The sequence below is a fragment of the Sus scrofa genome, chromosome 2 (genome assembly GCF_054392235.1).
Source record: "Sus scrofa isolate SSC_HxYL_T2T_F1_AM1 chromosome 2, Sscrofa_HxYL_maternal_Yorkshire_Landrace_v2.0, whole genome shotgun sequence".
Taxonomy (NCBI): domain Eukaryota; kingdom Metazoa; phylum Chordata; class Mammalia; order Artiodactyla; family Suidae; genus Sus; species Sus scrofa.
In genome coordinates, this window is record NC_139384.1 from 72,246,612 (window position 1) to 72,318,700 (window position 72,089).

Here is a 72,089-nt window from a genome sequence, read left to right on the forward strand (position 1 = left end):
TTGGAAGAAGGGGTATATATACACAATGGAATATGACTCAGCCATAAAAAAGAATGATATAATGCCATTTGCAGCAACATGGATGGAACTAGAGAATCTCATACTGAGTGAAATGAGCCAGAAAGACAAAGACAAATACCGTATGATATCACTTATAACTGGAGTATAACATCCAGCACAAATGAACATCTCCACAGAAAAGAAAATCATGGACTTGGAAAATAGACTTGTGGCTGCCTAATGGGAGAGGGAGGGAGTGGGAGGGATTGGGAGCTTGGGGTTATCAGACACAATTTAGAATAGATTTATAAGTAGATCCTTCTGAGTAGCATTGAGAACTATGTTTAGATACTCATATTGCAACAGAACAAATGGTGGGGGGAAAATGTATACATGTAAGGTTAACTTGATGCCCTTGCTGTACAGTGGGAAAAAAATAAATTAAAAAAAAAGAATCTATATAAAAGGTAAAATCCCACTATGAAAGACCAATATACACTAAGGATTAAAGATCACTGATATAAGCCAGTACCTAGATTAAAAGAAAAACATTGTAAAAGCAAATATAAATACAGTAAACAGTAAAGATATAAGCATGAAGATATAAAATATGACAGCAGAAACACAAAATGAGGGGAGATAAAATGTAGATATTTTAGAGTGTATTTGAACTTAGATGACTATCAGTTTATTCAAGTAGATTTAATTATGACTTAATGGATATGAAATCTATGGTAACCACAAATGAAAAACACACAACAGATAAAAATAAAAAAGAAAGGAACCCAAGCATGCTACTAAAGAAAATCAGCTAGCCAAAACAGGTGACACACAAAGAAGAAATTACTAAAGATCTACAAAAACAACTGAAAAACAATGAATAAATTGGCAATAAGGATGTACCAATCAATATTTACTTACCTATCAATGGTATAAGTTCTCCAATCAAAAGGCACATGTGGCCGATTGGATTAAAAAAAAAAAAAAAAACCTTCAACATGCTGCCTACAGAGTCTCTTTTTTAGGGCTAAAAAATCAAACAGACTGAAAGTGTAGGGATGGAAAAAGATACTTAATGAAAATCAAAACAAGAAAGCAGAGGTAGCCATACTCATGTAAGACAAAATAGACTTTAAAACAAAGGCTGTAACAAAAGACAGAGAAGGTCATTCTATAATGATAAAAGGATCAATACAAGAAGTGGATATTATATTCATTAACACGTATGCACTCCATTGATGATCTTCTAAATATATAAAGCAAATGTTAGCAGATACTAAGGGAGAAATTGAGGTGAATAAAATAATAGGGGACTTTAACACCCCACTTACCTCAACTGAGAAATCATCCAGACAGAAAATCAATGGTACTAACTGACAGAATGGATCAGTTGAACTAAGTTGATATCTACGTGTCGTTGTCTTCCAAAACTAGCAGAATATATATACTTTTCAAAAATACATGGGATGATCTCCAGGACATATCACATACGAGGCCATAAAACACCCACAACAAATTTAAAAGGATAGAAATTATATTGAGCATTTTTCCATGCTATGATGATATGAAACTAGAAAACTGCAGAAAGGAAAGCAGGAAGAGAAAAGTGGAGACTAAAGAACATGCTATGAAAAGAAGCAAAGAGGAAATAAAAATACTTAAGCAAATTGGGAAACACAACACTCCAAAAGCTATGGGATGCAGCAAAAGGAGTTCCAAGAGAGGAGTTTGTAAAAATACAGGGCTTCCTCAAGAAACTGAAAAAAAAAAAAAACCCCAAAAACAAACCCTCAAGTAAGCAATCTTTTGTACTTCTAAATAGGATTAGAAAGAAGAATAAAACCAAAAATTATCAGAGGGAAGGAAATAACAAATATTAGAGAGGAAATAAACAACTATAGGTAAAAAGAGAAAAGATCAATGAAACCAAGACTTGGCTTTTTTGAAAGGATAAATAAAATCAATAAATGTTTATCCAACCTCATAATAAAAGAGAGAGGATACAAATTAAGAAAGTAAGAAATGAAAGAGGAGAAATAACTGATGCAACAGTAATAGAAAAAATCATAAGAGTATATGATGAATAGTTTAGAAAACCTAGAAGAAACACAAATATTTCTAGAAAGATACAACCTGCCAAGACTAAGCCAAGAAAAAGAGATAATTTGAACAGACCAATCACTATAAGTGAAATTGTATTTGTAATTTAAAAAATCTCTTAGCAAACAAAATCCAAGGACTGGATAGCTTCACATGGCAATTCTAAAAATATATATATAAAGGAGAACTACTAATTATCCTTCTCAAATTGTCCAAGAAACTCAACACTCCAGAGTTCATTCTATGAGGCTGCCATCACCCTGATATTCAAATCAGACAAAGACATTACACAAAAAAGAATATTACCAGCCAATATCCATGCCTTCAAAAGAACTAAACCAACCATGGGCATTGTAGAATTAGAATAAATAAATATCATTTTAATATTGAGAATTGTCCAACAATGGAATGGATTCCCCAATCACTCTTTCTGGTAGAGATAGTAGGATCATTTCCAGGTCACATAAAATGTTGACATATATAGCCAATTATTCCCATCATAAACAAGTCCACTTAGAGCTGATAAAATAGCCTTTGCCTTAACATGTGCACAATGGCAAGTTCATAATATTTCAATAAAGCTTTCACATATTAGCATTACTCCTAATCAGTAAAGTTTAAGTACACAATACCTAAGAGCTTTACTAGGTTCAGGACCTTATTAATTCCACTTATTTATTCAGTATTTGCATAGAGTAGTTTAGAACTATTTATTCAAAGGTTTATTGCACTTTCCTTCTATGTAAGATTTCTTTTCTAGGCAGACTTGGAGATATGTAGACTAAGAAAATTACTGTTTATATTATTAGGAAAAGGCTCACTTACATTTAATTAACATCTCATTAAAAAAATCCAACTTCTAAACTACAATAATAGCAATAAGGTAGTTTTGTGGAGAATTTCATGTTAACATTAGGGAATTCTTATGGTGTGCTGAGATGCCTACACATCTAGCTACTGAACTGAAGTGAAAGTAATAATTTAATTCAGGGACAAGCGAATTTTTTACAGTGAAAGGCCAGGTAATAAATATTTTAGGCTTTTTCTATAACTACTCAAATCTACTGTTGCAGCATGAAAGTGACTGTAGAAACTATGTAAACAAATGAGTATGGCTATATTCCAATAAAACTTGATTAAAAAAAAACAGAAAAATTTCCTAGTATGTTGTTGACCATACATTGCATTTGAGCTAGCCTTGATGTAGCTCTTTTTTAATGGGTCGATTTTGGTTCCCGGGAATTCATATGCTGAACTCCTAACTTCCAGAACTTTAGAATTTGCCCTTATTTGCTAATAGGCTTATTATGGATATAATTAGTCAAGTTAAGATTAGGTTTATAGTAGAGTAGATTATTCCTTTAAATGATATGATTGGCATCCTTGTGAAATGGGGAAATTTGCACATTGTCACACACAGACACACACAGGTGGATCAGTTCTGGGATCAGGGTGAGGCTTCTATTTGCTAAGGAATGCCAGAAATGACCAGCAAGCCAAAAGAAGCTAGATATTGAACAGATTTTTCTTCACATCCCTCAAAAAGAACCAATCCTCCTAGCACCTTGATTTCCAAATTCTAGTCTCTAGAGCTGTGAGACAAGAAAGATGTTTTATTTAAGCCACCTGGCTTGTGATTCTTTGTCGTGGAAGCCGTAGAAAAATAACACAGTGTATTTAAATATGATCAAATCAAGACACAGTAAGATATTTTGATTACAGGAGTAGGAGAGATTAAACTAATGTTTGGAAGAATTCTAGATCCATGAGGAATACCTATCAATCCTTTGAGGCTTGCTCCTTATGAGAATCCTGCTACAACCCCATCACTGAGAGATGCTACTCGGCTGAGGAGTCTTCCCAGGGCCCTCTTCATGTCCCTGTTCCTCAGACTGTAGATGAAGGGGTTCAGCATGGGGGTGATCATGGTGTACATCACCGAGGCCACCAGACTTGTCCTAGAGGATGAAGTTGCTGCTGAACTGAGGTAGACCCCAAGGCTTGTGCCATAGAACAAGGAAACAACTGAGAGGTAAGACCCACAGGTGGAAAAGGCTTTGTGCTTGCCCCTGGATGATGAAATTCTCAGGATGGAGGAGAAAATCTGAGAATAAGAAAAGAGGATCCCAGAGAGAGGAAAAATACCTAGGACAACAACTACAAAATATACTACTATGTTATTGATGAGGGTATTTGAACAGGCAAGCTTTAGGACTTCAGGAAGATCACAAAAGAAGTGTGGAATGTTCATGTTCATGCAGAAGGACAGCCTCAAGAGGGTCAAAGTATCAAGCAGGGAGCCTGTGACACTGATGCACCAGGACCCCAGAGCCAGCATCCTACACACCTGGGGGTTCATGATGACTGTGTAGTACAGGGGGTGACAGATGGCTACAAAGCGGTCATAGGCCATCACGGTCAGGATTAAATTGTCCAGGCATCCAAACACAAAGAAAAAAAATACCTGGCTGAGGCAGCCTGCATAGGTGATAACTTGGCTCTGTGTCTGTATATTCATCAACATCTTTGGGATGGTAGTGGAGGTGAAACAGAGGTCAGCAAAGGACAGGTTGGAGAGGAAGAAGTACATTGGCATGTGGAGGTGAGAGTCTGAGATAATGGCCAAGATAATGATCAAGTTTCCAGTGAATGTGGTCAGGTACATGGACAGAAACAACCTAAAGAGGAGAGGCTGCATATCTGGCTCTTCTGTGAATCCCAGGAGGAGAAAGTATCTTGTTTGGTTTCTTATTTCCATGTAGCTGTTGTGTTTGTCTACAATGGGGTAAAAAAACAAATCAGCATTTACTTCAAATAAGAATTCACCAGAATGAGAGAAACATCCTTTATCCAAACCCAGGGAATTCACTAAGTCATTCATGTGAGCTAACCCTTTTTATCCCTCAATGAAAAATTGTGGTTACATTGGGTACCTGGAAAATCTTTTTCTAGGTTCAGTGGTTGTCTCTGAATAAAAAAACTAATTGGTAGATATAAGGAAAGAAAAGATAATTGATTGGGCCATATGAGAAAATGTGCCATATAGAAAAGTGTGGCTTCAAAATGATCTATTTCATTAATAAAAATTAGTGTATTTAATCTATAAAGACTTAATTGTAACTCATAGCAATACTAACACCTTAACTTAGAAAAAGGCATAAGATAATAAAGGGTAATGACTGAGAAAATTTTGTTCCTGCTACTTATCTATGCTGCCATTTAAACCTTTTAAAAAATATTGTGTGCAGATTTCCAACATGTGGAAAGAAAAATAAAACCTCAACCTCACAATCTTATAGAGAAGGTAATTTACTTGGTTTTTCGAATGGAGAAATTAAATCAGCATACCTGTTCTTTATAATCTGACACATATTTGCAGTAATCCAAGGGAAAATTGCCCATAACAACATGCACCTAAACATGGACAGGGGTCATCTTTGTGTGTTAACATGAATTCTCATTTTTAGATTCATTTTTTTCTATGGTATCTTTCAGAAAGTGTGGCTGGACATACATGTAGTCTATCCTTAAGAAACCAACCCTGAAAATTTGAAAATATTGTTAATAAAAGTTCTATAAAACATAACTATTTAAAACAGAAAATTGAGCTAAATCAGGGTTAATGAATGAAAAAGAAGGATGGGGAGTTTGATTTAGGTAGATGCAAACTATTACATTTAGAATGAATAAGCAAAGTGACTCTACTGTACAGTACAGGGAACTGAATACAATCTACAGTCTCTTGGGATAGACCATAATGGAAATATTATGAGAAAAAGAGTATACTGTAATAAAAATAAGTAGAAGTATACAGGAATAAAAATAAAAAAGAGAATAAAAAATTATAACTGAGAAATACATTTCAGAGCTAATTCTTTGACAAAAGTCAAATAGAGAGAATCATATATTTAATGGAAACAAGAAAGAAAAAGAACAGATGCCTAAAATTAGGAAAAAGAACAATGAAAAATATATTTAAGAAAATACCTTGCAAGACAATATTTCCAACTTCATGTTAAAAATCTGAAAATCTCTAAGAAATGAATTTATTGATCGTTCAGCATAGGGGACAACAGATCAATAATTAAGGAAGGAATTAAATAAACACCAAAATGAATTTCCAAAAGTGCCATGGTGGAGACATAGTAAGTGGCAGGAACATTAGAAGACTTTTTTAAGTATTACAGAAGAAAGGAACATCTGCCATCAGTAACATTTATTTATCAACATCCTGGATGTTCTAACCAAAATAGCTGGAGAAAAAGAATTATGAGTTCTAAATTCCCGTGTTTGAAGATGGTAGATTGGGCTGCAGATAATGAAGTGTTAGCTGAAAATCTCTTGTCACTGAATATAATATTCTTAAGGCAGTTGCTATAAAACAAATGTATAAAAAAACCCATAGTGATCTAAAAGTGACATTCAGTGGCATATAGTATATTCATTATCTTTTGCAGCCATTTCGTCTACCTAGTTTTAAAAAGTTTTCATCACTACAGGATTTCCCTGTACCATCTTTGTAGCTTTTCTGTAAATCTCAAATTATTCAAAAATTAAAATTAAAAAAGTGTGTGCAAGAGCAAAGAATAGTAGTGTTCATACATAGAGTTAATCTCTTAGAAAAAAGATCACGATCAATTCAAGTTTTAACAAAAATAGAAATCTCTAGGGACAGTGACAGGAAAACTGCCAATACCCAGTTAGTGAGTGATAAATTTACTAAAATAAGCTAAGATTTATTCCTTTTGACCCCCTTAAATCACTTCACCCATCACTTCTGGCAGCGACTGAATATCATGCTTTTTTTTTGCCATTTCTTGGGCTGCTCCCACGGCATATGGAGGTTCCCAGGCTAGGGGTCGAATTGGAGCTGTAGCTGCTGGCCTACGTCACAGCCACAGGAATGCGGGATCCAAGCTGCAACTGCAACCTACACCACAGCTCATGGCAACGCCAGATCCTTAACCCACTGAGCAAGGCCAGGGATTGAACCTGCAACCTCATGATTCCTAGTTGGATTCATTAACCACTGAGCCATGACAGGAACTCCCAGTCTTTTTAAAATTTAAATAATGAATATGAGTTTGCAGTAATGCAGTGATAATGGTTAATATGTGTAGATGCTCTTTAGCTCTTAGGACCAATTAAAAACTTAAAATACATTATCTCCTTAAATTTAACCCTCATGTTAATGCTATCAAGGATACTACCATTTCCCCCATTTTATAAAAGTTGAAGCTGAGATACAGAATCATTAACTAATATCAGAAGATGTATGAATGAACTTGTAAGTGATAATTTTGTGGAATCCCAGGGAATATTGCTTGTTTGAATGAATGAATAAATAACACTTGATAGGTAAAGGAATAAGGAGCATCTTTAATAGAGAATAGAGGCACCAGCATGGCTCCTGAAGAATGACTAAGATGTCTGTATACTGGATAAGAAACTCTGGAGAGATGTTGGGGTCTGAGAGGTCAGTTTCCCTTAGGAAGATGAAAGCTCCTCAGAATTTGGTTTAAGAAGAGAGGGGAAGAAGCTGAGAGGAAGAGTGATTGAAAGAGACTCAGGAATTGAAGTCTGTAGAATGCTTTAGCAGATAGAATCTCACCATCACACTATCCCCATTTGTGCCATTGAAGTTAATACTCTGAGAGTTCTGCCTGCCTCCATACCTGTTTTCTGTAGCAGTACTGTAATGCTACCAGTGAACCTCTAGTTCCATGGGTGTTTTCTTCATTGGGTGATGGATGTTCAACTCAGCCCCAAGGAAGGGCAGGGAGGTGGCACCAGGCATCAAGTCTCTGAAATGGCAGAGTTGAACTCCTTTCTTCCTGGAAAAGTGGAGATGTAGACAAGAGGGGTAAGGGGCATATTTACCATTTCTGTGTCTTCAGAGGTTGAAGTCTCACAAATATTCATTAAATTAATTATTCCATTGATACTTGAGTCTCTGAGCAATTTGGTTCCCATGACTGGGGGAGCCAAAATAGAAATGAAATTTCTTTCTGCTACTTTTGTACCCATAGGAGCATCTTGAATGTGAGATATGTGCTTCCCTTCCCAGGCCCCTTAATCATGATGTGCTTTTCTCCATGGATATCATCTCCACTGTCCTCTCCCATGAGCATTTCCTTGACATTTCAGATGGAATTTCTTTGACTATCAAGGACATGACGACACGTTGTTCAGTACCTTGTGAGTCTCAAAGACACAGAGTTGTTATTAGGGATCTGGGACACAACCAACTCCCAACAAAACCATTTCCAGTGACAGCTATTCACACTCAGGAGGGTGCAATCTACAGAAAGTTCCAGTCATGTAGTGAGAGAAATATGGTGGGACATGGATTGCTGGCTCTACAAGCAGGACTCTACAGGTATTTATAGTTTTACAGGGTCAAAACAAGTGCATTGAGCAGTCCACAGTACTCTAGTTCAGAGGAACAACCCATCCTTACTAATTCAGAAGAGACTGATTTTAAAGTAATAATCAACATTATAAAAGCTCTGTCAGAAAATAAGAACAGACAAGCACTTAGTTTGACTGATTTTTTTTTATGTACTCACCCATGGCATTTGGAAGTTCCCAGGCCAGGAATTAAATTTGAATCCTGATACCGAACCCAAGTTCTAACCTTCACAGTGGATTCTTTTCTTTTTTTACATTTATTTTTATTAAAATTTACTTGATTTACAATGTTTCATCAAGTTCTGTTGTACAGCAAAGTGATCCAATCACACACATTTCCCTGTACTGTGCAGTAGGATCCCATTGCCCATCCATTCCAAATATAAGAGTTTGCTTTCAAAAACCCCACAAAATGCCCATCCATCCCAACCCCTCCCCTTTCCCCCTTGTGAACCCCAAGTCTGCTCTCCTTGGCCATGATCTGTTTGTTTGTTTGTTTGTTTTTAGATAGGATCATCTATTCCACATTTTAGATTTCACAAATAGGTGATACAGGGTAATTGTCTTTTTCTTTCTGGCTTACTTCACTTAGTTGAGAAACTCTAGTTCCATCCATGTTGCTGCAAATGGCATTAGTTTGTCTTTTTATGGCTGAGTAATATTCTATTGTGTGTAAGTACTATATCTTAATCATTTTTCTATCAGTAGACATCTAGTCTGCTTCCATGTCTTGGATTTTGTGAATAATGCTGCTATGCCCATAGGGGTGCATGTATCTTTTGCAATGAAGGTTTTGTCTGGATATATGCCCAGTAGTGGAATTGTTGGATCACATGGTAACTCTATATTGAGTTTCCTGAGGTACTTCCATACTGATTTCCATAGTAGTTTTACCAATTTACATTCCCACCAACAGTGATGAGGGTACATTTTTCTCTACACACTCTCCAGCATTTGCTATTTGTTGAACTTGTTAATGATGTCAATTCTGACTGTTGTGAGGTGGCACCTCATTGTAGTTTTGATTTGAATTTCTCTAATAATTAATTATATTGAGCATTTTTTTTCATATGCTTCTTGGCCATCTGTACGTCTTCTCTGGAGAAATGTCTATTTAGGTCTTCTGCCCATTTTTTTGTTTTGTTTTGTCTTTTTGTCTTTTTGTTGTTGTTGTTGTTGTTGTTGTTGTTGTTGCTATTTCTTGGGCCACTGCTGCGGCATATGGAGGTTCCCAGGCTAGGGGTCGAATCGGAGCTGTAGCCACCGGCCTACACCAGAGATGTAGTAAGATGGAACATCCTACTAGGAAAATGGGCAAGGAAAATAAATCAAAAACCCACAAAAGGGAAACACACAAAATAAAAAAAATGGAGGTTATAAAAATGATTTGATAAAAGATATGTTATTTAGATATACAATATAAAACTGGTAGTTTGAAATGCTGGCTTTGAATTTTGGATCTGCTCACTCTTATTGTTTGAACTTGGAGAACAAATGAAACTTTTGGAAATATTATTAATATCCTCCCCCAAATAGTAGTCTGTATCCATCCTCTCAAGGTGGTTGATGCAGTCATTACATATAAAAATCTTTTTTTTTTTTTTTTGTCTTTTTGTTGTTGTTGTTGCTATTTCTTGGGCCGCTCCCACGGCATATGGAGGTTCCCAGGCTAGGGGTCAAATTGGAGCTGTAGCCACCGGCCTACACCAGAGCCACAGCAACGTGGGATCCGAGCCGCGTCCGCAACCCACACCACAGTTCACGGCAACGCCGGATCGTCAACCCACTGAGCAAGGGCAGGGACCGAACCCGCAACCTCATGGTTCCTAGTCGGATTCGTTAACCACGGCGCCACGAGGGAACTCCGTGCCCATTTTTTGATTGGGTTTTTTGTTGTTGTTGTTGTTGACTGACATGGGTTCTTTGTATATTTTGGAGATTAGGGCTTTGTTTGTTGCATCATTGGGGGAGATTTTTTCCCATTCTGTGGGTTGTATTTTTTTTTTTAATGTTTTCCTTTAGAAGAAAATGCTCTTCCTTGCAGGAGAAATCTAATCAGTAAAGTCAAAAATACTGATGGAATGAAAAAAACAACATTTTGGCAGCCACTACAATAATAGGTGTTTTAGGCAAAAATCACCAATGACTCAAAACCAGAGGGTGAACGTATGATGTAAAACGAGATATTCACCTAGTTTCAAAATATCTCCTTATGATATACTTATTAATTTCAAAGAAAAAAATAGTGTCTTGACAGTGGAGAAACCTGACAGAAATCATCTTAACCACACAAAGTTAACAGACTTACAAATGGGACACATGGATGCCCTGTGCCTTTTGAGAAAGACATAACATGTACATGATGTTTCTACAAGAATGCTTAACTGGAATCTAATCATGAGGGAATATCACACACAAAAGAATACAATACCTAGGAATAAACCTACCTAAAGAGGAAGAAGAGCTTTACTCTGAAAACTATAAGATGCTGAGGAAGGAATTAAAAGACACAGAGGGACACAGAGGGACTGATACCCCATATTCTTGGCTGGGAAGAATCAGTATTGTCAAAATTACTATACTAATCAAGTCAATCTATAGATTTGGTGCAATCTCTATCAAATTACCAATTCACAGAACTAGAAAATTTTTTTTTCAAATTTGGAAATAGAAAAGACCCCCAATTGTCAAATCTTGAGAAAGAAAAATGGAGCTGGATGGATCAGGTTCCCTGACTTTAGACTATACTGCAGCTACGTCAGAAACCATATGGTACCAGCAAAGAAAGAGAAATATAGATCAATGAAACAGCATAGAAAGCCCAGAAATAAATCTATGCACATATAGTCAACTAATCTATGACAAAGGAGGCAAGAATACACAATGGAGTAAAGATAGTCTCTTCAATAAGTGGTGCTGGGTAAACTGGACAGCTACATGTAAAAGAATGAAATTAGAACACTCTATAACACCATACACAAAAATAAACTCAAAGTGAATTAAAGACCTAAATGTTAGACAAGATACTATAAAATTTCTAGAGTAAAACAGAATACTTTTTGACGTAAATCACAGCAATATATTTTGGATCAAATTCTTAAGAGTAGTAAAATAAAAAAAATAAACAAGAGGGACCCAATTAAACTTAACAGATTTTGCAGAACAAAGGAAACTATTAATGAAATGAAAAGACAACCCACAAAGTGTGACTAAATCTTTGAAAATCACGCAACTAACATTATATGAATCACTAAAATATACAAACCTACCAAACATATTTATATAAAAAACCAGCCCGATTAAAAAATGATCAGGTGATCTAAACCAATGTTTCTCCAAAGGAGACATACAGATGTCCAAAAACACTTGAAAAAATGCTCATCACTAATTATTAGAGAAATATAAATCACAGCTACAATGAGGTATCACCTCACTCCAGTCAGAATGCCTATCATCAAAAAAGCTACAAACATTAATGCTGGGGAGGGTGTGGAGAGAAGGGAACCCTCCTACACTGTTGGTGGGAATGTAATCACTATGGAGAACAGTATGGAGATTCCTTAATAACACTAAATATAGACTAACATATGATCCAGCAATTCCAATTTTGGGCATCTATCTGGAGAATGCCATAATTTGAAAAGATACATGTACCACAGTGTTCACTGCAGCACCATTAACAATAGCCAAGACATAGAGGCAACCAAAATTTCCATCAACAGAAGACTAAATAAAGAAGATGTGGTACATATACACAATGGAATATAACTTATTCATAAACAGCATGAAATAATGTTTGCAGCATCATGGATGGACTTAGAAATCATCATACTAAATAAAGTATGTCAGATAGAGAAAGACAAATTTTATATTTGATCACTGATTTGTGAAATCTAATAGAAATGATAAAATGGAACTTAAAAAACAAAAAAAAAGGCTTAAAGATTTCAAAACCAAACATTTTTATCAAATAGGAAATGTGGGGGAGATTATAAATTATGGGGTTGGGATTGATATATACACACTGCTTTATATAGTATAGATGGTAATGGGGACCTACCATTTAGCACAGGGAAATTTACTCAGTACTGTGTGGTAGCTTGTATGGGAAAAGAATCTGAAAAAGAATGGCTATAGGTACATGCAATAATGATTTACTTTGTAGTATACCTGAGATTAACACAAATTTGTGAGACAAAAGTATTCTGATACAATTTAAAAAATTTAAGTATAGTTTAAAAAAAAAAAATATATATATATATATATATATATATGTATATATAAAGGAATTCAATCACTAGAAACTTGTTTAATTAAAACTTGCATTTGAACTACAAACCTTGATTATTTTTATGCATAATGAAGTTAGATAAGTGCTTGTCTAGAGCAGGTTTTTCTTACCTTCTCAATGTTGAAATTTGGGGCAGGACAATTATTTCTGTTGGGTGTGGTCCCGCGGTTTAAATGAAATTAGTCACATCTCTTCAGGCATGGACAAATATTCTTGGGGAAAATCATTTCCAGTTGAGAGAACCATTGATCCAGATTCAAGCACTGGGAGCATCCTGACAGATTCCAATCAAGATCCCATCACTTCCTGGGTGAATACCTTACAATGTTAAGTAACTCTAAGTCTCATTTCCATAATAGAGAATGGAGTTCATAAATGCAGTACCTCTCTAAAAGAATTCCAAAGGAAAGCATTATTTTAAAATTAAATTTGTCAATCCCCATCATATGCTAAACTCATTTATGGTGTATAACAATATCTAAATAGGTCTCTTTAATTACAAACATTTAACTTTCTCACTTACAATTAGAGACCAAATGGCAGTCAACTTGTGTAAGTATGAAATCCCTGATTGGCTTGGAAAAAAATAAGTCCAAGTAGTAAAGAACACATGCTTTTATATTAATGTAAGAGCAAATAATAAGAGCAAAGTTACCCTCCTTTTTGAAGAGGAGAGCATTTTTTTAAAGAGATTTCAGGGGTTGTGACCCCCATGAACAAAGCTTTGAATATCCAAGGAACATATTCAAGACCAATCCTCAATATACTTTTGAAAAAGTTTGAACTCAATAATGAGATGATGTGATGGGAGGCTTAAAGCTTTGGAACCAGGAAAGTTCATGGAGAAGGGGCAATACAATCTGAATTCACTAGCTTATAGTGTAGTCTCCTAGGGATAGAGAATTAGCAGAAAAATTCCATTCTGTCCAGACCAGTGTCTCTAAGGGAACTCATATAGTTAGTGGTTGGAATAATAACAGGAAAACAGGCCTAATGACCTAATGACAAAGGAAGCTGTAGATATACAAGCTGCTGCAGTCCCTCAGCCTCTACAACTTTTGCTTAGACAGGACATGGCCCTTGCTGTTGCAGTCAAAATCTGTACGGGAGACCAATACTTGATCTCCTCCTATTGTCTCATTTTAAGGGGAAACATGGTCTGCATCATCAGACAAATTCAGCGAGCAATTTTGACTTCTGCATGGAAGGCTTCCTCTCAAAGTCTGCATGTAGGTGAGTCCAAGAGCTGAACAGACACTGTAGGACAGGATCAGAGAGGATGGAAGCCAAGAACATGTACCTGAGGTCTCCTGAGCACCACTCCAGCATAGCCCAGATGCCAGAGGTCACTAGTTGTTTTCTTACTTTTCTAATTATGTATTTATTTACGATGCTGAAAAAGTGAACATTGCACTCAGTGATGTAAGCATCAGCATAGACAATTAAATGGTATTCATGGAAGCTCAATTTGAAAAAAGAATGAGAGGCATACCTTGCTTCCACTAAAAGTGGAACTTAAGTCCAAGGATCTTATTAATTAACTGGAACAGACAAATAGGGAAAAGGCTCAGGAAAAAAGGAGACTTCTAACATCATCATATCCCTGATTTCAACTTTTCTCAAAAGTGTGTTGAGAAAATATACCCAGTATTATTGTATTTTGTATCTTTCCATTCTGAGTTGTTAGTTTATACCTGTGATTATTTTTCTCTTGGGATATTCTATCTGCAGAAAAAATTTTCTATCTGTAGAAAAAAATTTCATTATTATTTTTTTCTAGGCATCAAGTAGATGTCACTGGAGTTGGAATGCTGTCAAACTAAGGAAGCTTTTCTTCATCACACTCTGTCAGGGGTCATATGAGGTTATTCACTTTATTTAGATTATTATCTCCCCCCCAAAGTCCATATGTCCATTTTGTGCCTCTCTCTCTCTTTCTCTTTCTTGCTCACACTTAATTTTTCTTCTTTCTATACTGAGCAGAAAGTTTCACTACCAAAAAGTAACAAGTTTATTGTTACATGAGGACCTTGTGATCTGGAACTTTTATGTACCATTTATACATTCTTTAGGAGTAAAGTAATATGATATGACCAGTTGGAGCTGTAAACTTTCATGGCCTAAGGAGGGTGTTTCTGGATGAGAAATGAGTGGTACTAACACAGCCCAGGAGGCCATGCTCTTTGGTTGTGTGCCTTGTGGGCGTTAGTGCAATTCTCCAAGCAGGGGCACCTGTACTCATATATTAAGGTGGCAGAGTTCCGAGGCCTGAATTCAATCAACAGATGGTACTAAAGGATGTGAACTGCTTTAGCTCATACAATGACTTTGCACCAGAATTAATAAATTACAGGGGACATCATGTGAACAAGGGATTCTCTTTGTACTGAAGTTGAGGCTGTAGCAGGGAGGCCACATTGTCTCTCAATATCCTCTGACACCATCTCTCATCACTCCTCTTCTTGCTCATTCCTCTGCCCCACTGGCTTCTTTGCTTGCATTTGAATGTATTAAATAAGTCTCTTTCTCATGTCCTTTGCAGCAACCATTCCCTCTACCAAGCACATATGTCTCCTGACATCGTACTAGCTCTCTCTCTCTTTCCTGAAGTCTATGTTCAACTATCACCTTGTTTTTTGGCCTTACCTGAATGTTCAGCACAAATAATATCTCCAAACACTCTCTCCTCTACACCTGGTTTTGTATTCTTCATAGCATCTGTCATCTTCTGACACAGTGCGTAAAAGTTTTATTTGCAAGTAATTTTTCATTATCCTTGGATTTCAGGAGATTTTTTTTTTGAGTACTATATTTATTACCTATATGTTCTTGGAACATGGTTTGTAACTCAATATATATTTCTCAAGTGTATGGAAGAATTTCTCATTAAAATTACAGACACATCAACAATTCTGGCATGTGTTGAGAATGGGACAAAAATTCCTAGTCAGAGATGAAATGGGACATAACTTAAGGGGAACTTATCTGTATACAAAATGTTAAAATCAAATTCTTGATGGCAATAGGGAAATTTCCCTACTTCAGCTTTGTGAGTTAGGCCCGGCTGTGCAAAAATTAGTCATGTTATTTTCCTTTCTCCTGGCAGTCATCTCCATCACATGGCACCAGGGAACAATACACACATTTCAACATTTCTTCTTCTGGGACTTTCAGAGGAACCAAAACTGCAGCCTCTTCTCTTTGGATTTTTTCTCTCCATGTACCTGATCACTGTGTTTGGGAACCTACTCATTATCCTGGCTGTTAGCTCTGACTCCCACCTCCACACACCCATGTACTTCTTCCTCTCCAACTTGTCCTTTATAGACATCAGTTTCACCTCTACCACCATCCCAAAGATGCTTTTGAACATTCAGAATAAGAGCAAAGTCATAATCTTTGATGGCTGCAGCACCCAGATATATTTTTACATACTCTTTGCAGGATTAGATGACATTCTCCTGAGTGTGATGGCCTATGACAGGTTTGTGGCCATTTGCCACCCCCTGCACTACTCAGTTATCATGAATCCCAGACTCTGTGGGCTGTTGGTTCTGCTGTGCTGGATATTGATGGCCATGTATTCCTTGTTACACACCTTAATGGTATCAGGATTGTCCTTCTGTCCAGATTTGGAAATCCCACACTTTTTCTGTGAACTCAATCAGGTGGTACAACTTGCCAGTTCTGACACATTTCTCAATAACATGGTGGTGTATTTTTCAACTGTCCTGCTGGCTGGTGGTCCTTTTACTGGTATCCTTTACTCTTACTCTAAAATAGTTTCCTGCATATGTAGAATCTCATCAGCTCAGGGGAAGTTCAAAGTCTTTTCTACATGTGTGTCTCACCTCTTAGTTTTCTCCTTATTTTATTGTACAAGCCTAGGAGTATACCTCAGCTTTTCTGCTACCCAGAGCTCACACTCAAGTGTAATTGCCTCAGTGATGTACACTGTGGTCATGCCCTTGCTGAACCCCTTCATCTATAGTCTGAGGAATAAAGACATAAAAAGGGCTCTGAAGAGATTCTGTTTGATGCCAGATACAAAGGCCCAGTTTTCCTGGGGGTGATGTAGTGCTCTTGCTGAATGGCTTAAAGTTTTGGAAAAAGCAATTGTGATTCTTTGATCATTGTGGAATAAAATTTGCTCCTTTTATTTATTTCCTGGGATATTCATCTTTTTAGTATTCCACTTCTCTATACAACTTCAGTATTTCACTTATTAAGTTTTATTTTTCTGTTTGATATTTTAGGCAGCTTGTACTTTTTCCTACCTCAAAGTTTTCCTAACTTTGGTTTAGAAATGTTTGTAAATTCCTTTTCTTTGGTAGGACATCCTAGATTTATGTAGAATAATTGCTTTTGAAAAAAAAATTCATCTCAAATAACTTTCTCTTGTTTTTATGAAAGAACAATCATGAGTTGCATTACCCATATGAAGAACGTACAGATGACAACCAAGGCAATTTATTTATTTTTAATAAGATTGGTTGTATCAGTGGATATGGAGAAATGACTGTAAAGTTATATGAGGATTTTTGCTTATGCAATGGGTTGATATCCCAATTCCTTGTATTTTTTAATGGTCAAGTTTATATGTATATACAATTTTATCATCCAAGGATGGCTCATGGGAGAGATTGAATGCTTGTCCATTCATGTAGTTCAGGGTCACAATTTATACCAAAAAACAGGTCTTCCAATTTCATGCTTACCTGGAAGGCAATGTCAGTAGAGTCACTTTTTAACTCAATTATCTGAAATTAGTTGTTTGGGGTTTGTAGATGCAAACTGTTGAATTTGGAGTAGATAAGCAATGAGATCCTGCTTTATAGCACAGGGAAGTATACCTAGCCACTTGTGATGGAACATGATGTAGGATAATGTGAGAAAAAGAATGTGTGTATACACACAGACACACACACACACATGTATATGGTCATATCACTTTGTTGAATAGAAGAAATTGACAGAGCACTATAAATTGACTATCATAAAAATTTTAAAATTTAAAAAATAGAGTAATCATGAATGTTTACTTTAAATATGAGAATAAATGCCTAGAATGAGTAGTAAATTCTTGTAATTGCTCTCAGTTCTGTTGACTTTTATTTCATAATAGTTAGCTATTGCTGCATTTGAACTTATCCTAATAGTAAATATTTCATTATAAGGCATCTACTATCAAGTGAGACTGTACTGAGAAGAGTTGTTCTGATCTTTGTTGGGTTGGGTGCCTCATTAATCTATATGCACCTGTAATCCTCTATGTTTTAATTCTAAAATTCATCTCTGATGTTGGATACATTTCTATTGTATTTCTTTCTTCACCACTGATGGTTGGCTCCACTTATATATGTTTAACTTAGATTTTATGGAATAAATAGTTTACCATTTATGCTCATGGTGGAGTAAAAACTCCCTTTAATCTCACACCTTCAATATACTATTAGTAAAATATTCACTAGTAAAGAAGAGCTTCTCTGACCAACACCTAAGGACAGCAGAGATTCATACAGTTATGCATCTGAATATGGGTGGGCTGTAACAGATAGATAAGGTGGAATCAGGAGAACAGCAGAAACAGTGCCTGTAGGCCCAGCTCCACAGTTGAGAAAGTTGAGCTAATAGCACCGGAGAATGTGGTCACACCAGTAGAAGTGGCACACATGACTCTGGCCTCCTGGATGCAGCAGCTTCTACAGCCACAGGGAGCCATGCAGAAGGGGTGTTGTTGCCTTCAATGCAGTTCATCCTGTATTCAGCAATATTGCCCACTATCCTGGCAGTCCCTTCTCTACTCCCAGAAGAGATGCCAGCCACAGTATGGACTCTGACAGACAGGCTGAGACTTGGGACCTGGGACCCTTTGCTGCAGTGCTTACACCTGGATGGAAGTCTCCTCCAGCAACAAAATGCAAAGACACTATAAGGGACTAAAAATAACTGAGTGTCTGAATATTTGGGGCAAATTTTGAACAAGATACAAAAAGACCAAAAAACCCACTGCCACTTCTGAAGACCTGAGAGGTAAAGCAGGGCGCTGTGCATGAACTTTGCATACAGCACCACCAAGGGGGTGAGAAGACCACCTAAGTCACCCAACAGGCCCAACACCTAGATCTGTCCCTATCCTCATCCTATATAAGGAACCAGCTCATGCCCCAACCCGCACAGTGAGTGAGAAAGGGAAAGTTTTACTTTCTTTTGCTCTCTCTTGGTGCAGCAGGAGCCCTAATAATGACTTGCCTGAATTTCCTGTTTGTCCACTTGTCAATTTCTATTTATTAATGAGGCCAAGAACCCTGGTTGGTAACAGCAGTAGCAAGTCTCCAGTGAGCCTGGAGTCACAAACCATGATGCAAAGGTCACTGGCAACACATTTGGCAGAGGCCATGAAATGCAAAAAATGTAGTTTTTCAAATAGAGACAGCTGCAGCTCAGGTAAAAGAAAAACTAAACCTTGTTCTACAGAGTCATCTAACTGAATCCTAGAAAGGCCTCTAGTTATCAATATGTTATTATTAGAATTAAAATAAACAAGGATTTACATAAATAAAAATGGTATTTGTTATTTCAAATGCACTGGGAGAGGAGCAGCTCATTGATCATTATGAAAAAAAACACAGTAACATGAAATCACAAAAAAGAAAGGGCAATTATCCAGAAACCCATTTTAAAGTCACAGAGGATTGTGATCAAACACGTAGAGAATTCAAAATAGTGTCAGAATGAAACCTCACAAAGGGACTTAAATAAGCTCAGGGATAAAAATAATGAACATAAGAAAAATTTCCCAAAGAGATAAAAACAAATAATGAAACAGAAATTCTGGAGCTGAATAACTCAATAAATGAGATGAAGAATGCATTTGAAATCACTGGAGGGAATTCCCTTTGTGGCTCAGCCACAAAAGAAAATAAAGCACTGGAAGTGAGTAGCATAAAGTTGGCCAACAAGTACATGAAAAGAGGTTCAACATCTTTAATCTATTTTGAATTTATTTTTATGTGTGGTGTTAGTGAGTGTTCTAATTTCACTCTTTTGCACGTAGCTGTCCAGTGTTCCCAGCACCACTTACTGAAGAGACTTTTTCCATTGCATATTCTTGCCTCCTTTGTCATAGATTAGTTGACTACAGGTGTATGGTTTTCTTTCTGGTCTTTTACCTTTTTCTACTGATCTGCATCTCTGGTTTTGTACAAGCACCAAACTGTTTTGATGACAGTAGCTTTATACTAGTCTGATGTAAGGAAGCCTGAGTCCTCCAGTTCCATTTTTCTCTCTCAGGATTGTTTTGGCTATTAGGGGTGTTTTGTGTTTCCATACAAATTTTAATTTTTTTTTGTCCCAGTCTTTGAAAAAAATGCCTTTGGTCATTTGTTAAGGATTGCTATGAGTCTGTAAATCACCTTGGGTAATATAGTCACCTTGAAAATATTGATTCTTCCAATCCAAGAGCATGGTATATCTTTCCATTTGTTTGTATCATCTTTGATATCTTTTATCAATGCCCTACAGACCTAAATATAAGAACAAATATTGTAAAACTCCTAGAAGAAAGCATAGGCAGAACATGCTCTGATATAAAATGCAGCTATATATTCTCAGATACACCTGCTAGAGTAATGAAAATAATAACAAAAATAAATAAATGGTGACATAATTATACTTAAAAATTTTTGTATACCAAAGGAAACCATAAATAAGCCTCAAAAGTCAATAGACAGACTGAGAGAAAATATTTCAAATGAAGTGACTGACAAGGAATAATCTCCAAGATACACAAACATCTTATGCAGCTCAATACCAAAAAGACAAACAGCCCAAGTGAAAAATGAACAGAAAGTCTCTATAAATGTTTCTTTAAAGAAGACATACATATGGACAAAAAGCACATGAAACAAAAAGACAAACCTACAGAATGGGAGAAAATCTTTGCAAATGAATTGACTGACAAGGGATTCATCTCCAAAATTTATAAACACCTTCTGCAGCTCCATACCAAAAAAACAAACAACCCCATCAAAGAATGGGGGGAAGATCTAAACAAAGAAGACATACAGATGGCCGAGAAACACAGGAAAAGATGTTTAGCATCACTCTTTATTAGAGAAATGCAAATCAAAACCACGATGAGGTACCACCTGACACCAGCCAGAATGGCCATCATCCACAAGTCTACAAACAATAAGTGCTGGAGAGGGTGTGGAGAAAAAGGAACCCTATTACACTGTTGGTGGGATTGTAAATTGGTGCAACCACTGTGGAAAGCAGTATGGAGATTCCTCAGAAAATTAAACATAGAACTACCATTTGATCCAGCAATCCCACTCCTGGGCATCTGTCCAGAGAAAACCATGACTCGCAAAGACACATGTACTCCAATGTTCATTGCAGCACTATTTATAATAGCCAAAACATGGAAACAACCTGAATGTCCATCGACAGAGGAGTGGATCCAGAAGATGTGGTACACATAAACAATGGAATATTACTCAGCCATCAAAAAGAATGAAATACCAGCATATTTTGCAACATGGATGGGCCTAGAAACTATCATGCTAAGTGAAGTCAGCTGTACAATGAGACACCAACATCAAATGCTTTCACTGACATGTGGAATCTGAAAAAAGGACAGATGGAACTTTGCAGAATAGATGCTGACTCACAGACATTGAAAAATTTATGGTCTCTGGAGGAGACAGTTTGGGGGGTGGGGGGATGTGCTTGGGCTGTGGGATGGAAATCCTGTGAAATCAGATTGTAGTGATCATTATACAATTACAGATGTGATAAATTCATTTGAGTAATAAAAAATGAAAAAAAAAATAAAATGTATGCTCCCCCCCCAAAAAAAAGCACATGAAAAGACACTCAGAATCGTTTGCTTGCTCTTCTATATGCTAACAGATAGAGAAGTTAGGGAAACAATTCCATTTATCATCACATTGAAAAGAATAAACTACCTGAGAATAAACCTACCTTAAGAGACAAAAGAACTGTACCCTGAAAAATATAATACCCCAATGAAAGAAATCAAAGACAACACAAACAGAGGAAAAATATACAATGCTCTTGGATTGGAAGAATAAATATTTTCAAAATGGCAAGCAGTTCTGAGAGGGAAGTTTGTAGGAATACAATCTTATCTTAGGTAAGAAGAAAAAACTCAAATAAATAACCTATCTTTACAACTAAAACAACTAGAGAAGAAAAGACAAAGTGCAAAATTAGTAGAAAGAAAGAAATCATAAAAATAGAGCAGAAACTACTGACACGGGGGAGAGATCAAGATGGCAGAAGAGTAAGATGTGGCACTCAACTTTTCCCACAACACATAAAAAAAAAAAATCTACCTGTAGAACAATTTGCACAGAACATCTACTGAATGCTGGCTGAAGACCTTAAAACTCCAAAAGGGGCAAGAAAACCTCAACATAAATGGGTAGGACAAAAGAAAAAAGAGACAGAGAGAGAGACAGAGAGAGACAGAAAGAGAGAAAAGGAATCAGAATGAGACTAGCACTCCTGAAAGGGAGCTGTTAAAGAGGAAAGGAACCCACACCCTGGGAAGCCACCTAACTGTTGGGGAGATCAGCCAGGATGGAGGGACCTCAAAGTCACTGAGAAAAGCACAGCAGCTGGACTGAGGAGGGCAAAGCAGGGGGAAAGCTGCTCAGATCATCTGCACCACTGCTCTGGATACCACATATTGAGATGCTGGGGTGGGGCTGGGTGATGAGACTCAGGCTCCAGAGGTCAGTTCTAGGGAGAGTACTAGGGTTGGCCATGAGGAGACAGCCTGGGCAGCTAGGGAGCAGTGTGCCATGGGCTGGGGAGCAGAACACCACAGCTGAGGGAACCTGGGAGGAGGTCTGAGCCCATAGGTGGAGCAAGGTACCATTGTTGGGGAGGGAAAGAGGAGGAGGGGAAGACCACCATAGCAATCTCTTTCCTTGTGCACATGGGAACTCTCAGATAGGGGAGCACCTCTGGTGCAGGCACCACTTGTTTGGGCTATGGGAGACCCGACTCCTCTTGTGTGGCCTAAGGAAGCGGGAGGCTAAGCATGACATGGTGTCTCTTGTGTGATCTACAGGTGGTGGGGACAAACCACAGAAGTCCTCTCAGAAACCAAAAGATGGCATGGCCCACCACTACTAGGGGTCTATGAACAGCTTCCACCTGCGGCCCCAGGCACCTCAGAAGACAGAGAAGAAGAGGAACTGCAAACAAGCACCAACTGTTGTTGCTCTCACTACTCAAGGAACACACTTGCCCTGCTGCAGACATTGCTAAACACTCCAGGCACCATCTAAATCTGCCTGAGGTTCGTTACAACTTCCCAAGGCCCTGAAACTAGGAATAGACTGTGCCACCTTCTGTCAGGTCCTTGCTACTGTTAAGAGCCAGTAACTAAGCACTGACTACTAGCCCAGCCCATTGCCTCCTTTTCCTTGGAAACACAAGCAGCATCCTATCAAAGCCTATCAGTTCAGCAAAACTGAATCAAAGAAGTAGATCAACTGAACAGATAGATCACTAGAAATGAAATTGAATGTAATAAAATACTCCCTACAAACAAAGCCCAGGACCAGATGGCTTCACAGGTGAATTCTACCAAATCTTCAAGGAAGAAATTATACCCATCCTTCTTAAATTTTACCCAAAGTTTGAAGATGAGAGGAACACTCCCCCCAAATTCCATGAAGCCACTATCACCCAAATAACAAAACCAGACAAAAATACTACCAAAGAAGAAAGTTGCAGGCCATTATCTTTGATGAATATAGATGCAAAAATTCTCAACAAAATTTTAGCCAGGAGTTCCTGTCGTGGTGCAGTGGTTAACGAATCCGACTAGGAACCATGTGGTTGCTGGTTCGGTCCCTGCCCTTGCTCAGTGGGTTAACGATCTGGCGTTGCCATGAGCTGTGGTGCAGGTTGCAGACGTGGCTCAGATCCTGTGTTGCTGTGGCTCTGGTGTAGGCCGGTGGCTACAGCTCTGATTCGACCCCTAACCTGGGAACCTCCATATGCGATGGGAGCGGCCCAAGAAATGGCAAAAAGACAAAAAAAAAATTTTAGCCAACCTAATCCCACAACATATAAAAAAGATCATACACCATGACCAAGTAGGAACCACCCCAGATTCACAAGGATGATTCAAAATATGCAAGTCAATCAACAGCATACACCTCATTAACAAAAGTGAAAAACCACATGATCATCACAATAGATGCAGAAAAAGCATTTGAAAAAGTCCAACATCCATTTATGATAAAAACTCTAACCAAAGTGAGTGTAGAGGGAACATACCTTAACATAAAAAAAGCCATTTATGACAATCCCACAGAAAATATAATACTCAATGGAGAAAAGCTGAAAACCTTGCTAAAATCTGGAACAAGACAAGGATGCCCACTCTCACCAATTTTATTCAACATAGTATTGGAAGTCCTAGCCACAGCAATCAGACAAACCAAAGAAATAAAATGTATCCAAATCGGAAAAGAAGAGGTAAAATTGTCAACTCTATGCAGATGACATGATAATATATACATACAAAACCCTAAGGTCTCCACCCCAAACTATTCAAACCAATCAATGAATTCAGCAAAGTAGCAGGATACAAGATTAACATTCAGAAATTGGCTGCATTTCTGTATACTAACAATGAAATACTGGACAAAGATTATAAAAAATATCTTTGAAAATTTCACCCCCCAAAAATTAAATACCTGGGAATAAACCTGACTAAGGAGGTGAAAGACTCATATGCTGAGAACTATAAATCATAAATAAAGGAAATTAAAGATGATTCAAATAAATGGAAAGATATTTCTCGCTCCTGAGCTTGAGGAATTAATATCATAAAAATGACTACACTACCCATTGCAATCTGCAGATTCAATGCAATTCTTATTAAATTACCCATGACATTGTTCACAGACGTAGAATAAACAATCCAAAAATTTATATGGAACCATAAAAGACCCAGAATTGCTGAAGCAATCCTGAGGAACAAAAACCAAGCAGGAGAAACCAAGCAGAAAACAGTATGGAGTTACATTAGAAAACTAAATATAGAACAACCATATGACCCAGCAATCCCACTCTTGGGCATATATCTGGACAAAACTTTCATTGAAAGAGATACATGCACCCCTATATTCATTGCAGCACTATTCACAATAGCCAAGGCATGGAAACAACTTAAATATCCATCAACAGATGAATGGGTTAAGAAGACGTGGTGTACATATGCAATGGAATACTACTCAGTCTTAAAAAAGAACAAAATAATGCCATTTGCCTCAACATGGATGGAACTAGAGACTCTGTGAAGTAAATCAGAAAGGCAAAAACAAATACCGTATGACATCACTTATATCTGGAATCTAATATATGGCACAAATGAAACTTTCCAAAAAAAGAAAATCATGGACTTGGAGAATAGACTTGTGGTTGCCAAGGGGTAGGAGGAGGGGGAGGGAGAGGGACTGGGATGGACTGGGAGTCTGGGGTTAATATGTACAAACTATTGCATTTGGAGTGGATAAGCAATGAGATCCTGCTGTATAGCACAGGGAACTAAATCTAGTCACTTATGATGGAACACGATGGAGGATAATGTGAGAACAAGAATGTATGTATATATGTGTGACTGGGTCAGTTTGCTGTACAGTACAAATTGACAGAACACTGTAAACTAATTATAATGGAAAAAATAAAAATCATTAAAAAAGAAAGATTTTATACATTTCAAAAACACCAATTGAGGAACAACTCATCAAACACTGGCAAGAACTAGTCTAAGGGTTCATCTCTCATGAGCAGATTTTAAAAATATATTTAGCTATAAAAAGACATAAATCCTGCTATATGTGACAAAATAGACGGACTTTGAGGATATTATGCAAAGTGAAAGAATTTAGACACTGAAAAACTAATAATATATTTTCTCATACATATGTAGAACCTAAAGAAGCCAAAATTTAAAAACAGATAGTAGAATGGTGGTTTCCAGGGGCTGGTACACTGGGATACTGCACAGTAACACTACCACAAGAAAAGAAACCAACAGCTTTTTTAGAAACTAAAACTAAAAGCATGGAATCTTTCAGTCTAACTGATAGATAATTCAAAAGAGATTTTGTGAAGAAACTCAATGGAAGAAAACTAAGAATGGCAGTTCAATGACCTAGGAATCAAATTAATGAACAGAGGAATGCTTTACCTAAATATTGAAACTTTAAGATTGAACCAAACAGAAATTCTGGAACTGAAAAAAAATCAATAAGCCAGATGAACCATGCACTAGAAATCACTGGCAACAGAGAAGAGAGAAAATATGATACTGGTAGAGGGGAGAGAAATGTGATATTTTTGAAATGAGGAAATGTAATAAGAACTCTCTCTCTCTCTTTTAGGAAGGTCAATGTTGGGGTAATGGGCATCTGAGAAGGAGAAGAAGAGAATAAAAATGTGGGGAGTTTACTTAAATTATAAACCTCCCAAACTTGGGGAAGAAACTGGATTATGAGTCCATAGAATTAAAAAACAACTAGTTACCTAAATTTAAAACAATTTTCTCCAAGATGTATTAAATAAAATAGTCAAAAGTCAATTAAAAAGAAAGAATTTTAAGGCAATAAGAAATTTTTTAGAATGGTATCATACAAAGAAACCCCCATTAGAATTTTAGGAGAATGCTTAGAAGAAACTATATAGCCAAGAAGTTGAGGAAAGACTTTCTCAAGTTATCGAAAGAGAAAAACTTTCTAGAATATTCTATCTAGCAAAATTACAATTCAGATCTGAAGGAGAAATAAATGGCTTTGCCAGATTGCTCCTGGGCAAATGGTGAAGGGGCCCATCATTGCTAGACATATCTTGAAAGATCTTCTGCCAGAAACCAAGTGAAAAACACAAAACTTTGGGTATTATGATAAATAGAAAGACAGAATCAAACAACTGCAAAACCCTATCAGAAGAGTTTTGAAATATTTTGTTATAGCATAAAGATTAAAGGGAAGATAAAAAAATATGGCTACTTCAATTTAGTACCAAACTCAGAACATTAAAAAGGATAATTTGAGGAAATGAAAATACAAAAGGGAAAAAATGGAACCCATATATAAATGAAGATACAATGCTATCAGCAGAAAAAAAGGACTATTTTTATCTGTTAGATGCTTAACATGAACCCATTGGTAAGCTTAAAACATAAATCTAGATGAGAGGCTCACAATACCAAAAAAGAGGAAACAGAGAACAACTCAGAAAACCACAGACAGAATCAAAAAGCAAAGGAAAAACAGGAATAGAGTGATAGAATAAAAAGAGAAAATGGCAAATCTATCTCATCTATTGATAATTACCATAAATTTAAATGGATTATATATATCAATCAATAAAACAATAGATACAGAGTGCCAAGATGGATTCAAATACAAGACCAAAATGCCTACTGCCTCCAGGAGAATCACTTCAGCTTTTTTTAAAAAAAATTGTCATTTTGTCTTTTTAGGGCCACATACAGAGCATATGGAGGTTCCCAGGCTACAGATTCAGTCAGAGGTGTAGCTGCCAGGCTACACTGTGCCACAGCAATGCAGGAACTGAGCCATGTCTGAAACCTACACCACAGCTCACGGCAACACCAGATCCTTAACCCACTGAGTGAAGCTAGGGATCAAACCCATGTCCTCATGGATGCTAGTTGGGTTCCTTAACCACTGAGCCACAATGGAAATCCCATTTTAGCTTTTCTAAAAAAAATCAGCTTTAAGCTGTTTCTATTTTGTAGGGTTTTTTGTGTGTGTGTCATTTTCATTAGTTTCCACATTAGTGATATTGTTTGATATTTGTCTTTGATTTCTTTAGTATGATAATGTCTAGATCCATCTATGTTGCTGCAAGTGGAATTATTTCATTCTTTTTTTATGGCCAAGTAATATCCCATTGTACCACATCTTCTTTATCCAATCCTCTGTTGATGAACGTGCAGGTTGCTTCCATGTATTGGCTATTGTAAATGGTGCTGCAATGAATAATGGGGTGCACATATCTTTTGGTATTATGGTTTTCTCCATATACACACTACTATATATAATAGATGTGTAACAAGGACCTACTGCATAGCACAGGGAAATCTTAATATTGTGTGATAACCTATATGGGAAAAGAATCTGAAAATGAAAGTCAGATATTTGTATATGTTCATCTTATTTTTTTGCATGCCTGAAACTAATACAACTTTATAAGTCAACTATGTTCCAATAAAATTTATTTTAAAAACATAGACTTAAAATGAAGTGATGGAAAAAGATACTCCAAAAATGGCAAACAAAAAGGGTATAGCCATATTCATAACCCCCCAAAATATATTTCATGTCAAAAGGGAAACAAAAGACAAAGATTAACAGAATATAATGATAGAGGGAAATATTCATCAAGAAGACATAATAGTTTTTAATGTATATGCACCTACTATACAAGCACCAAAACATTTAAAACATTGATTAAAAATTAAAGGGTGATTCCCTTTTCACCACACCCTCTCCAGCATTTTTTATTGGTAGACTTATTAGCGATGGCCATTCTGACAGGTGTGAGGTGGTACCTCATTGTAGTTTTGATTTGCATTTCTCTAATAATTAGTGATATGGAGCATCTTTTCATGAGCCAATTGGCTATCCATATGTCTTCCTTGGAGAAATATATATTTAGGTCCTCTACACTGTTGATTGAAATGTAAATTGGTACAACCACTATGGAAAACAGTATGGAGGTTTATCAGAAAACTAAATCTAGAACTACCATATGATCCATAACTCTCATTCTTGGGCATATATCTGGACAAAAATATCATTAAAAAAGATGCATGCACCCTTATGTTCACAACAGCACTATTCACAATAGCCAAGATGTGAAAACAACCTAAATGTCCATTGATGGATGAATGGACTAAAAAGATATGGTACATATATACAATGGAACTACTCACCCATAATAATGAAAAACTAATGCCATTTGCAGCAACAGGGCTGCAATTAATTAGAGTACTCATCCTAAGTGAAAGTGAAGGAAATCAGAAAGAGAAAGACAAACACCATATGCTATCGCTTATATGTGGAATCTAAAACATGGCACAAAGGAACCTATCTACAAAACGGAAACAGACACAGAGACATAGAGAAGAGAATTGTGGTTGCCAAGGGCAAGAGGGGGAAGGAAGTAAGATGACTTGGGGGTTTGGGGTTGGTAGATGCAAACTATTACATTTAGAATGAATAAGCAATGGGTTCCTACTGATTAGTGCAGGGAACTACATCCAGTCTCTTGGGATAGACCATGAGGGAAGATCATGTGAGAAAAAGATTGTACTATGCTGTGCAGCAGAAATTGGCAAAATTCTGTAAATCAACTACACTTTAATGAAAATAAAATTTTAAAAATTAAAAAAAATTAAAAGTCTAAAGGGAGAAAGTGACAGCAAGAAAATAATAGCTCATGAATTTAACACACCTGTTACCAATGGCTAGATCATCTGCACAAAGTAAACAAATGCACAGCAGGTACATGAAACATAAGACCAGTTGGATTTGATATATTTTTACAAAACATTCCATCCAAATGCAGCAGAATACATTTCCTCAAGTGCACATGGAAGAGTCTCAAGAATAGATCATATTTTGGAACACAAAGCAAGCCTTATAAATTTAAGAAAATTGAAATTACATCAAGCATCTCTTCTGATCACTAGGGTGTGAAACTACAAATCAAATAAAAGAAGAAAGCTGTAAAATACAAAAATACATGGACACTGAACAATATGTAAGAAAATGACAATTATATAAAGAAGACACCAATGGAAAAATGGAAAAATACCTGAAGACAAATAAAAATTAAAAGTATTATATACCAAAATCTATGGGATGCAGAAAATCCGAACTAAGTTGGAAGTTTATGGCAGTAAATGCCTACCTAAGAAATCAAGAAAAACACAAATAAATACCTTACACTTACAATTAAAAGAACTAGAAAAAAGGACAAAGTCTAAAGTAAGTAGGAGTAAGGAAATAATAAATATCAGGAAAAAATAGGTGAAAAAGAGACTAAAAACAACTAAAAAGATTAATGAACTAAGAGCTAGTTCTTAAAAAAATAAACATAATTCTCACATTTTTAGTCATACTCACTAAGCAAAAAGTAGAAATGACTGAAAAATAAAATCAGAAATTAGAGAGGGTACATAACAAGATATCAGAGAAATACAAAGATTATAATAGAATATTGTGAATAACTACACACTAACAATTTGGAAAACCTAGAAGAAATAGATAAATCCTTAATCATATGAACTCAGAAGATTGAATCATTATGTAACAGAAATTATGAGTAGGTGATCACCAAAACAAAGATTGTAACAGTTATCAAAAATAACTCTAGGAGTTCCCATTGTGGCGCAGTGGTTAACGAATCCGACTAGGAACCATGAGGTTGCGGGTTCGGTCCCTGCCCCTTGCTCAGTGGGTTAACGATCCGGCGTTGCCATGAGCTGTGGTGTAGGTTGCAGACGCGGCTCGGATCCCGCGTTGCTGTGGCTCTGGTGTAGGCCAGTGGCTACAGCTCCGATTAGACCCCTAGCCTGGGAACCTCCATATGCCGTGGGAGCGGCCCAAGAAATAGCAACAACAACAACAAAAAGACAAAAAAAAAAAAAAACTCTAGAAAAAATGTACAGTTCCAGATAAGTTTACAGGCAAATTTTTATAAAACATTCAAAGAATTTAATACTTACCTCCTCAAAAATCTTCCAGAAAACTGAAGGAGGTAATGCCTCTGAATGTATTTTCTGAGGGAAATGTTATCCTGATTAAATAAAAACAGTGAGGGACAATGCACACAAAAAAATGAAAATTTCAGGCCATTGTCTCTGAGGAACATAGACGGCAAACCCAATTTAGCAACATATTACAAGGCTCATACACCATGATCAAGTCAGATTCATTTCGAGGATGCAGCATTAACACTCCCAAGAGAGAGATGCCAATTTTTTGAAGGACCTCTATAATATTTTCCAAAGTAGATGCACCTGTTTAAATTCCTACCAACCTAAGGCACATATTTTTGTCTCACTGTCTTTTCTGAGATCATTCATCTGCTGAAAGTGGAAGTAGATATACAACCTAATCAAAAGTTTTACTTGTATTAGACTCTCTGTAAACCTGGCTCCAATTCACCACTTTTCTCTGTATCCATGTATTTGGCAATATGACAGTGAAACACTTTCCATCATGTCCTGGAATCTATTTCTCCACTTTTGTATCTATTCTGGGCTCAGGAATTTTTATTTCCTCTGGCCCATGATATATGGTGAAAATGATGATGTGCCTTTAGAAGACTTGCTCCATTTCTGTAGATGTCTCCTCAAACTCTGCCTCAGAAATATGAAAAAACCCAGAACTAACCAGAGGACAAGATAACATCTGGAGCAGGGCCCAACTGTCTCAGCCTAGGCTATGATATGTCAGCCTACAGGTAGTTGAGAACCCAGAACATCTGAATGTTCAGACAAGGTCAACAGAGCCTCCTAGGCTGAATTAGAGGTGAATAAAGACACACGAGGATCCCAGCAGAGATCAGAACAATTCAGCTCCATATTATCCATTTCAATTATTAAATCAATGTCAAATCATTGGCTGGCAGGATGGCTTGTTGTGCATCAATAGCTTACTAATACAACAATCGAAATGAATAGATTTGAAGGAAATTATAATTTGCTATTTCTTTTTTTTTGTCTTTTTGTATTTTTTTGCTATTTCTTGGGTCGATCCTGTGGCATATGGAGGTTCCCAGGCTAGGGGTCTAATCAGAGCTGTAGCCTCTGGCCTATGCCAGAGCCACAGCAACTCAGGATCTGAGCCATGTCTGTGACCTACACCATAGCTCACCACAATGCCAGAGCCTTAACCAACTAAGCGAGGCCAGGGATTGAACCCGCAACCTCATGGTTCCTAGTTGGATTCGTTAACCACTGAGCCACTATGGGAACTCCTATTTCTTATTTTTGACATTTGCTTTGATATTGAGACACTAGTGATCACTCTGTTATTCAAGTTTATTTCAGAAAAATGTATTAACATGTGACTCTATGGAGGTTGTCTTCTAGGTAACCAAGGGGGTTTGGAAGGAAATGAATGTTTACAGAGAAAAATTTCTGACCCTTGACCAGAGGAATAGATAGCAATTCTACTTCTCTTGTGAGTCTCCCTTTGATTATACTCATTGAAGTGACTCAATTACACAGAGGACATATAATGGATGGTATTTATTTATTTATTTGTTTATTTATTGTCCTTTTAGGTCTGCACTCATGGCATACGGAGGTTCCCAGGCTAGGGGTCGAATCAGAGCTTCAGCTGCTGGCCTATGCCACAGCCACAGCAATTCAAGATCTAAGCCATGTCTGCGACCCATACCACAGCTCAAAGCAATGCTGGATCCCTAACCCACTGAGCAAGGCCAGGAATTGAACCTGCAACCTCATGGTTCCCAGTCGGGTTCATTTACCACTGATCCATGACAGGAACTCCCTAATGGATGGTATTTATGTACATTCATCTATCTTTTTATTGTTTTTGGCTAACTTTAGAAAAGAAGGAGACATTTCTTTAGGCAAATGTAGACTTCATGTGTAGGTAACACTGTAAATTTTCAAGCAGAAACAGGAGATAATCCAATAAAAACACATGAAACAAACTATCAACTCCTTCACTCCAATGGGTAAACCTCCTTTCACATAAATGTTGATCTCCCATAATTAAAAAAGTAACTGTATAGCATGTAAAACACTATCTTGCTCAGTAACACAAAGCATATTTAAGGTTTTTTCTACTTCTTATTTCACTTATTTATTATATCAAACTTTTTATTCTTATTTGTTTTACCTGTTATCTGATTTATTTAAACAACTGGTATCATCTAAGATCAGCATTCCCTTATTGATTTTCTGTATGGATGATTCATCCACTGATGTAAGTGGGAAGGTAAATCGTTACAGCCACTATTGAAAACAGTACGGAGCTTTCTCAAAGAAATAAAAGTAAAACTACCATATGATCCAGGAATCTACTCCTTGGAATATATCTAAAAAAAAAAAACCTCAAACAGAAATTTCAAAATATATATGCACCTAACTGTTCATTGAAGCACTATTTACAATAGCCAAAATATGGAAGCAACCCAGATGTACATCAAGATTAATACATAAATAAGATGTGGTATAAATATCAACAACAAAATATGACTCCTTTTCCAAAAAAACAGTCATTTTCAGCAACATGGATGACCAAGAGATTATTATGCTTAGTAAAATAAGTCAGGGAGAGAAATATAAATACTGTATTACATCAGTTCTATGTGGAATCTTCAAATAATATGAATAAAAGTATATGCAAAACAGAGATTTACAGATAGAGAAAACAAAGTAGAAGTTACCAGAGAGTTGAGGGAATCGGCGATGTGCAAAATAGGGGTATAGGATTAAGAAATACAAACCACTCTGTATAAATTAGACAAGCAGCAGGGATATATTGTATAGCACCGTGAATTATAGCCACTGTCTCATAATAACATTTAATGGAGTATAATCTGTAAAAATAGGGAACAGTTATTCTATGACCTGAAACTAATAAAGCAATAAGGAAAAAATTCAAATATCGTGCTACCTTGGAGTTGCCACAGGGACATGTATTTGATGATCTGTTTTTGTAAGTGAATATGGTAGGTATTGTGGACACAGAGCTGAATAAGACAGTAGGATCCCAAGAAGAGAAAAAAATTCAATGGCACATTACAAAATACACAGTAAGTTAAAATCCAGAACACCAGGAAGAGCAGTTAAGGGAGTGACATTCAAAGGGATGATATAACAACTTGAAATTCTGTGCTCTTAGATTTTCACTGTTAGGAACATATAAATAGCCAGGGATGCCTAGTTTTTCCATAGCAGCAGTACAACTCATGACCATACTTTATCAAGACAAAAGAAAAAGTACTTGGTACTGTCTGTGTTATTTGAGAATAAATTATCCTTAAGAAATCCATCCATTCCTATTTAAAAAATGACAATTCTCCTATTTTTCAGATCCAAGACTGAGAATAAGTGTGAGAGTGGGAAAATGGTTAAAGGGGAAAACACTTGCATATGAGAAGATCGTGAGGCTAATCAAGTGAGTTCCATAAATTATATCAAGAAGCAGATGTCAAAGAAATGAAAATCCCAGAAAATAAATAGAAACTCAGATTCGAATTCCAAAATCTGGTCAAAGGTTTGCAATGTATGGCCACGAGGCTCTGAACCCTTCAGTCATGTGCTCTTCTTCAGCCCAGGTCAACTGGGCTTCTGATGGCTGCCATATGAAAGAAAGCTTTCAGAGCTCTCTTAATGTGTTTGTTTCTCAGACTATAGATGAAGGGGTTCAGCATGGGTGTGACCACTGTGTACATCACTGAGTTGATATCAATTAAGTAGGAGCTGTGTGTAGCTAAAGAGCTAAGGTATACTTGTAGAAAAAAATAGGGAGACAACTGAGAGGTGAGATGCACAGGTGGAAAAGGCTTTATACTTCCCCTGAGCTGATGAGATTCCAAGCATGGAGGCAACTATCTTATAGTTAGAGTAAAGTATACCAGCAAGGGGAACACCACCCATCAACCCAGCTGCAAAATTCATCACCATGTTATTAAGACATTTGTCCAAACAGGCAAGCTGGATTAATTGTTTGAGTTCACAGAAATAGTGGGGCATTTTCACCTCTCTACAGAACGACAGCCTCAATGTCATTAATGTTTGCAACAAGGAATGCCAAACACTGATAATCCAGCTAACCATAACCAGAATTCCAGAGAGTTGGGGTTCCATAATGACCCTGTAGTGCAGGGGGTGGCAGATGGCCACAAAGCGGTCATAGGCCATCACATTCAGGAGGAGGTCATCCAACCCTGTAAATAGTAGGAAAAAATACATCTGGGTTATGCAGCCTGCATAGATTATAACTTGCCTCTTGCTGTAGATGTTCCACAGCATCTTTGGGATGGTGGTGGAGATGAAACAGATGTCTACAAAGGACAGGTTGGAGAGGAAGAAGTACATGGGTGTGTGGAGGTGGGAGTCTGAGCTGACAGCCAGGATGAGGAGCAGGTTTCCAAACACTGTGATCAGGTACATGGAGAGGAAAAGCCCAAATATGAGGGGCTGCATGGCTGCTCCCTCTGAAGATCCCAAAAGGAAAAATTCTGAAATTCCTGTTATGTTTCTTGGTGTCATGTGTTGAAGGTGACTAGGAGGAAAGGGGAAGAAAACATGACTCATTTTCACATAATCAGGAATAGCTCACATTGTTTTCATTGGCTGTCAAAAATTAATTTCAATATTTTGTGAATGGATTTGGCTCCCTTCAGTACATTCCCTCTGTCATACCTAATTAGCAAGTTTATTCTACTTTCATCTTGTTCCCCAGTATGCCATGGGTTCCACCTATTTAATGAGAAAATTTTTCATTCGTGTAGGGAATATAAATTGAATGCTAATAATGTTTTAGTTTCTCTCCAGGCAATGATTATAGCATACCAGAAAACAAAAGCTCCTAAATTCCAGTTATGAAGAAAAAAATATAAGAAAATAAAAAATTGTACACATGTCAGACAGTACGTGGTACTATGAAGAAAACGAAAGCAAGTATGAGAGAAAGAGTAAAGAGAATGCTATTTTTTTATTGGCCTTGAGGAAAGACACACAAATAAGTTAATATTTGAACAGAGACTTCAAGGAAGAAAGGACATGAGTCATGAACATATCAGGAGAAATGAATCCCTGGCAGGGAGACAGCCAGTGCAAAGATTCTAAGAAGGAAGAAGGTGCTTGTTTAAGATAATTCTTTTTTTTTTTTTTAAAGAAGTCATTGTGGGGAGGGTAATGGACCAGAAGGAGAGTGAGGAGCGATGGTATCCAGGATTGTTGAGGAACAAGGTGACCTCCGTGATCCCGCTAAAACTTAAAGTCAAAATGAGTCCCTCATCCATATTACGTTCCTCTAGCACATCATGAAATTGTTGCAAAGGACGTCTGAATGTTTAAATGAATTCCTTCAGTTGATTGAGTTCTGGCCTCTGAATATAAGAGTCACCCTGGAATATATCATAGCTCAGTACCCATTCTCTGATGACTTCTCATTGTGCACAATCCATAGACAGACACAGACACAGACACGGACATGGACACAGACACACAGACACACACACAGAAATCCTGTCTTCTTATACTGTATTTTTTCCATGTCTTTTCCACCCCAACCCATCCTGATTAAGTTACAGTTGATAAAACTCAGATTGATCAGATTATATTATGTACAAAGGTCACTAAGAAATTCCAATTTGAAAGTACCCTGGGTACCAAGAGGCCTTTGGTATAGCCACTTGATGTCTCACAAGTAAAGAACTAAGCTTAAGGTAAGCTCATTACCACCTCCCCCCTTGCACATCTTAATTTCTTTCTTATTTTTCACAGAAAATAGTGCAAAATATATATCTCTTGCTACTGCTGTTTCTAGGACATATTTGTAGTTATTCATTAGTGTGGATCTTTTTCATCAATATGGAAACATGGTCAAACACACCCCTTCTTTTTTTTTTTTTTTTTTTTTTTTTGCCTTTTTAGGGCCGCAACTGCAGCACATGGAGGTTCCCAGGGAAGGGGTCCAATTGGAGCCACAGCAACCCCCGCCAGATCTGAGCCGTGACCGTGACCCACACCACAGCTCACGGCAACGTCGGATCTTCAACCCACCGAGCGAGGCCAGGGATCTAACCCGTAACCCCATGGCTCCTAGTCGGATCTGCCTCTGCTGTGCCATGGCAGGAACTCCACATGCCCCTTCTTAAGTGTTAGAAAGAAATACCTTCTTTTCATTTTATATCCCTTTGTAAGGAATATCCTATTTACTCCATTCAATTAATAAGATACTTGTACATACATTCAACTTTTAATGGGAGCATTTTATGCCTCTCATTCTTCTTCTGATAGAGCTTCCATTTTTATCATCACTGGCATCCCCACATCCTGCGGAACTTTCAAATTGGAATTTCTGGGTAGCTTTTATACAAACTCTGATCTGATCTATTTAAGTTTTATCAACTCTAACTTAATCAGAATGTGTTGGGGTGCAAAATACATGGAAAAAAAAGAGTATAGTAAGACAAGACTACTGTGTGTGTGTGTGTGTGTGTGTGTTTGTGTGTGTGTGTTGCCTTACTGAGTTCAGTGTTCACTTCTCTTTTTGGCATCATAACAATACATTGACACTTTAACCAAGCAAGCAAAACACCACTGTATTCTCTAGGCTCTGGACTAGGCTGAGTTGTTTCTGACGTTACCTCAATTAATGTTCTTGGAGTTCCTTCTTTCTGACCTTTTTATGCAGTAGTTTTTGGGCTCTTGGACTTACCTGGATAAGAACTCTGAGAGGAAGTTCTCCCTGTGAAAGTCTGAATCCCTTCCTGGGTGGTTGATGGTGGAGACCATCTGTTTCCCCAGACAAATGAATAGGAATGGATCAAACACTGGTCCTTTAGCCAGACTTAGGACTCCAAAAGCAAGAACCTTTCTCATCCATGTCCACTTTGTACAAGCTCAGGGACTGAGCAGAGGAGATATTTGCAGCTCCCTATGTCTGTTCGTTAGGTACACTTCCCTCAGGGTACAATGACCAAAAAGCACCTGATTTCCCCGTGCGACTTGGTCTGGACAGGAGGATTTTTTCCCAGCTGACTGTGTTCTCAGGAGATCAGGTTATAAGTCAGGTGAATTTAGTTTTTATTAACTGTTATTCATTAATTCTCTGGCCTTCCAAACACATTGTCCCAAACCTCCAATCCATCCTTCCATGCCTTTCCCCCTTTAGTAACCATAAATTTGTTTTCAAAGCCTCTGAGCCTGTTTCTGTTCTGCAGATAAGTTCATTTGTGTCACGTTTTAAGATTCTGTGTATGAGTGATATCTTATGCTGTTTACTTTCTTTGTCTGATTTACTTCACTTAGTATGATAATCTCTGGGTCCATTCACGTTGCTGCAAAAAGTGGTTGAGTAGTTTCCCATTGTATATATGTAACACATCTTTATCCAGTCCTCTGTTGATGGACATTTAGGTTGCTTCCATGTCTTGGCTATTTTAAAGAGTGCTGTGATGAATATTGAGGTACATATATCATTTCAAATTATGATTTTTCTCTAGGTATATGTCCCAAGTAGGATTACTAGATCATATGGTAGTTTTATATTTAGTTTTGTAAAGAATCTCCATACTGTACTTCATAGTAGTTGTACCAATTTGCATTCCCACCAACAGTGTAAGAAGGATCCCTTATCTCCACATCCTTTTCAGCATTTATTGTTTGTTCATATTTTGATGATGGCCATTCTGACTGGTGTTAAGTGATACCTCATTATAGTTATGATTTGCATTTCTCTACTTATTAGTGAGGATGATCATATTTTCAAGTGTTTTTTGGCCATCTATATGTCTTTGGAGGAATGTCTATTTAGATCTTCTGAACATTTTTGATTGGTTTTATTTTTAAATAAAAATCTGCATGAGATGTTTGTATATTTGGGGGGTTAATCCCTTGTTGGTTGCTTTGTTTTCAAAGACTTTCCCCCATTGTTTGGGTTGACTTTTGTTTTTGTTATGATTACCTCTGCTGTGCAAAAGCTTTGAAGTTTAAATAGGTCCTATTTTTTTAAATATTTGTTTTTATTTTTATTACTCCAAGAGGTGGATCCAAAAATATATTGCTGCAGTTTATGTCAAAGTGTTCTGCCTATATTTTACTACAAGAATTTTATATTTTCCAGCCTTACATTTAGAGTTTCATTTTGAGTTTATTTCTGGGTGTGGTTATAGAGAATTTTTTTTTTTTTTTGCTTTATAGGTCAACACTTGCGGCATATGGAGGTTCCCAGGCTAGGGGATGAATCAGAGCTGTAGCCACCAGCCTATGCCAGAGCCACATGCCACATCAATGGGGGATCCCACGTCTGCAACCTACACCACAGCTCACAGCAACACCAGATTCTTAACCCACTGTGCAAGACCAAGGATTGAACCAGCAACCTTGTGGTTCCTAGTTGGATTCATTAACCATTGAGCCACAAAGGGAACTCCTAGAGAATGTTCCAATTTAATTCTTTTATATGTACCTGTCCAGTGTTCCCAGCATCACTTATTAGAGAAACTATCTTTTCTTCATTGTATATGCTTGCCTCCTTTGTCATTGTTTAAATGGACACAGATGTGAGGGTTTATCTTTGGGCTTTCTATCCTGTTTCATAGATCTATATTTCTGTTTTTGTGCCAGTACCATACCATTTGGAAACTGTAGCTTTGTAGTAGAGTTTGAAGTCAAGAGATTCCTCCAGTTCTGTTTTTCTCTTTCCAGATTAATTTTGCTTTTTGTAATCTTTTGTGTTTCCACATGAATTTTATTTTTGGTGTGTGTTTTTGTTCTATGAAAAATGCCATTTGTAATTTGCTAGGAATTGCATTTAATGTGTAGATTGCCATGGGTATTAGAGTCACTTTGACAATATTGATTCTTCCAACCCAATAACATGGTATATCACTCTATTGTTTGTGTCATCTTTGGTTTCTATCATCAGTGACTTATAGTTTTCATAGTACAGTCATTTTTGCTGTTTTGGTAGGTGTATTCCTAGGTATTTTATTCTTTTTGATGTGATGGTAAATGGAATAGTTCCCCAATTCCTCTTTCTGATCATTTATTGTTAGTGTATAAGACATGAGGAGATTCCATGTATTAATATTTTTATGCTGCAAATTTACTGAATTTATTTATCAGCTCTAGTAGCTTTCTAGTATCATCTTTAGGATTTTCTAGGCATAGTACCATGTCATCTGCAAACAGTAATAGTTTTACTTCTTTTCTGATTTGGATTCATTTTATTTCCTTTTCTTCTCTGATTGCATTGGCTAGGACTTCCCAAACTATGTTGAATAACAGTGGTGAAAGTGGACATTATTGTCTTATTCCTGATCTTAGTGGAAATGTTTTCAGTTTTTCAGCATTGAGAATGATGTTAGTTGTGGGTTTGTCATATACAGCTTTTATTATGTTGAGATAGGTTCCCTTTATGCCCACTTTCTGGAGAATTTTTTCATAAATAGGTGTTGAATTTCATCAAAATGTTATTCTATATCCTATTGAGAAGATCTTATGATTTGTATTCTTCAGTTTACAATGTGGTGTGTCTCATTGATTGTTTGCAAATATTGAAGAATTCTTGCATCCCTGGGATAAATCCCACTTGGTCATGGTATATGATCTTTCCTTTTAATTTATTGCTGGATTCATTCTGATATTTTGTTGAGGATTTTTATGTCTATGTTCCTCAGTGATATTGTCCTTTAGTGTTCTTTTTTGTAGTTTTTTTTTTCTGGTTTTATATGAGAATGACAGTGGCCTCATAGAATTAGATTATGTGTTCCTTCTGCTGCACTTTTTTTCAAAGAGTTTCAAAAGAGTAGGTGTCAACACTACTCTAAACATATGATGGAAATCACCTGAGAAGCGATCATCCTGGACTTTTGTTTGGTGGAATTTTTAAAATCACAGTTTCAATTTCAGTACTCATGATTCATCCGTATTTTCTAATTATTCTTGATTCAGTCTTAGAAGGTTGTACCTTTGTAAGAATTTTTCCATTTCTTCTAGTTTGTCCATTTCATTGGCATATAGATGAATATAGTAGTCTCATATGATCCTTTGTATTTCTCTGGTGTCAGTTGTACTTTTTCTTTTTGCATCTAATTTTATTGATTCAAACCCTCTCCCTTTTATTTTTGATGAGTCTGGCTAAAGTTTATCAAACATGTTTGTATTTTAAAAGAATCAGCTTTTAGTTTCACTGACCTTAATTGTTTTCTTCATCTCTATTTCATTTATTTCTGCTCTGATCTTTATGATTTCTTTCCTTCTACTAACTTTGGGTTTATTTTCTTTCTCTATTTGCTTTAGGTGTATGGTTATGTGTTGTTGGTTTATGATATTTCTTGCTTCCTGCAGTGAGACCGTACAGCATAAACTTCCCTCTTATAAGAGCTTTTACTGTGACCCATATCTTTTGGATTGGTTGTTTTCATTGTCATTTTTCTCTAGGCATATATTTTTTAAACATGTGCATTTATTTATTCTTCAGTTATATTGAACTAGGCAGATTTGTATCTCTCAATCCTTAGTAAATAAAACAAATAAATCATTACATATATACAGTTATAGAAGCATTTGTATAAAATTGAATGTGCATGATTTTAAATTTTACAAATATTGTCAGGTAAAATGCTGACTGTCATACTGAGTTGACCTCTCATTCAATGTTCAACCTGAAATATGTTTTACATAAGACTCTAACAAAATGGGTTATATAAATATGTCACTAACGCTGCAAATCTGACCACTTGATTAGATTGAGGTGGAATAGAATAATATCTAATACCATATGGTGAAACAAGCAATCAAACACAGAATTCATGTCTGGAAAAAAACTGGTTTAGTCTTTTTTTTTTTTTTTTTTTTTTTTTTTTTTTTTTTTTTTTTTTTTTTTTTTTATTAAATTTTATTTTATTTTCCCACTGTACAACAAGGGGGTCAGGTTATCCTTACATGTATACATTACAATTACAGTTTTTCCCCCCACCATTTCTTCTGTTGCAACATGAGTATCTAGACATAGTTCTCAATGCTATTCAGCGGGATCTCCTTGTAAATCTATTCTACGTTGTGACTGATAAGCCCAAGCTCCCGATCCCTCCCACTCCCTCCCTCTCCCATCAGGCAGCCACAAGTCTCTTCTCCAAGTCCATGATTGATTTTCTTTTCTGAGGAGATGTTCATTTGTGCTGGATATTAGATTCCAGTTATAAGTGATGTCATATGGTATTTGTCTTTGTCTTTCTGGCTCATTTCACTCAGGATGAGATTCTCTAGTTCCATCCATGTTGCTGCAAATGGCATGATGTCATCCTTTTTAATGGCTGAGTAGTATTCCATCGTGTATATATACCACATCTTCCGAATCCAATCCTCTGTCGATGGACATTTGGATTGTTTCCATGTCCTGGCTATTGTGAATAGTGCTGCAATGAACATGCGGGTGCATGTGTCTCTTTTAAGTAGAGCTTTGTCCGGATAGATGCCCAAGAGTGGGATTGCAGGGTCATATGGAAGTTCTATGTATAGATTTCTAAGGTATCTCCAAACTGTTCTCCATAGTGGCTGTACCAGTTTACATTCCCACCAACAGTGCAGGAGGGTTCCCTTTTCTCCACAGCCCCTCCAGCACTTGTTATTTGTGGATTTATTAATGATGGCCATTCTGACTGGTGTGAGGTGGTATCTCATGGTAGTTTTGATTTGCATTTCTCTTATAATCAGCGATGTTGAGCATTTTTTCATGTGTTTGTTGGCCATCTGTATATCTTCTTTGGAGAAATGTCTATTCAGGTCTTTTGCCCATTTTTCCATTGATTGATTGGTTTTTTTGCTGTTGAGTTGTATAAGTTGCTTATATATTCTAGAGATTAAGCCCTTGTCAGTTGCATCATTTGAAACTATTTTCTCCCATTCTGTAAGTTGTCTTTTTGTTTTCTTTTGGGTTTCCTTTGCTGTGCAAAAGCTTTTCAGTTTGATGAGGTCCCATGGGTTTATTTTTGCTCTAGTTTCTATTGCTTTGGGAGACTGACCTGAGAAAATATTCATGATGTTGATGTCAGAGAGTGTTTTGCCTATGTTTTCTTCTAGGAGTTTGATGGTGTCCTGTCGTATATTTAAGTCTTTCAGCCATTTGGAGTTTATTTTTGTGCATGGTGTGAGGGTGTGTTCTAGTTTCATTGCTTTGCATACAGCTGTCCAGGTTTCCCAGCAATGCTTGCTGAATAGACTTTCCTTTTCCCATTTGATGTTCTTGCCTCCCTTGTCAAAGATTAATTGACCATAGGTGTCAGGGTTAATTTCCAGATTCTCTATTCTGTTCCATTGGTCTGTCTGTCTGTTTTGATACCAGTACCACACTGTTTTGATGACTGTGGCTTTGTAGTATTTCTTGAAGTCTGGGAGAGTTATGCCTCCTGCTTGGTTTTTGTTTCTCAGGATTGCTTTGGCGATTCTGGGTCTTTTGTTGTTCCATATAAATGTTTGGATTGTTTGTTCTAGTTCTGTGAAAAATGTCATGGGTAATTTGATAGGGATTGCATTGAATCTGTAGATTGCTTTGGGTAGGATGGCCATTTTCACAATATTGATTTTTCCAATCCAGGAACATGGAATATCTTTCCATTTTTTTACATCTTCTTTGATTTCTTTGATTAAGGTTTTATAGTTCTCGGCATATAGGTCCTTTACCTCTTTGGTTAGGTGTATTCCGAGGTATTTGATTTTGTGAGGTACAATTTTAAAAGGTATCGTATTTTTGTATTCCTTTTCTAATGCTTCATTGCTGGTATACAGAAATGCAACTGACTTCTGAATGTTAATCTTATATCCTGCCACTTTGCTGAATTTATTAATCAGTTCAAGGAGTTTTGGGGTTGAGTCCTTAGGGTTTTCTAGGTATAGAATCATGTCATCTGCATACAGTGACAGTTTGATCTCTTCTCTTCCTATATGGATGCCTTTGATTTCTTTTGTTTGTCTAATTGCTGTGGCTAAGACTTCCAAAACTATGTTGAAGAGCAGTGGTGAGAGTGGGCATCCCTGTCTTGTTCCAGATTTGAGTGAGAAGGCTTTCAGTTTTTCCCCATTGAGGATTATATTTGCTGTGGGTTTATCATAAATGGCTTTGATTATATTCAGGAATGTTCCCTCTATACCCACTTTGGCGAGGGTCTTGATCATGAATGGATGTTGAACTTTGTCAAATGCTTTTTCTGCATCTATTGAGATGATCATATGATTTTTGACTTTTTTTTTGTTAATGTGGTGTATGATGTTGATTGATTTGCGTATGTTGAACCATCCTTGTGAACCTGGGATGAACCCAACCTGGTCATGGTGTATAATTTTTTTGATATGTTGTTGGATTCGGTTGGCTAAGATTTTGTTGAGAAGTTTTGCATCTATATTCATCAATGATATTGGGCGATAGTTTTCTTTTTTGGTGGTATCTCTGCCTGGTTTTGGAATGAGGGTGATGGTGGCCTCATAGAATGTCTTTGGGAGTATTCCTTCTTCTTCAACCTTTTGAAAGAGTTTAAGGAGGATGGGCACCAATTCCTCTTTATATGTTTGATAGAATTCACCTGTGAAGCCATCTGGTCCTGGGCTTTTATTTGTAGGGAGTGATTTTATGACCTCTTCAATTTCATTTCTAGTGATTGGTCTGTTCAGTTGGTCTGTTTCTGCTTGATTCAGTTTTGGCAGGCTGTAAGATTCTAGAAAATTGTCCATTTCTTCCAGATTGTCAAACTTATTGCCATATAGTTGTTCATAGTATTCTCTTATGGTTTTTTGTATTTCTGCTGTATCCGTTGTGATTTCTCCTTTTTCATTTATAATTTTGGTGATTTGGGTTCTTTCTCTCCTCTTTTTAGTGAGTCTGGCCAGGGGTTTATCAATTTTGTTCACCTTTTCAAAGAACCAGCTCTTGGTTTTATTAATTTTCTCTATTGTTTTTTGAGTCTCTATTTTATTGATTTCTTCTTTGATCTTTACAATTTCCTTCCTTCTGCTGACTTTAGGACTTCTTTGTTCTTCTTTTTCTAATTCATTTAGGTGGAGGGTTAAGTTGTCAATTTGGGATCTTTCTTCTTTTTTGAGAAAGGCCTGGATTGCTATAAATTTCCCTCTGAGCACTGCTTTCGCAGCATCCCATAGATTTTGAGAGGTTATGTCTTCATTATCATTTGTTTCAAGATAGTTTTTAATTTCCTTCTTGATTTCCTCATTGACCCATTGGTTTTTTAGTAGCATGTTGTTTAGTCTCCATGGAGTAGGTTTTTTCTCTTTCCTTTTCCCATGGTTGATTTCTAATTTCATGGCATTGTGGTCAGAGAAGATACTTGAGATAATTTCTATGCTCCTAAATTTATTGAGATTCGCTTTATGTCCCAATATGTGGTCGATTCTTGAGAATGTTCCATGAGCATTTGAGAAGAATGTGTATTCTGATTTTTTTGGATGTAGTGTCCTGAAGATATCAATTAAGTCTAACTTTTCTATTGTTTCCTTTAGGATCTCTGTTGCTTTATTGGTTTTCTGTCTAGAGGATCTGTCCATTGATGTGAGGGGGGTATTTAGGTCTCCTACTATGATTGTATTCTCATCAATATCTCCCTTTATGTCTGTTAATATTTGTTGTATGTATCTGGGTGCTCCTATGTTTGGGGCATATATGTTGATGATAGTAACATCCTCTCCTTGGATGGATCCCTTAATCATTAAATAGTGTCCTTCTTTGTCTTTCTTTATGTCTTTTGTTTTAAAGTCTATTTTGTCTGATATGAGCGTTGCAACTCCTGCTTTTCTGTCATGTCTATTGGCATGAAATACTTTTCCCCAGCCTTTCACTTTCAATCTATATGTATCTTTTGTCCTAAGGTGAGTTTCTTGTAGGCAGCATATTGAAGGTTTTTGCCGTTTTATCCACTCAGCCATTCTGTGTCTTTTGATTGGGGCATTCAGTCCATTGACATTTAAGGTGATAATTGATAGATGATTATTTATTGCCATTTGATCCTCGTGTTCCAGTTGATTCTATGGTTCTCCATTCTTCTTTTTTTTTTTTTTTTTGGTTGGATGGTCTCCTGTTATTATCTGCTTGAGTGTATTTTTTTTTTTCATTTTTTGCAAATGCAATATTTGGTTTTGGCTTGTGGTTGCCCTGTTTTTTAAGTATGCTAACCCCTTCCCATAATTGTGTGTTTTAGCCTGATGGTCCTGTAAGTTCAAACACTTCATTATTATATTAAAATTAAGAAGAGAGACATACATACAAACAAAAAGGATTATTTACCTCCTAACATCCCTTGCCCACATTTTATGGTTTTGATGACTCTTTTATTTTTTTCTTTTTAATTTTATTTTGTTTGAAGCATGTTCATGATTAAATCTGTATGCTGGCTTATTTGAGTGACTGCTCTCTGATTGTATCTTCCTCAGTCCTAGTTCTTCCTCTTCTTCTTCTTCTTCTTTTTTTTTTTTTTTCTTTTCTTTTTTCTTCCCTTTCCTTCCTTTCTTTTTGGTTTAGAGAAGCCCTTTCAATATTTCCTTTAACCTGGGTTTTGTGTTGCTGTATTCTTTAAGTTTTTGTTTGTTGGGAAAAATTTTTATTTCCCCTTCTATTTTAAATGATATTCTTGCTGGATAAAGTATTCTAGGTTGCATATTTTTTCCTTTGAGCACTTTAAATATCTCTTGCCATTCCCTCCTGGCCTGTAGTGTTTCTGTAGAGAAATCAGCTGATATTCTTATGGGGGTTCCCTTGTAGGTAACATTCTGTTTTTCTCTTGCTGCCTTTAGGATCCTCTCTTTATCACTAACTTTTGCCATTTTTATTATGATGTGTCTTGGTGTGGGTCTGTTTGGGTTCAGTTTGTTTGGGGCCCTCTGTGCTTCTTGTATCTTGAATCCAGTATCCTTTAGATTTGGGAAGTTTCCAGCGATAATTTCTTCAAATATATTTTCCATTCCTTTATCTTTTTCTACTCCTTCTGGAATTCCTATTATGCGTAGATTGGCCCGTTTTATATTATCCCATAGGTCTCTTATATTGCTTTCCAGTTTTTTGATTCGGTTTTCTGTCTGTTGACCAGATTGAGTGATTTCCATTATTCTATCTTCCATATCACTGATTCGTTCTTCTGCATTATTCATTCTGGTTTTTACTGCCCCTAGTTCAGTTTGCATCTCTGCAAATGAATGTTCTAGTTTTTCTTGGCTCCTCCTTATATTTTCTAGCTCCTTTCTGAGGGTATCTGCATTGCTGTTCATATCTTCTCTTAATTCCTTCAGTATTTTCACTATTTCTCTTTTGAACTCCAGGTCTGTCAGACTGCAGAGATCAGTTTCATTGTTGACTGTTTTAGGTGAGTTCTCCTGTTGGTTTGACTGGGGGTGGTTTCTCAGCTTCTTCATCTTGCTTGTTGTCTTCTTTCTCCTGAGGGAGTTGTACTCTCTGTTATCGGGTAGTGTTTGCCTTGTCACTGCCCTGGAATATTTCCTGAGGGCTGTCGTTGTTGGTCAATCTTTTTTTGAGGCAGTGTGGCTTTTCTGGAGTGTTGATGGGACTAACAGTGTTTCTTTGAAGCAAAGGAGGACTTCCTGAGGGCAGACAGGACTGGGAGGTCCACCCCACGATGGTAGCAGATTTCACTTGGTTCTCAGCACCCCCTGGGGTCTTGGGCGGGTAGCAGGGCCCTTGGAGACTCAAGAGGTTCCTCCCCAGGGCAGCCCGACTCAGAAAGACCGTCTGAGATCTTTTCCCGATTCCGCCAGGCTTGTTGCAGCTTTTCTGGGCTGCAGGGGGTCCTGCCTGGAGCTGGCAGTCCTATGCAGCTGGTCCACTAGGTCTCAGCACCCCTTGGGGTCTTGGGCGGGTAGCAGGGCCTTTGGAGACTCAAGAGGCTCCTCCCCAGAACAGCCCGACTCAGAAAGACCGTCTGAGATCTTTTCCCAAGTCGGCCAGGCTTGTTGCAGCTTTTCTGGGCTGCAGGGGGTCCTGCCTGGAGCTGGCAGTCCTATGCAGCTGGTCCACTAGGTCTCAGCACCCCCTGGGGTCTTGGGCGGGTAGCAGGGCCCTTGGAGACTCAAGAGGCTCCTCCCCAGGACAGCCCGACTCAGAAAGACCGTCTGGGATCTTTTCCCAAGTCGGCCAGGCTTGTTGCAGCTTTTCTGGGCTGCAGGGGGTCCTGCCTGGAGCTGGCAGTCCTATGCAGCTGGTCCACTAGGTCTCAGCACCCCCTGGGGTCTTGGGCAGGTAGCAGGGCCCTTGGAGGCTCAAGAGGCTCCTCCCCAGGACAGCCCGACTCAGAAAGACCGTCTGAGATCTTTTCCCGATTCGGCCAGGCTTGTTGCAGCTTTTCTGGGCTGCAGGGGGTCCTGCCTGGAGCTGGCAGTCCTATGCAGCTGGTCCACTAGGTCTCAGCACCCCCTGGGGTCTTGGGCGGGTAGCAGGGCCCTTGGAGACTCAAGAGGCTCCTCCCCAGGACAGCCCGACTCAGAAAGACCGTCTGGGATCTTTTCCCAAGTCGGCCAGGCTTGTTGCAGCTTTTCTGGGCTGCAGGGGGTCCTGCCTGGAGCTGGCAGTCCTATGCAGCTGGTCCACTAGGTCTCAGCACCCCCTGGGGTCTTGGGCGGGTAGCAGGGCCCTTGGAGGCTCAAGAGGCTCCTCCCCAGGACAGCCCGACTCAGAAAGACCGTCTGAGATCTTTTCCCGATTCGGCCAGGCTTGTTGCAGCTTTTCTGGGCTGCAGGGGGTCCTGCCTGGAGCTGGCAGTCCTATGCAGCTGGTCCACTAGGTCTCAGCACCCCCTGGGGTCTTGGGCGGGTAGCAGGGCCCTTGGAGGCTCAAGAGGCTCCTCCCCAGGACAGCCCGACTCAGAAAGACCGTCTGAGATCTTTTCCCGATTCGGCCAGGCTTGTTGCAGCTTTTCTGGGCTGCAGGGGGTCCTGCCTGGAGCTGGCAGTCCTATGCAGCTGGTCCACTAGGTCTCAGCACCCCCTGGGGTCTTGGGCGGGTAGCAGGGCCCTTGGAGGCTCAAGAGGCTCCTCCCCAGGACAGCCCGACTCAGAAAGACCGTCTGAGATCTTTTCCCGATTCGGCCAGGCTTGTTGCAGCTTTTCTGGGCTGCAGGGGGTCCTGCCTGGAGCTGGCAGTCCTATGCAGCTGGTCCACTAGGTCTCAGCACCCCTTGGGGTCTTGTGCGGGTAGCAGGGCCCTTGGAGACTCAAGAGGCTCCTCCCCAGGACAGCCCGACTCCGAAAGACCGTCTGAGATCTTTTCCCGATTCGGCCAGGCTTGTTGCAGCTTTTCTGGGCTGCAGGGGGTCCTGCCTGGAGCTGGCAGTCCTATGCAGCTGGTCCACTAGGTCTTAGCACCCCCTAGGGTCTTGGGCGTGTAGCAAGGCCCTTGGAGACTCAAGAGGCTCCTCCCCGGGGGAGCCCGTCTCAGAAAAACCGTCAGAGAATTAGGTCGATCTATTCACGGCCTGGCTAGGCTTGTTCTAGCTTTTCTGGGCTGCAGGCCTTTTTTAGGGGGCTGGTGGTGTTTGGTGCTGCTCTGTGGAAGTGTAGCCCCTCCAAAGGGCAAGCAGGCCTGTGCAGGGAGAGCCCCTGCGGTGGTAGGCTTCAGGCAATTGTTGAGGCCAGCCCTCCTGGATGGCAGGCAGCCCCAGGTTCGGCGAGAGCGTAGGGGGTGGTGGGGGTGGGGGGAGGGAATGCACTGGGAAGCACAGCTTTCTGCTAGCTAGCGGGCCTGTAAGCTTGTTGTGGCGTGGGGGGTATTCTATGGGGACCCACCCCTTCTTCTCTCCCCTCCCCAGCACTGGCGCAGACCAGGCTCTTCTCCCAGGTTCCCTCTGAGGCGGCTTTCCACTTCCCCGCCCCTAGAGTATTGCTCCCTTCCTCTGCGACAGCTTTGTTTTCTAGTCTCCCAGGCAGTCTCTGCCCCGTCAAATGGTTTAGAGACCTCCCAAGCAGTTTCCGCTCTTCCCCGCCCCCCTAGCCCGGGGACTAATCTCTGGAGCCGAGGTCTCGGTGCCCAGCCCCCCCCCCCAGGCGTCCCCCGGCCCTTTCTTGGGGACTAACCTTCGGAGGCGAGGTCTCGGTGCCCAGCCCCAACCCAGGCGTCCCCGGCCCCCTCTCGGGGACCAACCTTCAGAGCTGAGGTCTCGGTGCCCAGCCCCCACCCAGGCGTCCCCCGGCCCTTTCCCGGGGACTAACCTCTGGAGCCGAGGATTCGGTGCCCAGCCCCCACCCAGGCGTCTCAATTTTTGGTGACTGTGCCCGTAGTTCAGATGGTCCGTTGGGTTCTTGATCGTTTTTCCGTACTCCAACTTACTGCTACACTCTTCTCTGCATCTGGAGATTCCTCCGGTTCGTTTGATCTTTCGCCCGGTAGGTGACTTTCCAGGGTGCGGGATCCCTTTCCCCTCCGCAGTTCCCTTTCGGGAGCGCCCGTCCCGCTCGGATTCACCTTCTCTCACTCTCCTCTTTTCTCCCGTTCTGCCCAATAATGTCACGAATTTCTTGCCGTTATTGGAGATTAGGTTCCTCTGCCAGCGATTGGTTGTTGTTCTGTGCGAGTCATTTCTTCTGTAGATGTGCTTTTTTTGTTGTGTTTGTGGGAGAGGGCGAGCGTGTCCCCCTACTCCTCCGCCATCTTGTCCTCTCTGGTTTAGTCTTAATTGGTCAATACCAGCACTTAAAGGGAGGCAATTCTGTCACTTCTATTTAAAGCAAATTACTCTTTCAAGCACACTGTATCTCTCTCAAACAAATAATTCTTCAAGGGACATTTGCTTAAGCAGATCCTCTTGTACTAAAACAAAACAAAACAGAACAAAACAAATCCTTGCACTCAGTAAAAGTGCAAATGCATGGTAAAATTACCCACACTGCTATTGTAAAAATCAGGACGGAAAAATTTTGAACAACCAACCAGGGATTGTGGATGGCAGAGAAATCAGTGCCTGAGACTTGGAAAAACCAATAGGGATAATGATTTTTATGTTAGGGTGAAAACACAGTCCTTATTTATTTGATGTCTCTATATCCCTCACAACCATCATACTGGATATTTTGTGCAACAGGAACACTTTTAACTTGCAAGAGGCCATTAACATAACACAATGCCTACTTGTCAAAAAAGTTTTAAAATTCTGGTTAAAATGGAAAATAACCCACAGGGCTAAATTTGTATGTGTTTTATGTCAATATCATAGAAAAGAGTAATTTTTCTAAAATTGCAATATTTTACATGTGCTAAATTGAATGTCAAAATTAGATAAGATCTTTGAAACTGTGGTGTTGAAAATCTGATAGCAAATTTGTTGCTCCATCCCACCTGTACCATTATACGACTTGATGAAGCATTCCAGTCATGGATATGCACTAATTTTTACTCCTATAGGACAAAACATATCCATAATCATATCCATAATTTGCTGAAGATTATCATTGACTAGGACTTATGAAGCTGGAATCTGGAAGAATTTTTCAGAATCCATGATATAATCTTCCTATATTCCTGTTCCATCATCATACCTAATACTTCTGCCACAGAAGACAGAATCCACGATGTTTTATCAGTCAGGGAATTTAGCTTTTGTATTGATCTCAAACTAGAACACTGTTTACATCCATAATTACGAATTTTTCCTTGTTTAAGAAATGGTGTTGAAAGTTCAAGAAATTCCAGTTCTTGGCCAGATATCACAGGCCAAGTCTTTCCAGTCTCACTACTTGTTTGAGAGTTTCCAATTTCATTGAGTGGACCTCCTTCTATCAAAATTAGGCAATCAGGAGTTCCCGTCGTGGCACAGTGGTTAATGAATCCGACTAGGAGCCATGAGATTGCGGGTTCGATCCCTGCCCTTGCTCAGTGGGTTAAGGATCTGGTGTTGCTGTGAGCTGTGGTGTAGGTCACAGATGCGGCTCGGATCCCGCGTTGCTGTGGCTCTGACATAGGCTGGTGTCAACAGCTCCGATTAGACCCCTAGCCTGGGAACCTCCATATGCCGTGGGAGCGGCCCAACAAATGGCAAAAGACAAAAAAAAATAGGCAATCATTTGAAAGTGAGAGAATAGCATAATTTTTCAGAAAATGAATTGCTACTTTTCATTCTCCTTGATCTTTAGTGGTCCAGATTTTTGAATCATATAGTGATGTGTTTTGTAGTTTAGTATCTGGGGTTTGTTTTCACCCTCTTGAAAAATTGTATCCAAATTGCCCTCATATGGAACTTGTTGCAGTGAATGACCCTTAGGGCAATAAAATCTAACAGACTGAAAGAGTCTTCTGGGTCGATATGACCTTATTTTTGCTTGGACATGATCCTGTTTAAGAGTTTTTTGTTTCAAAATGGGACATGGTGGGGTTTTCTCCAAACATCTGTAAGTATTCTAGCTGAAAACTGTTGACATCTTTTTAAAAAATTTATAATTTTTTATTTTTTATTTTTTAATAGTTATTTCCCCAATACAATTTTTTTTTCTACTGTACGTCATGGTGACCCCGTTACACATACATATACACATTCTATTTTTGCACATTATCTTCTGTCAACCTCATAGAGTGAGACTGATCTAGAGATTGAAATATTTGAAAAGGTGTCCTCCCTTTGGGATTGACATATATTATCTAAACACTGATTTGCTGGCAAATCTGCAGATTTGAAAACCTTTTTTTCAGTTGATCCACATCACTTACTTTCTGGCAAGACTCTGATTTCCTGACCATAACTGGTACCTCCATGGAGATGAAAATCTAGGGCCAAAAATGTTGCCGTATTCTCTGAATTGACTTATTGTAGCCTTGCAGGGAGGCTATAAATTCTAAGAAAACTTCCAACCTTCAGAGATTTGGCCACTTGAACATGGTTATCATAGACTAAAATGTCTATTGTCAGATTTTGAAGCCAATGGAAGTTATTTAAATTACCTTCAAGAACAAGGTCTTGTGTTAAGACTCTCCAAGATGGGAATGGTGTCCTGGTGCCATCCCATACCTTTAGAAGATATCATGCTCCATCCACTTCTGCTTTGCCCAAGAGCTGACAGGTCAGGTCAAACTACTGCATTGGCTGAACATCACATAATTTCACTAATGTTGAAGAAGGTGAAATATGAATAGATTCCCAAACACGTAAAGCCTCTACCATTTTGTGGTCCTCAGTGGTGAAGTTAAAACCCTTGCTTGAAGTACAAGGTATAATGGGAGATCCTAATCTTCCCTCAAATGTCAAAGACATAAAGCCAGAACTGGTGATACCCTGAGTCTCATTTTTATATACTTGGATCATCCACAGAACTGAAAATCCTCTTATAACTTATAGTCAGCCCTCTGTATCCTCAGTTGAGCATCCAGAGAGTCAACTAACTGTGGGATCATGTAGCACTGCAGTGTTTACTACAGCCTGTGAAAGTGAACAATGTCTTCATTTTTATAAATTATTGGAAGGGCTTCATAATTTCCACTAAAGAATAGGCAGGTTAACTTTACATTTGTCAGGTCCACAACTGTTACAACCAAGCAGTAAACACTTCCTTTGCTTATGGAGATATGGAAGCTTAAAGAACATCACAGTACTACAGATGTTGACATGCCACCCTTAGGTTGATTCAGGGGTATGTATTTATAATGCATTGTTGGAACCAAAGACATTGATTCTGTAGAAAAATCTCTTACAGAATTAGCATAAACATAAGCAGTTGATTTGAAATCATCAGATGCTTTCAAAAATAAGCAGTGTTTAACATCTTTGCTTGTTGATGCTGCTGACAAATCAACAAATCCAGCCACTGCAGTGGTGTCCCCATCTTAGAAAACTTTAGCACAGTCATTCTCTAGTTTTCCAGAAAATAATACATTGATGTCACCATCTCTGAACTTGACTTTTCTTGTTCTTGCCATCCAATCTTCAAAACAGCATTTTTGTTTTCACCATAAGTTAAAGAAGAGATAAGTGAGAATTTTCCATTGATATATTTCTTGCTGTAATCACAATCTGGCTGTAAGGATCTAAAATATACTGTGTGTAATTTACTTAGCAGATCAACTTGAGGCACTCCATTGACTTCTTTTATTAATTCAAGTGGCATATCAGATTTTCACAGCGCCATTGAAAGCAAACTCAGTTATGGAAATTAATAGATTATCATTTGTACATTGCAGTTTCTATCTTTTCCCTCAAAGTTCTTGCCTGAGTCATGCCCTAGTAGCAATATTTAATTTTAGTGTGTGCACGCCAACTTTCCCCAAAGCAGTGGAGCAGTGTGAGGGCAGTTACGTGGGCTAATTCGTGTCAGCTGCTTACAATGTGCCAAGATGTTTGACACACTAGACTCCTGAAAAAGACAACTGTGAAGAGATTCTCTTCAACAACTCCTCCAAGTTTTTATCTAAACTAAATCAGCCTTCTCATAATATTATTCTGTCTGGGACTCACCCTGTACACTTTTCATAATATTGATTCAGATTGGGACTATCTGGGTATATTTTGATTTCCACATTAATTTCTCCAGTGATCCATTTGTTTTTTAGTAACATAATGTTTAGCCTCCAGGTGTTTGTGATTTTTTCCTTTTTTTTCCTTTGTGGTGCATTTCTAGTCTCACAGTGTTGTGGTTAGAAAAGATGCTTGACATGATTTCAATTTTCTTAAATTTACTGGGGCTTGCTTTGTGGCCCAAGATATGCTCTGGAGAATGTTCCATGTGCACTTGAGAAGAATATATATTCTTCTTTCTATAGAATATTCTGTAAATATCTGTTAAGTGTATCTGGTCTAATGTGTCTTTTAAGGCCTCTGTTTCCTTGTTGATTTTCTATATGGATGGTCTGTCCATTTCTATAAGAGGGGTGTTCATTTCCCCCACTATTATTGTGTTTCTGCCGCTTTCTCATTTTATGGCTGTTAGTATTTGCCTTACATGTATTGAAGTGCTCCTATGTTGTGTGCATATATATTTACAATTGTTAAATCTTCTCGGATTGTTCCTTTTATCATTACGTTGTGCCCTTCTGTCTCTCTTGTAACAGTTTTTATTTTAAAGTATATATATGAGTATTTTTTATATTTACATCTTTTGGTTGGAAGATTTAATCCATTTAAATTCAATTTAATCATATATATATTTATATTAACTGCAATTTTCTTATTTTTTTGCATTTGTTATTGTTGGACAATTTCCTTGTATTTGATGATGATCTTTAGTGTTATATTTGGTTTGCTTTTGGTGTGTATGTGTGTGTGTGTGTGTAAAAGTGTGTCTATTGTAGTTTTTTGGTTTTCTCTTCCCATTACATTTTAATATAGCAGTATCTACATATACAAAATTGCTTTGGGTTGCTGGTCTCTTAATTTCAAATGCATTTTCAATATTTTACATTTGTACTTTCCTCTCATGATTGCTGTTTTTTCTCTTTTATTTTTTTTCTACTGTACAGCATGGTGACGCAGTTACACATACATGCATACATTCTTTTTTCTCACATTATCATGCTCCATCATAAGTGACTAGACATAGTTCCCAGTGCTACACAGCATGATCTCATTGCTAATCCATTCTGAAGGCAATAGTATGCATCTATTAACACCAAGCTCCCAGGCCCTCCCACTCCTTACCCCCACCGCCACCCCTGACAATGATAAGTCTATTCTCCAAGTCCATGATTTTCTTTTCTGTGGAAAGGTTCATTTGAGCAATATATTAGCTTCCAGATATAAGTGATATCAGATGGTATATCTTTCTCTTTCTGACCTATTTCACACAGTATGAGAGTCTCTAGTTCCATTCATGTGGCTGAAAATGGCATTAGTTTGTTCTTTTTATGGCTGAGTAGTATTCCATTGTGTATATAGACTACATCTTCCTAATCCAATCATCTGTCGATAGACATTTAGGTTGATTCCATGTCTTGGCTAATTGTGAATAGTGCTGCATGAACATGAGGTGCCTGTGTCTTTTTTAAGGAAACTTTTGTCCAGATATATGCCCAAGAATTGGATTGCTGGGTCATATGGAAGTTCTATATATAGTTTTCTAAGATACCTCCATACTGTTCTCCATAGTAGTTGTACCAGGTTACATTCCCACCAACAGTGCAGGAAGGTTCCCTTTTCTCCACACCCCCTCTAGAATTTGTTATTTGTGGACTTATTAATGATGGCCATTCTGACTGGTGTGAAGTGGTATCTCATGGTAGTTTTGATTTGCCTTACTCTAATAATCAGGGATGTTGAACATTGTTTCATGTGCTTGTTGGCCATCCATTAGATAGAACCATCAATAGAATTGATGGTTCTATTCTGAGGACTTAACATAGCAGTAGTAATTCCTATCAAATTAGGGTTCTATATTCTACTTTAAATTTTTTGTCTAAATTTCTACACTCCTTAAATTTTGTGCTAATTCAAACATTCTTCATTTTCATTTCTTTAATATCCAATTTTTGGTAAAGTTTTCCTTTAACCTAAAAGATGGTATTATAAATGAGTCTGTTTTCATGTACATGTATGTGTGTGTGTCTATTTAAGAGAGAAAAAATATATAAAATTAATGCACACACATATATACACTTTCTTTTACCCTTTAATATATTCTTTGACTTGTACATGTGTTTTTACAGATTTCAGTTCTTCACACAGCATCCTTCAGAAGTTATGTATATAATTCCACATTACCCTCAGAAGTAAGGAACAGAATCTATGGGGATTACATGTATAACCTTTATATAATCAAGCAGTAAATCTTTCATATCCTTTTTCCAGTTATATATACATGGAACCAGTTATATATAGTTTTTAGTTTTTATCACCTTTAAGTTCTTCAAATTTTACACTTTTTTTTAAAATTTAATTTTATTGAAGTATAGTTGACTTACAATATTGTATTCATTTTAGGTGTATAGAAAAATGAATGTCATACATACAAATATTTTCCCACATAGTTTATTACAAATATACTAACTATATCCATTATTTTCCTATATGGGTTATTACAAACTATTGAGTAGATTTTCCTGTGCTACACAGTAGGTTCTTGTCAATCATTTATTTTATACAGTAGTGTATATATTATTCCCACGCTCCCAATTCTTCCTCCTTCCCCAATGGACTTTGCTTGGCACAGTTTATTATATGTAATTATGCTTTAATAAATATATTGGAATTAAAAAATTCTGGCCTGTATGCAAGTGTCAGGAGCACAGGGAGCTGAGTTACACCTAACAGGGGTGGGAGATGTTTCTTCCAACTAGGGAAAAAACAAAAAGTTTTATGTGTGGATATTGAATTAGTAGGATTTAGAGTAATTAACTTTTAATAAACTCATTTTCCATGCACATTAGAAGGTTAGTCTACACAGATTAAAGGACTCAAATGGCAAATGTTGGCTCAAGTCAGGAGAGCAGTACAGCCTCATAAAACTTCATGGATTATCCTTAGAAACTCAATAGAGAGACTGACTCATGAGAGGTCCTGCAGAACAAGTCTCCACTATGTGATCCCACCTGATAAGAAAGATGTTATCTTAAATAATTTTATTTCATAAAAGTACATGTAACAATAACTGTTAAAATAATCAAATTGGACAGAACTGGGGGCAATTTTAATCATCTGATTGTTATGTTCTAGGCATTTTTCTGATATATTCATAAGCAATGTTTTTCAAGTGTATTTCATATAACTCTATGAAAAAGTGACCCAAAAATAAATAAATAAAAGGAGTTCTGTGTATCTAGCATTGTCATTGCAGTGGCTTGGGTCACTGTTGTGGTGTGGGCTCAAACCCTGACACTGGAAGTTTTACATGACCCAGGCATGGCCAAAAAAAAAAAAAAAAAGAAAAAAGAAAAAGAGATGAATCTATTGAGGTCCTTTGAGGTCGCATGGAGAGTTTGAAAGGACATATCTGTTTGTACACACCTGTGACCCTGGATCACACACTTAAACGGGGAGCTGAGCTTTCTAATGAGTTTTCCTTTGATTATGAGGATGATATGTAGTGGATGATATTTGTCTTGCTCATTTGCTGCCCCCTTATTGATTATGACAAAACATTGAATGATAGGAGATATTCCACTTGGGGAAATTGAAGCAATAATATTTTCTGTAAATATTGGAATTTTTCAAAAAAAATCATAAAATAATTTAATAAAAGCAAAACTTGTTTCCAGTCCTTCAGCTCAATGAGTACAGCTTGCAAACAAACACTAATATCCCATATTACAATGATTAGATGAGCTGCCAGAAAAAGTTGCATAGTAATAAATGCATGATTCAATATTTTGCTTCATCATACTGGGGATTAATAATAATAATCTAAAGCCATATTATATCCACTTTTGAAACATTTTTCTTTCTCTGTGGATTGCACTTGGAGACATATATTTTATTATCAATTTTTGCCTATAATTATGGTAGACACATAGATGACATAAGTTGTGTAGAAGAACAGAGAACCTAATGAGCAGGAAAAAAACCATGTGATAACGACAAGTACGTTAAATTTTGTACTATCAGGGAGAGAAATTAAGGTAGTGATATGCAAAATGATATTCACAAGAGTGAGAAAAGGAGGTCTCAGATTTTTCTCTGTAACAATGTTTTATAAGTAGCTGTGATTGCTAAGAGGAATTCTCCCCCACCACAGTTCAGCTCCTGACTATTAAAACAAGAGAAAAAATACTCAGTATGATATATTTCATTTGAGAAAAAAAATTCTTAAAAGATCCTTGTATTCCCTTGAAATAAAGAGGAATTTACAAACACTTCACATCCAAGGTTGGGAATCCCATTTGGAAAAAGGAATGTGGAAAACTCTTGGATACTAGAAAATTCACAAAACTTAAAAGTGAGTTACATAAATTGTGTAGAGAAGTTGGAATTAAAATGAAATTCCAAGAAAATTAGAATTGGGAGCTCTACTTCCACAGTTTGATCAAAAGCTGTTTGAGCTTACATTCAAGGACACTTCCTAAGCACCAGAACAAGAGGACCTTTTACAGTTACCTTTCTATAGAGTATTTTCAGAGCCTTAAGTCCTTATTTCTCAAACTGTAGATGAAGGGGTTCAGCATGGGGGTGACCACAGTGTACATCACCGAGGTTGTTACACTTGAGTGTGAGCTGTGGGTAGCAGCAGAGCTAAGGTACACTCCTAAGCTTGTACAATAAAATAAGGAAACAACTGAGAGGTGTGATGCACAGGTGGAAAATGCTTTATACTTCCCTTGAGAACATGAGATGGCATGTATGGAGGAAACTATCTTTGAATAAGAGTAAAGGATACCAGTAAGGGAAGTACCAGCCAGCAACACAGATCCAAAATACATCACCAGGTTATTGAGAAAGGTGTCAGAACTGGCAAGTTGGATCATCTGATTGAGTTCACAGAAAAAGTGGGGGATTTCAAAGTTTGTGCAGAAGGAAAGTCGCAACACCATTAAGCTTTCTAATAAGGAATGCAAGGCACTTATGATCCAGGACACCAGAACCAGCAGTAGACAGAACCAGAGATTCATAATGACTGTGTAGTGCAAGGGGTGACAAATGGCTACAAATCTGTCATAGGCCATCACAGTCAGGATTAGGCTGTCCAATCCTGCAAAGAGTGTGAAAAAATACATCTGGATGATGCAGCCTTCAAAGGGGATAACTTTGCTCTGCGTCTCGATGTTCCACAGCATCTTTGGGATGGTGGTGGAGGTGAAACAGATGTCTACAAATGACAGGTTGGAGAGGAAGAAGTACATGGGACTGTGGAGGTGTGAATCTGAGCTGACGACCAGGATGATGAGCAGGTTCCCAAACACTGTGATCAGGTACATGGAGAGGAAAAGAATAAATATGATAGGTTGCAATTCTGATTCATCCATAAATCACATAAGAAGAATTTCTGAAATTCCTGTTTGATTCCTTGGTGCCATGTGGTATGGTAAATACTAAGAAAGAGGAAAATAATATGACCAATTTTCACATAAATGAGCATTATCTCATTATTAAAATATTACCATTTATATATTGCCATAAAAATTAATTTCAATATTCTGTTCATGGATTTTGTGCTCTTTAGGGAAACTGCTGTGTCAGCTCTAGTTAGCAACCATTCTACCTGTCAGTATTTTCCCCAAGATGTCATGTATTAACAGTTTGATGAGAACTTATTTTATGCATTTGCAAAAAAAAAAAAAATGAATTGTGGCAAGGTTCCAGGTACCATTTATGCAGAGAGTATAGGGTGCTGAAAAATAAATGCTCCTAAAATCCAGTTATGAAGACAGAATATAAGCAAATAAAAATTATATACAATGTAGGTGTTATAAGAAAATTAAAGCAGGTGTAAAGGATTGGGTAAACTGGTAGCACTTTTAATGCACGTTGGGGCAAGACTTGCCAACCAGATGACATTTGAACAGAAACCTCAATGTAGAGAGATCCTTGGCCATGAGCATACCTGGGAAGTGTGTGTCTTGTGAAGGAACACCTAGTGCAAATGTCCTGAGTGAAATATTTGTTTAAGATGCTTCAGTCCAAGAAAAATCAGGTATAGCAATGGAAATCAGCAGTGAGGAAATGTGGATTCAGAGAATGTTGACAAATGAGCTGACCCCCTCCTATTGCTGAAAATGCAGTGCAAAGGGGATCCCTTGTCCATATTAGATATCTGTGGCACTTTGGACTATTCAATATTAAAAAAAACTATATGAAACAAAATTGAATGAAAATCCAATACAGATTTCTAAAAGAAAAGAGATGTAATATTTATATATAATGAAATATATATATATCATAATATATATAATTTAATGAAATCAGTGTGGATCACCAATTCACTTATAGATTACCCAAGATTTGGACATAAAAGAATATGAGAGAAAGTCTTTTAAAATGAGTGGACTAAACAGTATCTAACTTATATTTTCCTCTTACATAGAAACATATGGATTCAAATATGAGTACAAAAGCTAAGGTGATCATTAGTCAAAGGTAAAGAAGAATGCCTTCCATATAGGGGTTGAACATGATGCAACATTCATAAATAGATCTGATCAAAATAGAATAAATTAAACACTAAGGGATAAGAGAAGGAGAAAGTATTTGGAAATACACATAAAGCATGATTTATTAGCATCACATAGGCAGAAGAACATTCATTTTCATTTCTGTTTAAAGCAAGGATTGGCAAGTAAAGAATATTTAAGTAACAACACTGATCATTCAGATAAAAAATTACAGCACAGAGAGAGCACAAGATGACTGACACAGAGTTTACCTCCCCAAATTTATAAACTTTCAGACATTCTGTAAAAATATCTGTATACATTAATAAATAATGTAAAACCACAAATTTGAGGGAAATATCCCAATTTTTTGTTTGAAAGAATATAATCAAAAATAGGAATAGGAGTTCCCATTGTTGCTCAGAAGGTTAAGAACCCTACTAGTATCTAATCTGATGTGGATTCCATCCCTGGCTTAACTCAGTGGGTTAAAAAATTCCTGCGGCATTGCCTTGAGCTGTGGTATAGATCACAAACACAGCTCAGATCTTGCATTCCTGTGATGGTGGCACAGGCTGGCAGCTGCAGCTCCAATTTGACCCATATCCTGGGAACTTCCACATGTAGCAGGTGCATCCCTAAAAGGCAAAAAGAAAAACAGAAATAAAAGCAGTCTGGAATCACTATAAAAAAGAAACTGAACTGGCATGTCTCTACTTTTTTGATAGAGAAAGTAATTGGCTAGCTAACCTACAAATAAATTCAGTCTTATATGAAATGAAATAATTACATCATCTTATACAAAATGAAATAATTACAAAGTTAGCTCATTAGCTTCTTCACGCAGTAAATTTTTTTTTTCACTTTAATGCTGTAGAGAGGAGTTACTGTGAAATATATGTCTCATGAACTGTTGTTGCAAGGAAATATTTGTCATCATTCCTTGGTCTGGATATTCACATCATAGTCAAATATGCTCCATGTTAAAAAAAAAATACTTTCATCTCTACATCCACCACAGCTAATACCCTATTACTCTACCAGTTAACTGCAAAGGTCATTGGCCTTAGGTTCTACTTTTACTGGAAGCATTTATACCTCCATTCCCCATTCTAAGCTCCCATGTCTGTCATTTAACAGTCAACATTGATCTTTGCATTGCTGTGTTCATATTCACTCTATAGTTGGCATCAAAAACTAATACATTAAGTAATTAATAAAAAAAACCCACAGTTATATTGGCTCCAATTTAGTCTGGCCTAGCTCTCAGGTCAACTCAGGTAAATAGTTCTTGGTTATCATCCCCAGTGACTTGATCCTGTAGTATTTATTGGGCTCATTGACCCACCTGGGTGAAGTCTCCGAGAGGAAGGTCTCAACATAAATTCATCTTGGATGATTGATGTTGGAGAGAGAAGTTGTTTCCAGAGAAGATGGTGGAATTAAACCAAGCTTTGTTCCTCCATCCAGAGTTATGACTGAAAAAGCAGCAATTATATCCTAACCAGTCCACGGTTGCTCAGGTTGAGACATTGCAGTAGAGGGGATATTCACAGCTTCTTATCTCTGATAATTAGCATGTTTCCCTCTTGTTACTACTACCTCTAATAATTGATTTCCTGAGGGACACTGGTCTGGACAGAGAGAAAAATTTTTCTGCTCATTTTCTGTGTCTAGGGGACAGTGGTACAAGCCAGATGAATTCAGTGTTTATTGCTTCTCCCCTTGACCTCTTCTGTGTTCCAGAGGAATAGACATTAATGTCCCAACCCTGACTTCAACTTTTCTTTGGAGCCCATGATTGGGATTCTATCTGGATTTGGTCCCTAGTCAAGCACTGGATCTGTTGGGGAAACTGCAAAAACCGTGGCATTGGAAGGAGACAAATGACACTTGGAGATATGGAAAAGCAAGATTTATTCAGCATGGGTGTGGGCTCAGAGGAGTCACCTCCAGAGTCTGAGCACCAGGTCTTTGCTCTCAGCAACTGTTTTTTTTTTTTTTTCTTTGTCTTTTTGCCATTTCTTGGGCCGCTCCAATGGCATATGTAGGTTCCCAGGCTAGGGGTCAAATTGGAGCCGTAGCCAGAGCCACAGCAGCTTGGGATTTGAGACCTACACCACAGCTCTTGGCAACACCGGATCCTTAACTCACTGAGCAAGGCCAGGGATTGAACCTGCAACATCATTCCTAGTCGGATTCGTTAACCCCTGAGCCATAACAGGAACTCCTCTTAGCAAATTTTATACATTACAAGGTCTTGATTTTCCCATGTAAGCATCCCAGACCTCCCCCCTTCCCCGAGCAGACAGTGTTCCTCCCTAAGAAACTGAGCAAGCAAGGTTACAGAAGCAGAACTGATAAGCAATGCTGGGAACACAATTAGCAGGGCTGCTGGCTTGGGCATAGGGTGCATAGTTGCTACATTATTAAAAGAGAAGTGGTAGGAGGTGAGCATAGCTGAAAAGACTTGCAGCTGCCTTTTTAGCCAAGGGGTGGTGTGTGTGGGGGTTATTCCTTAGTTAAAACTTTTATTTCAGATCTAGTAGGTCACAGCCCCTAAGAGACTACCCCCATCTTCCAGAAGTGAGTTTCCATTGTCCCTTGAACATAAAACCTTTGGCAGAACACTGCTTGGATTCATAACAATTTTGCAGATACATTTAGGAATTTCATAATTCCAATACAAGTTAAGAGCAGGTATCTTGTCCCTCATTAGAAAATATTTGTTAATTATAAGAGATATTTAGATCTTAGCACCTTCTAGGTTTTTTTAACTTTAGGAAAAAAATCTGTTCTCCGAGGCAGTACTACTATGAATTCCACTTTCCTTTGCAGAGATGGGGTTCTTGGGAGTAGTGATCTGCCAGTTATAATCTGAGTAAGGCATAGGACATTTATTGGAATTCTGTCAAGTTTCTTCTTATTTTAAAACTGTGAATCAGTGGCTCTTAACCAGAGTTGTCTTTGTCCTGAGTGATACTTTGTCATGTTGAAAGCATATCGCTAAAAACCTATGCACAAGGCGGGATCCAACACAACGATCCTGCCTCCAAATATCAACAGTGAGAAAATGAGTAGACCTCTTCTGGACCAGCACCTTCCCCACTCCACTGTGCATACCAGTCACCCAGATGCTGGTTCCAATGCAACATCTAATTCAGGACATCCTGCCTGGTGAGCCAAAAGGCTCCTGGGTGGTGATGTTGGTGAAGGTACTGAATTGGGGAAAACATTTTGAGTGAGCTAGGTGTAGTCATTTTATAGATTACTGTGTCCATAGTTTTACATTTTTTTCTACCAAAAACCATCTTCATATGAAGCTTTGAACAAAAACTGTGTGCATTTATTCCAGAGCCTCTGATACATTTTGTCCAGCTCAAAGGCCATTGAATCACCTCAAATCATCTACTTTTTAAAAAGCCTTTGTAATGGCAGAATGAGAGAATGAGAGCCCCCACCAAAGATGTCCATATCTTAATTTCTATAACTTTTGAATGTATAGTCTATGTCTAAGGGACATTAAGGGACATTTTATACAGCATATGGAATAAAGTTTATAGTAATCTAATTTTAAGATTAGCTATGATTACCAAGGTGTGACTAACTTAGTCACAATAATCCTCTAAATGTGGATGAGAGGTGAATTAGAGTTGGAGTCCCAGAGAGATTTGAAAATGTAAACTGCTAACTTGATGATGTGGCTCTTAGCCAAGCAATGCAGATGACCCCTAGAAACTGGAAAAGGAAAGACAGAAAAAAAGATTCTGTCCATCCTCCAGGAGGAACTCAGCCATGCTGATCTCATTACTTTAGTTCAATAAAAACAATTTCAGGCTTCTGACATCCAGAAAAGTAAGAGCATAAATTTGTTTTATTTTTAAAAATTTTCTTGGAGTATAGTTGACTTACAATGTTGTCTTAGTTTTAATTGTACAACAAAGTGAATCAGTTTTTTTAATCGTTCAGACTCTTTTCCCATACAGGCTACCACAAATATTGAGTATATTTCCCTGTGCTATACAGTAGGTCCTTGTTACTCATCAATTTTGTATATAGTCGTGTGTATATGCCAATCCCAAACTCCCAAGGTATCCTTTTCCCCAACATTTAAAATAGATATTATTGTAATTTAGTTCAGTAGCAGTAAAAAATCCCATAATGATATACATACAATAAAATTTAGTTTGAGGAAAATGAATTTCAACTTAATTCAGTCATTTAGCTTTCCTTAGTTATTATAGCAGTTTTGTGTTGATATTTCACCTGAAGTAGAAGTATAAACTAAAGTCAATTTAGAGATATTTGGTCCATTTGCTGACACAGAGAACTTTCCATTATATAAATTGAAATGTGTTTCTGGTTTTGAAGCCTGTGACAAATTAATATAGTAAAATTAATTCCTTATTAATATTAAGTTCATCTGTTCTACTTTAAACTGTGTTTAAATTTCTACAGTCCTTCTATTTCATGTTAATTAAAATTTCATTCTATTTTTTAACCCTCTAACTTCCTTTCAGTTTTCCAGGAAACATAAAAGATAGCAATGTAAATGTGTTTGTATGTGTCAGCGTATTTAGTAAAGAAAATGTATGCAACACAGGCACACACACACACACACACAAACACATGCACCTTATTCTTGGACATTTTAATCAGACTTGACAAAGTATTTCCACACATTTGCTTTATTTCTCCACACATCAATCAGAAATGCTGCTTAGTATCCTACATTATGTTCATAAATAAGTTTACTGAGCCTTAGGGAAATTAAACTGTTCACCATTACATACAAAACATAAAAGATTATTTTGCACTGTAGTGAATTGTGTACAAATAGAGTCAGGCAGTATATACTCATATTTATGGGGCTCCTTTATTTCTACAGATGGTACATTTTATTTTATTTTTTTCCAGGTCCATTGAGATGTAATTGACCTATATAGCATTGTGTAAGTTTAAGGTGTAAAATGTAATGATCTAATATATATATCATATATATATACACGTATATATATTCTAAAATGATGATCAAAATAACTTCTCTTTTGTCTTTTTAGGGCTGCACCTGTGGCACATGGAAGTTCCCAGGCTAGGGGTCAAATTGGAGCTGTAGCCATAAGCCTACACTACAGCCACAGCAACTCAGGATCCATGCCGCATCTGCAACCCACACTATAGCCCACAGCAATGCCAGATCCCAACCCAGTGAGCGAGACTACTGATCGAACCTCTGTCCTCATGGATATAAAATGTGGCATAGGTTGCAGATGTAGCTCAGATCCCGTGTTGCTATGGCTGCGGCATAGGCTGGCAGCTGCACCTCTAATTCCACCCCTAGCCCAGGGAACTTCCATATACTGCAGGTGCAGCCCTAAAAAAAAAAAAAAAAAAAAAAAGAAGAAGAAGAATATGATGAGAAAAGTGTAAATGTGTATGGCTAAGGTCATATGTAGAACACAGGTAGATGAGTCACACATAATAGGGGTGGAAGACATCTCTTTAAATGAGAAGAAACCAAAGTGTCCGATAGAGATAAAGGAACACTGATGGTAAAATTAGTAATTCATATTTGATAAGCTCATTTTTGCATGAAATAAATTATCCTAGATTTAGAAATGGAGTAAATTGATTCTATATGATTGAGACCTCTTTAATACTGTATTGCATATTTATTTATTTATTTATTTATTTTCCATTTCTTGGGCCACTCTCGTGGCAGGTTCCCAGGCTAGGGGTCTAATCGGAGCTATAGCCGCCTGCCTACGCTAGAGCCACAGCAACGCGGGATCCGAGCCGTGTCTGCAACCTACACCACAACTCATGGCAACACTGGATCCTTAACCCACTGAGCAAGGCCAGGGATCGAACCTACAACCTCAGGGTTCCTAGTCGGATTCGACAACCACTGCGCCATGACGGGAACTCCTGTATTGCATATTTAGACATCGCCAAGAGAGTAGATCTTAAAATTCCTCATCACAAGAATAATTGTAACTATGTATGGGAATGGATGCTACCCAGACTTAGTGTGGTGATTATTTTGCAATACACACAAATATCAAATCATTAGGTTGTACATAACAGACTTATGCAATGTTATATGTCCATTACACTTCAATTTAAAAAGAGGGAGAAAACACAAAGGAAGTCATGTGAGAGAGAGAGAGAAAGAGAAAGAGAGAGAGGTCACCCCAACCACACAAAATATCATAGATAAGTCTTAGACACCAGTTATGTACAGTTGACTACAGCCAGAGGAGACCAGCAGAACTCCAAATAACTTCTCACCATACAGTCTCGTTTGATAATAAAGATATTATGTTAAAGTGCCTGCCTTTAAGAAGGCGTGTTATGCAGTGGTGCAGAACTAATTCAATAATCAAAGCTTAATAATCTGCTTCTGCTGATTCTCAGCATTTGTTCTTATATTTGAAGACAGCATTCATGGTTATGCTCTTATAAAGTTTATTTCAGACAACTGTATTAAAAAGTAACTATGCTAGGGCTCCCTTATAGAAAAGGAGGAGAGTTTGAAAGGGTATGCATGTTTGTATAAGATAGATGGTGACCTTGAGTCATACGACTGTCCAGGAATTTAAGCTGCCTCATTTGTCATTCTATGTCCATAACGACGAATAGCTTCATGAGCATCAAGGAGATATAAAATGTAAGATATTGATAATTCACTAAATTCACTATTCCTTTAAAGGTTATGTATACATTTTAAAACAGGGAGATACTCCATTTAGAGCAATGCAGGGTCAAACTATAAGGAGTATTGGAAGTTTTCTAACACAAATAGAAAGATAATTCAATGAAAAAAATGCTCAACATCACTAATTACTAGAGAAAGCAAATCAAAACTACAAGGTACTACCTTACACCAGTCAGAATGACCATAATTAATAAGCCTACAAATAATGAAACCTAGAGAGGGTATGGAGAAAATGGAACCCTCTTTCACCGTTGGTGGGAATGTAAATTGGTACAACTACTATGGAAAACACCTAAACACATGCTGAATATAGAATTACCGTGTGATCTAGCAATCCCACTCCTGGGCATATATCCAGACAAAATTTTCATTCAAAAAAATACATGCACCCTTATGTTCATTGTAGCACTATTCACAACAGCCAAGACATGGAAACAACCTAAATACACATCAACAGATGAAAGGGTTAAGAAGGTGTAGTACATATACACAATGTAATACTACTCAGCCATAAAAAAGAACAAAATCATGCCATTGCAGCAATGTGGATAGAACTAGAGATTCTCATATAAGTGAAGTCAGTCTGAAAGAAAAGGACAAATATCATATGATATCACTTGTATATGGACTACAATATATGGCACATATGTACCTATCTACAGAAAATATACAAACTCATGGACATGGAGAACAGAATTGTGGTTGCCAAGGGGGAGGGGGAAGAAGTGGGATGGACTGGGAATTTGGGGCTAGTAAATACAAACTATTACATTTGGAGCAATAAGCAATGAGATTCTGCTCTGTGGCACAGAGAATTATATCTAGTCACTTGTGATGGAACTTGATGGAGGATAAAGTGAGAAAAAAGACTATATACATGGTTTATGTATATATAAAACTGGGTCTCTGCTGTACAGCAGAAATTGACCGAACAGTATTAAACAACTATAATAAAAATTTTTTAAATATTTTAAAATGACATTGAATTCTTCATCCGTATGTATAAACACACGGACAACAATACTTACAGATTGACAAAAATTCTTCATGTTTAAATGATTAAAATATATTTTTGCATAGGGATATATTGAATGATTTAAAATCTTGCTCCACTGTACTTAAGGTCATCTCTGGCTCTAAGATCATATTAGGGTCATCTATTTATTAAATGTTGTCTTTTAATGAAGAATTATCTTGGGATGTTGTATTTAATGATCAGTTGTTTACAGGGACTATGTTTGGTACTGTGGACATGCAGCTGAATGAGAGAACATGGTCCTAGCACCTAAAGAGAAAACCGAGTCCTAACGTGCATAATAAAACCCAGTGACTGTCTACAAAATGCTATATCCTAAAGACTACATTTTCTTGAAGCACACTTAAGGCTGATACACAAATGATTGATATACACATGAATAAAAATCTGTGGTGTATTATACAATTTTATAAATTGCCTTTGTTGCCAAGTGTTATTTTTCATAGCATAGATCAACCCATGATTATTCTTTTAGTCAAATAAATGAAAAAATATTCAGTATGATATATATTGAGAAGAAATTATTCTTTAAATATCTACTTTGTCTCACTTGGTAAATGGCGATAACCAAATATTTCCAGTCTAAATCTGAGAATAAATTTTGAAAATAAGAAAATCAACAAAGGGAATTTAAAGAATGAGAAATCTTAATTGAATTACTTAATTTGAATAGAGAGGGTGAAATTAAAACTATAAGAAATGCATAGAAGGGCTAAGTCCTATTTTCACAGTCTTATCATAGGATTACAATTTCTAATGCTGAGGGTTCGATCACTGCAATTGTGGCAATTCTCCACCATAGGAAAAATGGCCCTTTTACACTTTTCCCAAAAAAATCTCTTCAGAGCCCCCTTTATGTCCTTGTTCCTCAGACTGTAGATGAAGGGGTTCAGCATGGGTGTGACCACAGTGTACATCACTGAGATAACTGCACTTAACTGTAAGCTGTCAGTAGAAGCAAAACTGAGGTACACTCCTAAGCAGGTACAATAAAATAAGGAGACAACTGAGAGGTGAGAGGCACAGGTGGAAAATGCCTTATACTTCCCTTGAGAAGATGAGATTCCATGTATGGAGGAAACTATCTATGAGTAAGAGTAAAGGATACCAGCCAGGGGAGCAACCCCAAGCAACCCAACTGCAAAATACATCACTATGTTATTAAGAAATGTGTCAGAACAGGCAGATTGGATCATCCAATTGAGTTCACAGAAAAAGTGAGGGATTTCCAAGTCTTTGCAGAAGGACAGTTGCAACACCATGAAGATTTGCAACAAGGAATGCAGAACACTCATGATCCAGGAAACTAGGACCAGTAGTCCACAGAGCTTTGAGTTCATGATGACCCTTAGTGCAGGGGTGGCAGATGGCTACACACCGGTCATAGGCCATCATGGTCAGGAGGAAGTCATCCGGCCCTAGAAAGAGTGTGAAAAAGTACATCTGAGTGATGCAGCCTGAATAGATGATAAATTTGCTCTGCATCTGGATGTTCCACAGCATCCAGAGGTGGTGGAGGTGAAACAGTTGTCTACAAAGGACAGGTTAGAAAGAAAGATATACATGGGTGTGTGGAGGTAGGGGTCTGAGCTGACGGCCAGGATGATGAGCAGGTTTCCAAGCACAGTGATCAGGTACATGGAGAGGAAAAGCCCAAATATGAGAGGCTGCAGTTTTGGTTCCTCTGAAAATCCCAGAAGAAGAATTTTGGAAGTTTTTGTGTTTTGCCTGGGTCCATGGGTGGAGGTGACTACCAAGAAAAGGAAAAATAGCATGATTAGATTTATAGAAATGAGAATTACTCTCATAGTTGAGATGATACATTTTATATTTTTCAGTCAAGAATTAACTTCAATATTTTCTGTGAAGACGTGTTTCCTCTCAGGGGTTTCACTGTTTCATCTCTGATTAGGAATCTTCCTCCAAAATCAGCATTTCTCTTAGGAGATTATATACTCAACCATTGAATGAGAACTTTTTTCATGAATTTGAGAGACATATGCTCAGTGTAGACTGTTTCTTAGTCAGTCTAGTCAGTATTTTCAAGTGGAAAAACAAAAATGGCTACAATTTAATGATGGTGAAAATATATAAGTAAATGTACGAAATTACATAAGTACATCAGATGGTAACAGGTGCTACGAAGTAACTAACCAATGCAAGTATAAAGCAGAGTGTGGCTATAATGTATTCTGTTTTGCTGGGTGTTATGGCAAGACAGTCAAATAAGGTGAGAGGTGAACAGAGACCTCAAGGAAGAGAAGGTAGAAACCTGAGCATATGTTGGGAAGTGTGTGCCTGGCAGAAGGAATAGCCACTGAAAAGGCCCTCAGGAAGATGATTCTTTGAGATGTTCAAAGCCAAAGCATGATATTAGGGTGGAGAGCATAATAAGAAAGCGAGAGAGTGATGAGTCATGGTGTTTGTGAATTTTGAAGAAAAAGGGGATCTCAGTACTGCTTAAATTTCAAGACACAGGGAATCTCCTCTTCACACAAATTACCTTTGGAACTTTATTACAGGGTTGCCACAGAATTATGTCCAATGAGACAGATGTCCTCCTTGGTACCATGTGTTGATTGTGTTCCAGTTCCCTGTATTATAGGCATGACCTCAGAATAAATGAGCCCATATACCCCAGTCTGAGGAGTGTTCTCACTCCACAAAGTTTACACACATACACACCATAGCACATCATGGCCTCCTGGTGTGTGTTACTTCCATATCCTTCTAACCACAACACTGTTTAATATCTGAATACATAGAACACAAGTTTGATCATATTAACTCTCTCATAAATTATGGTGAAATGGTACCTAGAAATCCCTATCCTTAAGCTTCTCATAGACAGGTAATTTTGGGGGTCCATTTTGGTTTGGTTGTATTCTGTCCTGTATATAAAGGAGGGAGAGAGAGAGAGAGGTGGGGGGAGGGAAAGAGGGAGAAATTAAATGGACATGGAAAGCAATAGATCTAATAAGCTCAGTTGTCCTGAGAGACTGTGAGGAAGGAAATGCTTTGTTCTGGTGCCATACAATCCAGATTATGTCTCACTGATACCCAGGGAAAATAAGAATGGAGGGACAAATATGTGCCAGGGAAATGTAATGATAACTTTATGGTTTATACCACCTTACAGATTGAACATCAGGAGAGAAAAATGAGTAAAAGTAGTAAACTATACTTCACTCTCCAAACTTCACACTTCACTTTTTAAAAGTTGGGCACTTGGGGAGTTCCCATTGGGGCTCCATTAGAGAGTGGAAGACTTGACCACTTAGCCAGCTGGTCGAGGAAAACCCCTTCCTCATGTTTTATAGATGGCACATTTATTTGTTATTCTTGGGCATTGGGGGTTTCTGTTGTTGTTGTTATTATTTCCCCAATACAATGTTTTTTTTCTACTGTACAGCATGGTGACCCATTTACACACATATATATATACATTCTTTCTTCTCCCATTACCATGCTCAATCATAAGTGACTAGACATAGTTCTTGGTGCTATAGGCATTGGGTTCTGATCTCTTTTTTGACAAGTCCAATGGACACAACTAGTCATGGGTCTATTTCTTGTTCAACATTCAAAAGCCTCCCCAGACCATACTCTATAAAATCTTGCAGCCTACATGCCAATCCATGCTCTTATCTGATTAATTTTCTTCTTGTTACTCACCTGAGGACATTACTTCATACTCACATTTAATTGAGGTACTGTCTTCCTCAC

General features: G+C 37.8%; 2 protein-coding genes and 4 pseudogenes across 2 annotated transcripts; 1 reads left to right on the top strand and 5 right to left on the bottom strand.

Annotated features, from left to right (window-relative positions):
* Nucleotides 1-3,901: 3,901 nt before the first annotated feature.
* Nucleotides 3,902-4,858, bottom strand: LOC100521182 (olfactory receptor 7C2-like). Its single transcript, XM_003123441.2, has one exon. The coding sequence runs from the start codon at nt 4,856-4,858 to the stop codon at nt 3,902-3,904; it is 957 nt and encodes a 318-aa protein (XP_003123489.2).
* Nucleotides 4,859-15,921: 11,063 nt separating this feature from the next.
* LOC100511623 (olfactory receptor 7A17-like) lies at nt 15,922-16,875 on the top strand. The gene has a single exon (XM_021082028.2). The coding sequence runs from the start codon at nt 15,922-15,924 to the stop codon at nt 16,873-16,875; it is 954 nt and encodes a 317-aa protein (XP_020937687.1).
* A 17,326-nt stretch (nt 16,876-34,201) lies between these two features.
* On the bottom strand, nt 34,202-35,147 carry LOC110258775 (olfactory receptor 7A17-like; annotated as a pseudogene).
* Nucleotides 35,148-50,842: 15,695 nt separating this feature from the next.
* On the bottom strand, nt 50,843-53,705 carry LOC110258523 (protection of telomeres protein 1-like; annotated as a pseudogene).
* A 4,865-nt stretch (nt 53,706-58,570) lies between these two features.
* On the bottom strand, nt 58,571-59,535 carry LOC110259102 (olfactory receptor-like protein OLF4; annotated as a pseudogene).
* A 9,553-nt stretch (nt 59,536-69,088) lies between these two features.
* On the bottom strand, nt 69,089-70,138 carry LOC110259103 (olfactory receptor-like protein OLF4; annotated as a pseudogene).
* Nucleotides 70,139-72,089: the final 1,951 nt, after the last annotated feature.

What these genes read in the sequence shown, in the direction of transcription:
- LOC100521182 (XM_003123441.2), bottom strand. Translation starts at nt 4,858, where the DNA reads ATGGAAATAAGAAACCAAACAAGATACTTTCTCCTCCTGGGATTCACA.
- LOC100511623 (XM_021082028.2), top strand. Translation starts at nt 15,922, where the DNA reads ATGGCACCAGGGAACAATACACACATTTCAACATTTCTTCTTCTGGGA.